The sequence below is a fragment of the Erpetoichthys calabaricus genome, chromosome 3, assembly GCF_900747795.2.
Source record: "Erpetoichthys calabaricus chromosome 3, fErpCal1.3, whole genome shotgun sequence".
NCBI lineage: Eukaryota > Metazoa > Chordata > Cladistia > Polypteriformes > Polypteridae > Erpetoichthys > Erpetoichthys calabaricus.
The window spans coordinates 306,920,049-306,983,674 of record NC_041396.2 but is presented as its reverse complement, the minus strand read 5'-3'; the positions used below and the strand labels follow the sequence as shown (position 1 = coordinate 306,983,674).

The 63,626-nt window shown below is 44.5% G+C and overlaps 1 protein-coding gene across 1 annotated transcript; it reads right to left on the bottom strand.

The window, feature by feature from the left end:
* Positions 1-11,017: 11,017 nt before the first annotated feature.
* LOC114649215 (prostaglandin E synthase 3-like) lies at positions 11,018-48,476 on the bottom strand. Its single transcript, XM_028798701.2, has 8 exons — positions 48,311-48,476; positions 27,362-27,475; positions 27,059-27,128; positions 26,866-26,964; positions 25,273-25,362; positions 23,055-23,111; positions 21,474-21,501; positions 11,018-12,089 (listed from the first exon to the last, which is right to left on the bottom strand). Coding segments are annotated over exons 1-8 (480 nt in total). The 5' UTR covers positions 48,313-48,476; the 3' UTR covers positions 11,018-12,069.
* Positions 48,477-63,626: the final 15,150 nt, after the last annotated feature.

The following is a 63,626-nucleotide window of genomic DNA, read 5'->3' as shown; positions in this document are numbered from 1 at the left end:
TTAAATACATACACATATATATATACAGTATACATATATACAGTATATAATATATACACACATACGCACTGTGGTCTGAACACGCACCAGAATGACTAAAAAGGATGAAAATTTCAAAAGAAAGAAAACGTGTACTTGTCAGCTCCGTCCCAGTGAGGCGCTATACTGGTGTATTGCTGTTGGCATGAAGGACCCCCAGTTGTGTTTCCTCACACGCTTCTGCTGAACGAGTCGTTGGCTGGAAGTCCTCAGTGAAGTTGTGTCAGAGAGTGGATGTGCAGCGTTGTTGATTTGCTCCTCCACCTCCAGGTGGTCCCATAACTGAGCCTGCCATTTTAATTGGCCTGTTGATTCGGTGGTCCTCTCCTGAAGTGACGTTAGCAGCCCAGCACACCACACTGGTCATCCCAGAGTTGTAGAAGATGTGATGGATTGCACTTCCCACTCTCAAGACAAAAAAAAACCAATCTGATCTGCCCTTCCTTCCCCAGTTCCTCTGTGTTCTGAGAGTCCAGTCCAGCCTGTCATTAATGTGGACCCCCAAGTACTTGTAGGAGTGGACCACCTCTGCATCCACTCCCTGAATAGTCACCAGACAGGGAGGCTCTCAGGTGCGGTGAAAGTCATTAAGCAGTTCATTGGTTTTTCCTAATATTCATTTGCAGACAGTTCTCAAAGTTCTCCCCGACTCCTCTCCTTTGCCCCCATAAGTGCAGAATTATCTGAGAATTCTTGCAGGTGACCTGACCTGCTGTTATATTTCTAGTCAGAGGTGTGCAGACTGAAGGTGACAGGCCTGTCCCCTTGTGCTGCTCCACTGTTGCTCACACAGTCCTTGAGTCTCACAGATGGTGGTCTGCCCCACAGATAGTCCATCGTTAGGACACCACAAGCTCACCCACCTGTGTATCTCTGAGTTGACCCCTAACAGGGTTGGCTGGATGGCATTGAACGTGTTGGAGAAATCAAAGAACAGAAACCTCACAACATGGCCAGCCTTGTGGAGCAGACAGATCATTGGGTCCTCCACTGCAGTCTTTGTCTGATACACAAACTGCAGGGGGTCTGGGTGGTCTACCACAAGTGACTCATATAGTCCAAGACCAGCCTCTCAGGGGTCTTCATGATGTGAGACATCAGTGCCAGTGGTCTGTAGTCATGAGGTGAGGAGGTACCCACCTGACAATGCAGGATGTCTTCTACAGCAGTGACACTTTCTGAAGCCTTAGGGACACACTGAGCAGGTGACAGAGGACACCACAGAGCTGGTCAGCACAGGCCTTAAGAACTCGAGGACCAACTCCTAGTGGTCCCGCAGTGTTTCCTGTGTGTCGCTTCCTCAGTGGTCTCCTTACTTGGTCCTCAATTATGGACAGTCACACTGATGGTCATAGGTGGCCATTGCAGCTCATGTGGTAGGAGTTGTTGATGGAGTCACCATGGTGTGGGCAGACTGGGCATTAGAAGAAGACGGCAGTGGGTATGAAAGTCTTATTAAATAGTTGATTCGGGGCTTCAGCTTTGTCCACATCCCCTTCTAGCGCCTGAGCCCAGTAATGGTGCCCAGTCCATTCTAGACCTCCTTCATGTTCGTCTGTTTCTGTTTAATCTTTGGACATTTCGTTGTCTTCACTCGCCCTTTTCTTCAGCACTAAATCAGCAGCAGGCATTGCCTCCTAAACAGCCTTTCAAGAAGAGTGCCTGGTGCTTTAAAGAACTAAACTGTGCAAAACTCACATGTCTAGCCCCGCCCAGCCTGCTGTCACTCAAGCATTAATCCCCACCAACTGACCAAGACTCACGTTTCTAGCCCCGCCCAGTCTGCTGTCACTCAAGCATTAAGCCCCACCCAATTGTTCAAGACTCACGTGTGTACCCCGCCCAGCCTGCTGTCACTCAATTGACCGAGGCTCACATGTATGGCCCCGCCCAGCCTGATGTCACTCAAGCATTAAGCCCCACTCAGTTATTTTTCCCCGCCCAGCCTGTTGTCACTGAATTGATCAGGGCTTATGTGTCTAGCCCTGCCCAGCCTGCTGTCAGTCAAGCATTAAGCCCCACCCAGTTGACTGACTCAGTTGTTTAGCCCCGCCCAACCTGTTGTCACTCAATTGATCAGGGCTCATGTGTCTTGCCCTGCCTACCCTGCTGTCAGTCATTTGACTGAGACTCATGTCTACCCCGCCCATCCTCCTGTCACTCAAGCATTAAGCCCCACCCAATTATTCAAGACTCACGTGTGTATCCCACCCAGCCTGCTGTCACCCAATTGACCGAGACTCACATGTCTAGCCCTGCCCAGCCTGCTGTCACTCAAGCATTAAGCCCCACCCAATTGACCGAGACTCAGTTGTTTAGCCCCGCCCAGCCTGCTGTCACCCAATTGACCAAGACTCACATATCTAGACCTGCCCAGCTTGCTGTCACTCACTTGATCGGGACTCGTGTCTAGCCCCACCATTTGACTGAGACTCGTGTCTAGCCTTGCCCAGCCTGCTGTCACTCAAGCATTAAGCCTCACCCAATTGACCAGGATTTAGGTGTCTAGCCCCACTCAGACTGCTGTCACTCAAGTGTGTAGTCCCATCCAGCCTACTGCTCCACAAGAAATGTCACAAACGAGGAGACCATTCAGTCCATTTTGTCACTCATCTGTTTCACTAAACTGTCCCCAATACCTCATCCAGGTTCTTCTTGAAGGTTCTCAAAGTTTCTGCTTTACCTCCATGACTCGGTGGTTTGTTCAAGCATGTAGACCCACCCACACAGCTGCCACTCAAGCATTTAGCCACACCCAGCCTAATACCTCTCAGGTGTTTAGTTCCAGCCAGCCAGCAGCTACACAGGAACTTAAGCAATGTGACAAATGAGAGGAGACCATTCAGTCCATTGGTCCCTTTTGAGTTTAGCTAGTAGCTCAGCTGTCCCCTGATGTTCCTCCAGGTCCCTCTTAATGGTTGTTGTCGCTTCAACTCCATGTCACAGTGGTTTGGTCATTCATTTCACCCCAACTAATCCACAACCATTTCAGCATTTTGCCACAACCAGCCTGCTGCCACTCAAGGTCCTAGCCCCACCCATTCAGCTGAGACTCAGTTATCTAGCCCCACCCAGACTGCTGTCACTCAAATGTCTGGCCCTAATAGAAATGTGACAAACGAGGGGAGCCCACTCAGCCCATTTGTGGTTCGTTTGTCAAGCTCAAAGCTCAGCTGTCCCTTGTCCCCTCCAGGTCCCTCTTAAAGGTTGTCGAGGTTTCTGCTTCAGCTCCATGTCTTTGTAGTTTGTTTGAGAGTCACACAACCCTTTGTGCTTGCTGACTTCAGTCTCAAATGGACACCACTGGTGTCCTCACGTACGTGATGTGACCCTTAGTTTGAAAGAATTTGCTGAAGCTGATCCAGCAGAAGTCTTTCAGGATTCTGAAGCCCTGGATGAGGTCCCCATGGGGTCTCCTCTGGTCGAAGTCACACAGGCTTAACTCTCTGGGTCTGTCACGGTAGGACATGTGTCTTAAGTCCCATGATGTGTCCCTCTTGAAGTGCCTTCGGCGACCAGAACTGCACACAGGCCTCCTTTGGTGGTCTCGCTAGTGTGTCATATTGTCCCTTTAGTTCTATTCAACAGTTTTTATGATATCAGCGACCATTTTATTTGCCTTCTTATTCCCTTGTGCACATCGCTGACAAGTCGTGTCCACATCTTTCGCCGAGGTTGTTTCTTGTAGTCTCTCCTCTGATATAAGCCAGAAATTGTGAACTGGGTGGGCAAACAAGCTGTACCAAACACACACCCCGGGCCATCTTAACACATGGGCACTTGCCCGGGGGCCCATGCTAACCTCTGTATGTTGTGACTTGCTGAGTGGTTGTGTTGCTAGGGGTCTCAGTCCAACGCTTTGCCCTGGGGGGGGGTCTGTAATGCTGTTGACAGCCCCCCCCCCCCCCCCAAGTAAAAGTTGGAGCAGCTCAGTTTATTGACTTTGAAGTGAGCCACCACAATAGCTGACAAACAAACTGGGGACGGTGGGTGGCTAATGAATGGGGGTGGGGGGCTTAGAACACCCCCAGTGCCCCCCAAGCTCTTTTTCTATGTCGGCTTTTTTAAAATGAATTTCGATTTGATTGAAAAGACAATAATCATCAGTCACTAAAAACGATCCAAATGATGGCGTTTGAAGGTTTGGGGTCAATGGAGTCGTCCCCCACAAGCCCACAGCTTAGGGAAACATTCAAACCGAAATCCTCACCTAACACGTCAGTCATGGTAGACACGACTGGGCTGGCATTTTGGGGTGGTGGGGTCACCTTTAGTAATGGAAGGGTGAAAGGAGACCACCACTAGGGGCCGTGTGCTCTGACCAGGGAAGCAGCAGCAGCTCCAAGGAGGGTCTCCCCTACGCACTCCTGCATGGCTTCTTGGGAATTGGAGTTCCAATGGGCAGCCCTGCTGTGTCCTGTGGGAGCCACCAGAGGGCGCTGTGGGGAGGAGGAGGAGGAGGCCGCACTGGAAGAATTCGCAGGTCTGCTGTCAAGGAAGTCAACTTGTCCTCAATTGAGGGGTCTACAGGACGAAGGCCCCTGCAGAGGAGTGGAGGGAGAGAAGAGACCTGTTCAAGAGAGGGGTCTGCACACGACTGCCCTCGGCACTTGTCTCTGCGGTGTGGGGTGCTGCAGCGCCCCCTGCTGGTCACACCCTCCATTTATACTAGGATATAAGAATGGGGCCCACCTCAGAGTAGCACACGAGAAGTCGTTGTGAGGCATCCAGGAGTTCACGTTTGATTGTGAGACCCCCCCCTGAGGCACAAACTGGAGGTCAGGGTGACATTTTGTCATTTTCAGATACCACTGCTAAGGCTGCACCACAAAGATAGGAATATTAATTCAGATGACGTAGTCCTGTTGGCTCCATCACCGCACATTGTGTGAAGGACCAGGGATGAGGATCAGCATCTCCAAATCGGAGGTCGTGGTCCTCAATAAGGAAGAAGATGGAGCAGCCTTTCCACATGGGAGGTGGGGGGGGAGTTTAAGTGTTCACAAATGAGGGGAGACGGGATGATGAGATCGACTGAGGGATTTGGGGGGGGGGGGGGGGGGGGGGGTCGCTCTACCAAGTCCACGGTGGAGCTCTCACTTTACCAGGTTCAGGTACCGAGAGAGTGCGGGTACAAGAGACTAAAAATGGAGACTGGGCGAGAAGCTTGGCGAAGAGCCACCAACCCTCTGCATGGAGAGGAGCCGACTGAGGTGGTCCAGGCAACGAATGTGGAATGAGTCCCGGGGGAGGATCTGCAGCCCAATCTTTTTTCCTTCATTCTCGTGATCGGCCCCTGCAGTCCCTTTTGACCGTTGGTGACAGCAGTGCGAAATCGAGATCGGTGAGACAGGACCGGCCCTCCCCACAGATCCTGAACTCTGCATAACGAAGTCCATCAAGAGAAGGAACAGAATTGGGGGAAAAAGAAGCAACCTCGTCTGACGCCCGGAGCAACCCGAGTCCTGGTCGATGTTCTTGAAGACGGAGACACATCGCCGAGGGACGCCGTCACTTCTCGTGACAGACCACAATGAACCTCGTAGAGACCCTCCAGGATTCCCTTCCCTCTCCATACTTACCAGTAAGGTGCCAGTTGTGGAAACCTTCACGTTCGGTGGGCACTGTAGTCACCTGGGACTCGACATGGAAGACCAACAGAGACTCCCATCATAACAAAGGGTGAGGGACTTGAGCCTGCCACAGGAGCTGCTTGTTCAATTCTACTCATCGCATCTAAGCTCTGCCAACACAACTAAACGTGACAAGAACGAGGGACAATGAAGAGAACACATCACTGGCACCAACCAACTCACCTCATCTTGCAGCACCTGGACCCCGCCAGAGTCAGGGAACGCCGTCAGAGACCCTCACATCCAGACCAGAACCCCTCTGAACTTCTCCCACAACGCCCAATGTCCTGGACTGGGCTACAACCAAACAAAGCGGACAGAAGAACAGGGTCTAAACACCCCCCCCCCCCCCCCCCAAAAAACCACCAGGCTCACAAAGAGTTCATTTGGTGGTCTCCTTGTTCAGGCTGGGCCTCAGATATCTCACAATGTTCTTACATAGGAGCAGACTTGTAGATGTCACCATCTGCTGCGCTGCCTTAAGAAGACGATGACATTTTATTTATACGCCACCTGCCTTGCACTTTGTATGTGTGTCTCAGGTTTGTCTCCGGACAGAATCGACGCTGGCCGCAACATCAGGCATCTGCGGTTCTGATCTCTCGGGTGCCTTCAATACCATCCAGCCCCCAACTCAGAGACCTGCAGGTGACGGACTGACTCTCTCTCATAAGGCAGACCACCATTTGTGAGATTTGGGGCCTGTGTGAGCCCCACAAGGGACAGACAGGCCTGTCACCGTCACCGTGTACACCTCAGACTAAATCCACAGATGAGTCTGCACTCATGGGGGGCATTGAGACAAAGGAGAGGAGTCGGAGGGGATCTCTGAGAACTGTCTGTAACTCAACATCAGTAAAACTGAAGAAGAGCTTGGTGACTTTCACCTCACCAGAGAGCCTCAGCGTCCAGTGACAAGTCAGGAGTGGATGTGGTGGACTTCAAACCCTGAGGCTGTGGGTTCAAATCCCACTCCTGACACTTCACCTGCCTGGAAAACCACAAGAAATGGAACCAATTGTAACATAAATGTTAAGTAAGTCGGCACCAAAAATGGGGATACTGGGAGGCTTTGCCTCAGTGACAGCCTGGACTGGCCTCCACAACACAGAGGAACTGGAGAAGAAAGGGCAGAGCAGCCCCCTGTCTTAAGAAACTGGGGGAAGACCTTTAGAGACCCTGTTACTACCCGATCTGCGTGTGCACGTGTTACGACTACCCGATCCGCATTTATTTTTATTTTGCGACACGAGTCCCCATCCGATTTGTCTCATGCACTAAAAAAGACTTTGATGACGCTGCCCGATTTGTACTGCGCATGTCTAATGTTTTACGACGCACACACACACACATACCGAGTACCTGCCAGATAACACAAAGAGCACGTCACGTGTTTCACCCTAATTGGGGCTCATCAGACGTGTACACCTATGCGTCCCCTGGCGGGGATCAAGCCTCAGATGCCAGTGCCGGAGGTAAAACCTCAGACATTGTGCCGGGAAGGTTGGTTCATTTATTTTGCAGGGTGAAAATTCTCATTATGGTCAAGTAATGTGGAACTGAAATTAATATACCGTACCAAACTGTCACTTGTGAATCGACAGGCACAGGTCAGATCAGCCCGCACCCCCTAAAGTGGATTTCTTCATTAAGCGCATGCCGAGTGTGTCACTACCCGCTCCCCACTGCCACCCCAACCCGCGCGTATTGAAAGCTTTACGGTGCCGCCCTGTCTGTTTAACTCATGCATGAACACTTTACGGTATATTAGGCTTTCAATACACACATGAGCGCAGATTGGGTAGGGACAAACCCCATAGCACTCAATATAAACCCCAAGTTTATGAGCTGCGCTCAGTCAGTGGACGGCTGACGTCACCGAGACAGGAACAATCACGTGAGCCTTTGTGGACCGGGTGGCAGTTACCAGCTTCAAATTTTGTTGTATTCCCAAGATTAACGTGTATCCTTAACCTCTATGGTTACTATTTTATTATTACTTCATTTAAAGTGGCAGCCCCCTTCTGCGGACCCTGGTTCAGCTGCACTATCTGCCCCATGGCAAACCCAGCACTACAAAGTGTCTTTGGTGCCCACCTCTCTTCTCTTGCTGCCCTAGGCACTTAATCCAGCCCTGTGGAAAGTGACGTCCTTCACATCTTGCGAAGGCCAGCGGGGTGTGCTGGGCTGAGCGGCCCACCATATCAACAAACTAATTAAAAAGTTCAGGCTCAGTTACGGGACACACTCTGGACCCCGAGAGGTCACAGCAAAGGAGAGAATAAAGACAAAACCGAGTGCCATTGTGAACGACAGAACCGCCAATCAATCAGCTGCCCCATGAGGGCACTTCACTGTGCCAAGAATACTTTACTGCCAACGGGTCCACTTCTCAGGAGGCGGGACTACCTGGAAAAGCTCACAATATAAATGGGCATTGAAGGGGAGGACCCCAGGCCCAGCACTTGGGGGGCATCACCCACCTGTTTAGACTCCACTGGCCCCAACTCATAGCCACCATCAACTCTCCAATTTGGACCCTAGTCTGGCTTCAGCCTGTCTCACTTGTTCTGAGCCAGCAGGTGGCACTGGTGTGCAAAATGTAGCGCACAGGAAAATAAAGTCCACTGGGTCAAAATTTGGGGTCTGAAGTTGTTGGTCTGGTCTGTGTGGTCCCAGAGAGCAACTATGCACAATTTGTCCCAGACTGGTCAAAGGGTGTAGGGTTGTCTAGGAGACGGACAGACATTCCCAGATAGCCACCCCTCAATCCCGGGTTCAGCTTGTATAGAGTCTGCACGTTCTCCACCAGTTAGCTTCTCATGTTGCCAGTCTCATTAAACAAGGTTTTGGGGAGCAAGAGGCCACCTTGTGGAGAGTCAGGGGAAGTGCATTTGAGATTAATGAGGCACATCTTCACACAAAGGGGTTGTGGAAATCTGTCAGAAACTCTCTGCTAGATATTCACACGCACGGCAGTCCGAGTGACGCTTCATCTCCATGGCGTTACCGCGGAACATTTCTTGGGCTTGGAATTCAATGTAAAAACGGTTAAGCCCGATACGCTGTTATGAGGGTTAAGCGCAAATAATGCTTGGGATGGTCTTCTACTGCCATCTAGTGGCGGAATGCTGGCCCTAGTAACATCAGGCTGCACCCAAAAAAAAAAATAGAATTATTTCTATTCATTGCATTCGTAGTCCGAGTCTCGACGACCTGAATTGTGTGGGTGGTTACCTACCAGGTAACGCTTGTGGTTGGTCTGCCATTCAGCAAACATCCGCTACGGTGCCCTCTTCAGTTGCGAGAAGCAGATCACGGAATGTTGCATAGTTTTACTGTCAAATAATGCAAAGAGTACACGACACGCATTTCTCCCTCATTTGGGCTCATCAGGCGTACGCAGTGTAACCACCCACACAATTCAGGTCGTCGAGACTCGGACTACGAATGCAATGAATGTAATTACTCCGGACCTACAGGCTGTCAAATAAACGAACCACAAGCCGTGGCGCAGCGTAAAGGGGCTTCGTCTCTGACACTGACGTCCGAGGTTTGATTCTCCGAGAGGGGAGCAGTAGAATGTGTATGCCTGATGAGCCCAAATGAGGGCAAAACACGTGTCGCGTCCTCTTTGCATTATTTGACAGTAAACTATGCAATTATTTCTATACACGCTGTAGTACCTCATTAATATTTATGAGTGGGGCGGAGCCTTCAAACAAAACATTTTGTGTAAACAAAGAAACACAAAAACCAGTTTGAGAATAAACGGAACCAAGTGAGAGTGGTGACAATGCGACTTGGTGATCACATGTCGACACGGATTGTGACTCGGAGGCTGTGTCGCTGTGCGACCGGACCACCGTGATATGCCTGGCGAGTTTATAGTCACCTGAAGGTTCACTGGGGTGCAAGTAGCTTCATGGAAAAAAAGGCAAAATGATTGAGACCAAGTTGAAGGGCAAGAAAGGCATCAGGACCCCCTAAGCTCTGTTAAAAAAGTGACAACTCTCGATGGTCGTGTTGATGAAATGTGCCTGGCGCTGTGGTGGTCTACAATAACACAAAGGGTAGCCTCGACCATACGGATCAGGACCGACATTCTACACTCATAGGCGAGAGAAACGGGGGTCTACTGTGACGTCAGGCTGTGCATTGGTGACGGCGGCAAAATGTCACGTGAAGGACGTGCACCAGCTCAGCCTCGGGACAGCAGTGGACCCTCGGCATTATCTTCCGATTTGTATTTGTTAGTGCTGTCATATTTACATGGTTCTGTTACAGGTTTTGTTTTTCTGGTTGAGAAGAATTCAACACTGGACTTGTAGCCTTGAGGCAGTCCGGCCTTTTCCACAATTTTGGGTCTCATGTCCTCACAATTCTTCACTCCATGCTCAGTGTGCCCCACACACACACACACACACACAAAGATGGAGATGAAACTTTTCTCCATTTCAATTGGCTGAACGAGCCGTTACCTGCTAGGGGCGAGTTTCAATACCACTTAAAGGTGCATCACATGACTGAAATCCAATTATCCCTTCCAATTTTAAAATGGTGCCAATAATTTTTGTCCAGTCGGTGTCTGGAGTTCGGTGTGGAATGACAGCAGATTCGACTGCAAACAAAAGAAATAAAATACGTGAAGATCAAAGTATTTACACTTGCACCACAGTTTCCCGGGAGAAGCGGTGCGTTTTCTGAAAGAAATATTGGGGTGCCAACTGGCCAGGACGGTAGATCTGATTGTCTTAATTTGAGGCGGTGGGCTCCGATGACCAATGCACACCCCCCACCTGACAGTACAACGCGAATGGTGCAGCAACGAGAAATGAGACAACACAAGAGGGGCTCGTCTATCTGATGCGTCGTCCTTGTTGTATCACAACAGAACAGTAAAAGGGCCAAGATGGCGGCTGAACCCGCCGCACCTATAAACCCTGCGTACAGCGGCAGCGCCATCAGAAAAAAAAAAAAAAGTGAACTTACAACACCGTGCAGGAACGTTAACATGGAGTCCTCTAATATGACACATCCTAGTCATGTAATCTGACATCCTAAGGCGATGAGACCAGCCACTGCCCCCTTGTCACCCACCTAGAAGTCTCCGTGACATCAACTTTAGCAAAGAGGTATGGTTTCTCTATTTTTTTTTTTTTTTATCGACCACATGTCACAAGCGTTAACTTGTTTCAGCAGCCCAGTGAGTACCCCCCAGCCCGGTCCTCCCAGATAGCCACTGGACACCACGGACCGCTAGAGAAGAACAAGTCCCCAGCACCCTACATCATCGGTAACAGACAACAAAAAAACAAAAAGATGAGCATACAGGGTGCAGTAACTCAAGTCAGACAATTTATTAGAAAGATGTAAGACATTAAAAAAATTCCCACTGCATTCAACAATAACTGACATTGTCCAGCCTGCAAGAAGGTGAAACGCAGACACACACACACACACTGACAAAGGTGGGCATTGCTCGTTTCGTTCTTACACTTGCGATTTATATTGACAGTGCAAATACAATTTGGTCATCTAAAATGTACAATATATTGTTTGCTGCGTGTAGTCTGTTAAGATCTGGAAGCAACAGATGTAGAGCTTGCGGTCGCTTCTCTCACCAGTTTAAAGCCAAGGGTGTAATGGATACCAGCATGTACAGGCTTCACACAGTGCCCGCCCTCTCCCACGAGCTGCTTCCCCCTCCACCCCAAACCATGCCTTCCTCTGGCAGAAGCAAGGCATCCATGTGCAGCCCTTCTAGAGAAGAAACAAATGGCTCATAAAACAACGGGCAAGTGTGGCGGAGCAGGGAAAACGACAGAATACTGGACCAATGGGATTGCCAACGAAAGTGGGGCGAAGGGGGCAGGGAACGTCAACCACTGCCAGTCCTTCATACAAAAGAGGTTGCAAACGCACCAACAGACAACATCAACGAACGACAACTTCAGAAGTTTGCTCATTTTTTTTTTTTTTATATAGAAGCGCTTTGCTTGGCATCAAAGCCCCCCCCACCGAACCCCACCCCCTTAGTCAAAAAACAAAAAAAAAAAACCTAAAATGATGTAAATTAAAATTACCCGTCTCTAATTGAAACTCGCCGATACAATCGAGTTTCGCGTAACTGAACAGCCACTTAACGATGGCCCGTAAGAAGAGAACGCAGAATCGGGCCTGTACAGCGGTATGCATCCACCCTCGGCGATGACAGCTGCTCTACTGCTGAAATGGCTTAAAAGAAGCAAAACCACAGTCTTTACAGCTATCAACTCAAATCTACAAGTTTAATTTTATTGGGTTCTTCGACAGTGTTTTTTTTTTTCTCTTTATTTTGTATTTTTTTGGAAGGTGTCCTCCAAGCTGTACACGTGTTCGGTTGTTCTGTTATTTTTTACTCCAAGTCAGGCATTTCTGGAAGAGACAAGGAAAGAAACAAGAAGTCAGGGCACAATCGGGCCGAAGCACCAGAGCCACAACTCTGCCAAGGCTCACCTATACCAAAAACTACAGTTGGCACTTAGGATGCCAAGTGCAGGAGAGGCAATCCTGGCACTGCACATCCACCTTCCTAAGCCCATGTGGGCAAATTCATTTGGTTTATGCATCAATAAACAATTATCATACACAGACATGCAACACGTTTTAAATATAAAAGACAAGGAAAGAAAACTACGGTGTAAGGAACCACACATACATTACACATGCATACACATGTACAGGGTGGTCCAGATCTAGTTATGCGACTGTTCGACTGACAACCGTCTCCCCCGCCATTTTGGAATGCAGGGCAGGTGATGCCGTCTATCGGCAACAAAAACAATTTTAAGTGAAATCTCTATGTGCAGGGCAGGTGCTGTGAATTCTCTATGTAATAAACTTAAGTTATAGAGTAATTAGATCTGGACCACCGAATAAACAGACAGACGAATAACTTTACATACACCCCCTCCGTAAGGCAACTTCTATGGATCTGCCCGGTCACTGATGGACACGCATTTCTCATTAAACCACCTGATCTCTTATACACTACGGGTCAAAAGTTTTACAACACCTCAGTTTTTCCAGTTTGTCTTCAAAGTTAACCAGAAGGGCAATGAATGGTCTAAAATGTTGAAAAGGTTAACTGCCCGAGGGTTAAATTTCAAGTTTAGGTTGGCATAAACCAGTGTTTCCCAAGTTTGGTCCTGGGGACCCCCTGTGGCTGCAGGTTTTTGTTCCAACCAGCTTCTGTTTTTAATTGAACTCCTGGTTTAATTAAGTGATCTGTTATTTCCCAAGTTCTGTGTTTAGGGAACAATATAGAAATTAGAAAACGAAATAAAATGTACCAAGCAGTTATATAGGAATAATGTATTTTTTTTTTTTTTTAACAGAATTTTCATCTTGATTTTCATTCTACTTTTCTAGGTCTTCTGATTGTTTAACTAATCCATTATTTACTCATCAGTGCGTCTGACTCGCCCTGCGGTGAGCTGGCGCCCTGCCCAGGGTTTGTTCCTGCCTTGCGCCCTGTGTTGGCTGGGATTGGCTCCCGCAGACCCCCGTAGTTAGGATATAGGGGGTTGGATAATGGATGGATGGATGGATGGGTCCGACTCTAAAGTAGTTTCAGCCTTTGATTGTTGTTTGCCTGGGTGTCTGATCTGCTCGTTTGAACTCTTTAAGGGCTGATGTCGACTTTTGTCAAAATTCAGGAGTCAAGGACAGTAATCAGCTGTAAACTGCAACAAAGCTCACCCTTACGTTTTAGTTTGATTCTCTTTGCTAGAAGGAACGTTACATAGTTTTGTTGATTTAACCTCAATTCCCTATGCATGCAAGAGTAGCGAAGAGCAAACAACCTCTGAAATGGTACTGACATCTGGCGAGAGACCAAAGCAAATGTGCAAAGCTCACTACTCGAAGCGCTCAGCAATTGCAGGTTAAGGGCCTCACTCAAAGGCCCAACAGAGCAGAGTCCCTTTTGGCGTTTACGGGATTCGAACCGGCAACCTTCCGATTGCCAGTGCAGATCCCTAGCCTCAGAGTCGCCACTCCGCCTATGCTTTCTATTTCCTTGTGTGACTTCTGACATAAATATTTGGTCATAAGAGAAACTCATAATATTGATGGTTTGTGTTTTTTTTTTTTTGTTCTAAAATGGCGTGTGTAAAATCACAAGACGTGGATTAACCCTCAACAACCATCTTGGCTTGGGAAAAAAAAAAAAAGATGTTTGGTAAGCTTTCATGCTTTATGCCCCATGACTCTTAGGCTTCATTGTAAAATGCCAGGACCGGCTAAGTATTTTTTAAAATTTATAGCAAACACTTAACTTCAGAACACAATTGGACATGTCAAGTACATACACTGCCATGTTTGTGAGGATAGAACTTTGATTTGAAAAAATACCAAAAAAACATATCTTGTAATCAGGTGATGGAGTCCGACTTCATGTTGGGCACGCATGTTGCAAAGGTGCAGAATAAGCCAAAGATACAGAACAGGTACAGTGGGTACAGAAAGTATTCAGACCCCCTTCAATTTTTCACTCTTTGTCATATTGCAGCCATTTGCTAAAATCATTTAAATTAATTTTTTCCCTCATTAATGTACACACAGCACCCCATATCGACAGACAAAAAAAAGAATTTTTGAAATTGTTGCAGATTTATTAAAAAAGAAAAACTGAACTATCACATGGTCCTAAGTATTCAGACCCTTTGCTCAGTATTTAGTAGAAGCACCCTTTTGAGCTAATACAGCCATGAGTCTTCTTGGGAAAGATGCAACAAGTTTTTCACACCTGGATTTGGGGATCCTCTGCCATTCCTCCTTGCAGATCCTCTCCAGTTCTGTCAGGTTGGATGGTAAACGTTGGTGGACAGCCATTTTTAGGTCTCTCCAGAGATGCTCAATTGGGTTTAAGTCAGGGCTCTGGCTGGGCCATTCAAGAACAGTCACAGAGTTGTTGTGAAGCCACTCCTTCGTTATTTTAGCTGTGTGCTTAGGGTCATTGTCTTGTTGGAAGGTAAACCTTCGGCCCAGTCTGAGGTCCTTAGCACTCTGGAGAAGGTTTTTGTCCAGGATATCCCTGTACTTGGCCGCATTCATCTGTTCCTCGATTGCAACCAGTCGTCCTGTCCCTGCAGCTGAAAAACACCCCAACAGCATGATGCTGCCACCGCCATGCTTCACTGTGGGGACTGTATTGGACAAGTGATGAGCAGTGCCTGGTTGTCTCCACACATACCGCTTAGAATTAAGGCCAAAAAGTTCTATCTTGGTCTCATCAGACCAGAGAATCTTATTTCTCACCATCTCAGAGTCCTTCAGGTGTCTTTTAGCTCCATGCGGGCTGTCATGTGTCTTGCACTGAGGAGAGGCTTCCGACAGGCCACTCTGCCATAAAGCCCTGACTGGTGGAGGGCTGCAGTGATGGTTGACTTTCTACAACTTTCTCCCATCACCTGACTGCATCTCTGGAGCTCAGCCAAAGTGATCTTTGGGTTCTTCTTTACCTCTCTCAACAAGGCTCTTCTCCCCCGGTAGCTCAGCTTGGCCGGACAGCCAGCTCTAGGAAGGATTCTGGTTGTCCCAAACGTTTTCCATTTAAGGATTATGGAGGCCACTGTGCAGCAGAAATTTTTTTGTAACCTTGGCCAGATCTGTGCCTTGCCACAATTCTGTCTCTCAGCTCTTCAGGAAGTTCCTCATTTGCTCTGACATGCATTGTGAGCTGTAAGGTCTTATATAGACAGGTGTGTGGCTTTCCTAATCGAGTCCAATCAGTATAATCAAACACAGCTGGACTCAAATGAAGGTGATCTCAAGGATGATCAGAAGAAATGGAAAGCACCGGAGTTAAATATATGAGTGTCACAGCAAAGGGTCTGAATACTTTCCGTACCCACTGTAAGTACAACGTATGGAGAATGTGACAGATCACACTAAAGTTGTACAATTTACACAAGAAAAACGGCCTTTCTGGATTCTTTAGCTGTTTTTAAAGCACTTTCGCTGAATCATAATTAGTTACCAGTCTCCACCTCTCATTATTTATAACAGGGGCGCCCAACTCCAGTCCTGGAGGGCCGCAGTGGCTGCAGGTTTTCATTCTAACCCTTTTCTTAATTAGTGATCTGTTTTTGCTGCTAATTAACTTCTTTTGAATTAATTTTAATTGACTTGGTTTTTAAGAAATGTTTTCCTGAATTGCTTCATTTCATTCCTTAAATGGCACCCAAACAGAAGTGAAATGTGAAGTGAATCAGCCAACAGAAGACCAACTAAGTCAGGGCCTCAAACTCCAACCAATTTCACTCCAACCAGTTGCTTAATGAGGCGCCGAGTCTTGTCGTTAATTACAGTAAACCCGTTCTTTAATTTCATGGCATGTTGCTGCTCTCATTGTGCAATAGCAGACATTTCTGAAATTGTGGATTTGCTTTTTTCTAAGAGCAGATCAGCATTCCCGAGACGTTCACCTTTCTTTATTTTCAGATATTGTATGATGGTCACAGTTTGCTGGTCCTGTTTTGGCTCATTTTGTATCTCATTATTCTTTGGCTGCTAATTAAGGAAAACGAAACAATTGTGGGGTCTGAGTCTTCAAGAGCAAGTCAAATAAAATGAATTCAAAAGAAGTTAATTAGCATCAAAAACATGTCACTAATTAAGAAAAGGGTTAGAATGAAAACCTGCAGCCACTGCGGCCCTCCAGGACTGGAGTTGGGCACCCCTGATTTGTAAGATGCAACTTGTTCTGCTATTTCACCATTTATTTCCTATGTGGGACCGGTCTCTATTTTCCTAGCATGTAACACTGCTCAAAGCTATCTGTCTGCAATACGCAGCGGAACAAACAACCCTAAAAGGGCCCAATATGGTCTGAAACAAGGCTGTTAAAAGCGTTAATGGCTATTGACAAGTTGACCAGAGAAAAGAAGCAGATGTGGAGCAAACGCACATCAGCACAGCACTGAACCTGCCCCAGAAACCACCCCAATTAAACACCACCGATTCTGCATTTGCCCTGAAGTGCGTGACTCATTCTCAGGCCTCCAGTCAGCACTCTGCGGGTTTCTCTTCTCCACTACACTGCAGTTTCACCTAGCATTGACATCAGAAGACGAGCTGTGTAAAGTCACTGCAGTATCTAATCCTCAGGCAAATTGAATTCATTAATTAAATTACTACAAATTCTGGAAGTGGGCCCAGTGCAGCCAAGTTGTCTATTGTGTACATTTGTGCTCCTGTTCTTATTCTGCCGTTACGTCAACTGCCTGCCAAAATGACCCTAAACCTTGTGCTACTCACTTGATGCAATACACACCTTTGAACCCGTGTGAAAACTCAGAAACAACCTCGTAATTGGTCACAGTGGTTCACTTGGGGACGCCACTCCAGCACTGGGGAGTGACGAGACTTTAGCAACTACCGATCCTTAAATGTGACAGGCCTTCTGTCTGAAACTTGCTGACATTGCCTTCAGGCATCAGCAAGATCTGCTCCTGCATTCATTCCTACAGCAAATCCTCGCCCTTTCAATAATTTAACATATGCAAAGCAAACAGCATGCTGCTTATTATAACAAGTTAGAAGTCGTCGGCACGGTGGAACACTCAGGTGTATAAGCGACGCCTGGAATAAATGATTGTAGGACTTTAGGGTCCTTCAAATCTCAACTTGACGTTAGGGTGGACGAGCTTGTTAATCTTAATAGCCAGTCCTCGTTACAATTCTTTTAATGTTCTAACTCAGGAACCAACTGTTAGGAAAGTTGGAGCATTTTTAGTTTCTGCTTACCTCATTAAAAAGAGAGAGCACACACCGTGCTTCAAACATTTGTGCAACAGTGAGTCATATTCAAAAATAACACGAATGACAGTTAAAATTGGATTCTATTAGCAGAGTACATAAAAGCCACTGGTTTTGAATGGCATTCTATTAAATCATGACATTCAGAACCCAGTATCAGTACAACGCCATTAGAGGGTTTTGAATGTTGTGGAAGAAGATCTCCATTCTGTGTTTATATAATTACACGATGTATTTAAGTCAAACAAACTAATATGGTGATAGCAAGTGCCCTCCATGTGGTTAAGTTAGCCATACAGATTTTTTTAATGCATGTTTTCATTGGAATTCAATTAAGTGTGTATGCTTTACTACTTTTCTATAAAAAGACATTTATTGCAACCGTAATTTAATCAGTACCACCTCTGTAACAACTACAGCCATCTACTAATTACAGGTTTCTGGAGGGAAACACTAAACTGCTCATGCTCCCTAGGCTTCTTCCCACATGCTCTCAAGAGGACCCTCAAATTTCACCATCATCATCATCATCACCATCATAATTCTAACTCCGGTCATTCTGGGTATTAATATACTGACAGGTTACTTGAGAAAGGCATTCAAGGAAGATTTAGTTTTGTCCCTGGGCCAACCAATTGAATTCAGGTGTTGTTTTCTTTATATTCTGGATCAGCTGTGTACTTCCGAATGATTCTGAACCTGACAAATCATTAATTTGCACATCAAAGGCATCTTTCATTGTAACGGACACTTTGATGTATCTGATTCAATTTCTTCAAAGCCAGAAACCAAAATCCACAAATAATATTTTAAATCAATCGTTAGTTGTTGTGTGAACACCACAGTGTGTGTGCACTGGAATAAGCAGGTTCATAAAAGTCTTAATCATGCTGTTCTTTAGATCTGACAGATAGCAAGCCTACGACAGATTAATGTACAGCTACAACAACAACAGGGTTGATTTACTAAATATTCCTCAAGGCCTACGGAGAGGCTTTCATCTCCCCGACACACTTGCGATTAAACAAACAAGTTTGGTCATTTTAACTTATGGTTAATTGTTCTCAATTTTGGTGTGACGTCATTTTGCCCAGACACTTGCTTTGATCAATTAGGCTATATTCTTTTTACAATGCCCCCCTTCACCAGTTTAGTGCCAGTGGTGTAGCTGTACAAATGCTTTTGCCAGTTTCAAAAAAAATGTGCACTTTCAAAGTATGTTTACGACAACAAAAAAAAAAGGAATTGTAAAACAACTGTGCCCCACTTATAGAATACCACTTCTCTGATCACAAACAGCAGCTTAGTTGCCGTTTTTAAGCAATCCACGTGGCATGAATGATGCTGAAAGCCAAGCATGTTTGGGCCCAGCCAGTACTTGGAGACAATCTAGGAAAAGCTTGGGTTACTGCTGGAAGAAGTGTTGGTGTGACCATCGAGGGTGCATACCCTTTGGTCTGAATGTGAATCCAAATGCCCGAGTGCAGTGATGAGGACACTGTGCAGTAAAAATGGCTCCGTCCTTTGGGTGAGATGTAAAACTGAGATCCTGACGCTCTCTGTGGTCATAAAACACAGGAGCGCCACAGGGGACTATACTTTCTCTGGTCCTGTTCAGCCTATATACATCGGACTTCCAATACAACTCGGAGTCCTGCTACGTGCAAAAGTTCACTGATGACACTGCTATCGTGGGCTGCATCAGGAGTGGGCAGGAGGAGGAGTATAGGAACCTCATCAAGGACTTTGTTAAATGGTTCGACTCAAACCACCTACACCTGAACACCAGCAAAACCAAGGAGCTGGTGGTGGATTTTAGGAGGCCCAGGCCCCTCATGGACCCCGTGATCATCAGAGGTGACTGTGTGCAGAGGGTGCAGACCTATAAATACCTGGGAGTGCAGCTGGATGATAAACTGGACTGCCAATACTGATGCTCTGTGTAAGAAAGGACAGAGCCGACTATACTTCACTAGAAGGCTGGCGTCCTTCAACATCTGCAATAAGATGCTGCAGATGTTCTATCAGACGGTTGTGGCGAGCGCCCTCTTCTACTCGGTGGTGTGCTGGGGAGGCAGCATTAAGAAGAAGGACGCCTCACGCCTGGACAAACTGGTGAGGAAGGCAGGCTCTATTGTAGGCATGGAGCTGGACAGTTTGACATCTGTGGCAGAGCGACGGGCACTGAGCAGACTCCTGTCAAATATGAAGAATCCACTGCATCCACTGAACAGGATCATCTCCAGACAGAGGAGCAGCTTCAGTGACAGACTGCTGTCACCGTCCTGCTCCACTGACAGACTGAGGAGATCGTTCATCCACCACACTATATGACTCTTCAATTCCACCCGGGGGGGTAAACGTTAACATTATACAAAGTTATTGTCTGTTTTTACCTACATTTTTATCACTCTTTAATTTAATATTGTTTTAAATCAGTATGCTGCTGCTGGAGTAAAGGTCCCTGGGGCCTCCTTCATAAACAGCAGGGTGTATCCCAATGACAAGGCCAAACTGCCCTCCATGGCCTAGTAATTCTGGCCCCCCTAAGCAGCCAGTTAGAGACAGGGGAATCCTCTCTTAGCACTTCATCACCTAACATAACAGCTCAAGTGTGGTGTCCGTACTGGTGCAAAAATGGCTGCCATCGTGTCATCAAGGTAGATGCTGCACATTTTGTGGTGGTTGAAGTAGCTCCCCACTCACTATGACGAAATCACTTTGAGTAGTGAGAAAAGTGCTATATAAATGTAAAAAATTCTTGTCATTATTATTACAATTATTAAAGACTAGAGAAATCATGAATAACCTTAAAACTTGTGTCTACTGTTAAAGTGGTATGATAAGCACATACATAGAATGCAAAAAAAACAAAAACAAATTGTGCGCTTACACTGTGCTGTGTGTCTACAGGCTTAGAAACGAAAAAAACAAAAATACAGAAATGGGTGAAGAACCCATCCCAGTCAAGAATCGCTTTCGGGGAGCCACTAACAGAACGAGAGAACAGCGTAGTATACCTGGACGTCATCTCAACAGCAGGAGTGTCTCACTTAAATGGAAACGTGGATTGTCGAAACATTCTAGACATGCACTTATTTAATGCACGCTTCTGTCTGGAGGAAGTTTCATCATTTCTGAATGATTATATGCAGTAGGGTTTAAGGCTTTTATTTCAGATTTGAACCTATCACCACACTGGCTACAACTTTAAGGGACTGGATTATGTTTTCTTGCTTTTTTTGGGGAGAGATTGCCAAATACAGTTTTAGTTGAAGTAGTGTCTGGGGCAAAATGTCATTTTATCACCAATGGGGACCACCCGAGATTAAATTTGTACCACCCAATTTAACTTTTAATGTGCTGGAGAAGATACTGATGGCCTCAACTTGTTTCATTTTGTGACAGCATGCTGCCACTGTAATATTAATGCACGTTATCGCAACCAATCAATTTATGGATTTGTAATCAGTGGTATAGACATTAAGGCTGAAGCAGGAGTCTGGTTTCGAAAAAACAGTGGCCCACCTCTTCCAAGTCCACTGAGGACACAAATTAAAAACAAAGTAATGCCAAGTGTTCCAAGTCAATCCCACCTTCCTGAATTACTGTCTAAGTGATATTGGCTATTAGGTATCGTAATCTAGAAGTTGTAACTCACTTATGTTTTGTTTTCTGAGCGCTTTAATTGTGATGATCAATTATGTACCCTTGTGCAGTTCCATTTGTTTTAAAAATGGTCCCCAGACTGATGTTTACTTCATTATGTTGACCCCCTTTGGATAAAATTGTCTACTAAGCAAATAAACGTGAATGTAATTGTCTAGGAGGGCACATGCACCCAGGATTACCACTCACTGTACCCTTCCATTGTGTATACAGCACACCAGTAGATCATAACTGCTCCAAATAGGCACACTCGTCAGCCACCAGCAGAGCAGCAAAGCTACTGTGTGTCACTTATCTGTAGCAAAGAAGAACCCTCCATTTACGTACTTTCATCATCACTATCAGCCGAATCCTCCTACAAAGAAAAAGAAAAAACAAAATTAAAGAGGAAAACTCTTCAGCCCAAACCAAAGAAACACTGACACATATATTTTGGAACTTTAACAGAGAGCCAAGTGCTGCCAGATCTACAAGTAACCCAATTTCTTAATTAGTTTTCAAAGTGGCCAGCTCACAGTGCCGCCCCAGTGGTACCGAAAAAATACTCTGTGGCTCCGTGTAGGTTTCAGAGGTGCACCAGGACACATGCTGTTCAGCAAAATGGTTCATCAGTGAGGAGAAGACACTGGATTAAATCAACTTAGAATTCTAGGATTCAGTGCACAGACAGAAAAACAAAAGCACCTCGTTTAAGGTGGCAAGGAGGAAAAACCTCTCAAAGGCGACTTTGAACATCTGCTTCTACCCTATAAGATCTATAAATATTAGACAGTGCAAAGTGGAGCAAATACTAATAACATACTAACTGGTAAATGCAAAAAACTAGTCACACATGGAGTATGGTGCAGGAAAAGCGTTCTACCGGACCTTCAGGGCTTAAGAAATTCCTGGCGGCACCTTGTTTAAGATTTACAGATTATCAGTTCATCTTCGCAGTTTATTCACTATACTCAATTTAAAAGAGTGGCAGGCATGAACACCAAAATGCTAACTCATTCTTGAAAAGTGACTCCTAATTTGTCACTATGAGTTAATAGTAACCGGGAGTATGTGGTGAGGTGTTTAGATTAGCAATTTTCTACACTGTGGTATGCTGGGCTGGTAATATCACTTAAAGAGAGGCCCAGCAAATCAACAAACTAACTGAAAGAGCTGGCTCAGTTATGGGATGCACTTCGGACCTCCCAGAGGTCTTAGCAAAATGGACTACGAACAATGCTGCACATCCTCTCTCTGACACAATAACACGGAGGACTTTCAGTCAGTGAATCATTCAGCAGAGGCGTGTGAAGAAACACAACTGGGGCTCCTTCATACCAACAGGAAACACGCCTGTATAGATTCTCACTGGGACTGGGAACGCCAAGGCAGACGTTTGATTTCTTTTAGTCATTCTGGTATGTGTATATAAATTTGTTTTAATCGGCTTCTGTAAAAAAGCTGAATTTCCCCCTGGGAACAAATGAAGTTCATGACAACTGACTCCCAGGACTGCTTCTGAGCACTGTTCTTTCTTTCTGGTTTACAACAATTACATCTCACCAAAAGCGTTTTATGTTACAATACGTAAAATTTGCAGACAATCTGCTACACCTGCCTACTTCGTAAGACTCAAAAAGAGAACAAAATCTTTAGAACAAACACAATGTGCTCTCCTACAGGTTAGAGGGCACAGCACAGCAGCACCAAATACCCTGGACAAGTCTTACGAAAAAGGTTTGTCATACTGGCTTTAAAGATTTGACTTTAGGAGGCAAGGAAAAGAAAAGACTTGCGTTTATCCAAATACCTGTAATCAAAAACATGCTGTACACTCTATGGATAAGCCCTGAATACTACTTGACCTATTGGAAGGACTGGGCCTCAAGCCCAGTAAAATTATTAACAATTAAAAGATTCAATACTCACCTCATCTGCTCCATCGACCTCCGGCAAGTCATCTTCACCTCCCATGTTGTTCATCATCTGTCAAAATATTGAAGGAGGCATGAGAAAATGGTGGCATGACTCGTGAACGGCTGCCGTTTTACAGATGTTTACTTGCAGACATACGTACAAACACCCCTTCCATATGGGTGGGAGCAAAGGGAGAATGAGGCAACACAAGCAAGGTGGTGGTTTCCAGTCCAAGTCTTGAGAGACCCCTGTGCCCACACATTTGTCATAGCAATGGTACTTTGGCAGCCTTAGTGGCAGTATGCACAGGTGACATAGGACACCACAAAGTTGGTCAGCACAGACTTTAAAAACTTGACGACCGACTCCATGGGGTCACATGGCATTTCCTGTGTGTACCCTCCTCAGTGGTCCCCTCATCCAGTCATCAGTTATGGACATCCCATTCTGATGGCCAGAGGTGGACTGTGGTATAGCGGGTCCACAGCTCAGATCAAAAAGGCCAGTTTTAAAAGAAATAATCGCCGCATTCATGGCTTAAAAAGGGGGCCAGAGCGGTTCTTGGATGCTGCATGAAGCCAGCATTTCCTTGCTTATGTGCACAGGTAAGGAATCATCTGCATCCGTAATTGATACTGGGAGCTGCTAATCGCCACATCCCAGTAATAGACAGGAGAAGCGCGAGGCGGAAAGGGAAGAGGAGAGAACGGTAAGTGACGGAAGAATGAAAGACTTGGAGAGCGAGAGAGCAGAATTAGGGTAGTACAACAGAGTGGACGAGCCAGCCAGCTGAGGAAAAGGAAGGTCAGCGCGGTTGGGGGTCCCGGATAGAGCGAGTGATCGGCACTCAAGGGGACGGAATGTGCCCACTGAATAGGTACGATCAAGGAGGAGTCTGCTCTAAGGATCTGAGGGACAACTACTTGTGCGAGAAGGAAGATGGGAGGACAACCGACCCCGAGTGGTCTAGTGGACTGCGGCAGAGGCAGCTAAGATGGGGGTCAGTAGAGACCAGGACCACAGCGGCTGAAGTCTCGTTGGCCAAGCAAACCCTGAGTGAGCTGAAGAGGCCGGGAAGGAGCTGTCTGGCTGGTGTAACCCCTATGACTGCTGCAGGTTTTAATTCTTATGTTATAGCCTTGTTTTAACCTTTTGGGATTTTTATCTTTTTATTGGATTATTTATTTAATGAACATTTGACTGCACTGCACTATTTGGACACCGTTTGTTTTTGGTTTTAATAAAAGCACCTTTGCACTTTTTTGCACCATTCCCTTGCTTCGCTGTTTCTTCACTGTCCAGCTCATCCAGTGACATTACCGACGGTGTTCGGTTCAAGAGCTCCCAAACTGGAGACGGGAGCCTGGAGCGAACCCACATTGTCACATGGACTCATCACTGGCTATACTAATTAAAGTGGAAGGAGTTGCTGATGCAGTAGGGATGGTGTGGTGGCCCTGGTCATTAAAATGACAAGACGGGGTGGAAGGAGGGACACATCCGTTAAAACACTACTTCAGGGTATTGACACATAAGCTCTCCATTGCTCAAGTCTAGATGTCCTATCCATTCTATTCCAGACATCCTTCAGGTTATTCTGAGGGAGCTCTGTGAGATTCCTTCCCTTCACTCTGCTTTTTCTTCAGCACTCTCTGTACACCCTTTGCAGCCTCTTTTGTCATCGTCATTAGGATACAACAAAGAGACCAAAACTACACAAAGGTGATTTAATAGGAAAGTGAGTAAACAGTGTCAAGAACTTAAAATTATGGAACAATTAAGATATTTCGACATTTCTTATGAATGTAAAATTATTATGCTACTGCCCTTTATAAATGTAACAACAACAAAAAAAAACCCAAGACCAACTAGGTGCAAGTGATTATGAAACTGGTTGGAATAAAAAACTATGACCAAGCAGCTCCATCATGACTGGGACCGGAAACCTCAGATGAAGGGCAACAAACGACAACCTGCATGTTGAATGCTGCACAGGCACTCATCGCAAGAATACAGGTGGAAGCAAAAACTTGGATGGTTCACAGGGTTAAAATGAAAGCATCTTGCGATTTTAGTGAACAGAGAACTTGCTTTCTGCTGAGAACCTGTTAAGCACATCACTCAGAGCAGTGACTAAGCAAGGGTGTAATCCGTTCTAAGCAGGCCTGCCCACCGAGCTATTATATCTGTATGATGCTGTACTCCTTAGACCTGCTTACTACGGCTTTACCTCTGAGAAGCGATCAAAACTGGATAATTCTTCATCCGAATCATCTTCCCAGTCCTTCCAGTTATTGAAGTCAACACTGAGCCAGTTCATCTGCAAAGAACAAACACAGGTAACAAGGGCACTTTACAAGTCATCATCACTCAACAGCTAAGCCAACACGTCCACTGCAGGTAAGATGGCCTACATCCCTACCATGTTTCCCCGAAAATAAGACCTACTCCAAAAATAAGCCCTAGCATGATTTTCAGGCTGCTCTGTAATATAACATCCACTAAATTCCGAGGACACCTTGCCACAATATGTCTGAAAAGGATGTTTAATGATTACATCCATCAATTCGGGGATGCACCCATTCCAGCAGCATCAGTGCAAGACAGAAACAAAATCCTTGGATGGGGCATCAGCTCATCACAAGGTGAACACAAGCACTCACATACACTGGTGTCATTGTAGCTTCACCAAATCCCCAAACCTTCATGTCTTTGGATGGAGAACTGAGCCCATTGTGGAAACCCACCAGGAAAACATGCAAACTCCAGGCAGGGATCACAAGGGACGTGACTCCCTGCTAGACAGCAGCACTACTGCTCTGCCACCGTGCCACCCCCATATGTGTAACTATTAGCAGTATTCATTATTTAAACAAAGTTAACAATTTACCTGTAAATGTAACATACATATTTTAACGCATTTAATCAAGAAAGTGATATCAAGTATAAATCTAAGAATTCTAAATGTTCAGAGAGCTGGAATATCATAAATGTGATGTGTTCTGTGTGGCGATGCTGCCTGCTGCTGCTGCTGTCAGGTCAGGAGGAAGCCCCAGAAGCACGTAGTGATTAACAACAGGGTCGGTTTTAAGATGACGTTTACAACGGTCTGCTTTAAGAATAAAATAAACTACCGAGGTTAAAGTGGACATTTTGAGGTTAAAGCCAAAATATCCACTTTAATCACAAAATACTTTTTCATTATGTTCTTATTTTATTTTCTCTGTGGCTCAAATACACCGCTGTACATTCTGATGGTATTGAAAAGGTACAAGAAAAAAAAAAAAAAAAAAAAAAAAAAGACGGCACAGAAGATGGTGTGTGAGACTTTTAAAATATATTGTGTAATTACATTGGGGGAATATGCGACGCTTGAATACCAAAGCACCATGAATACATTTGTATGTCGGCATTTTGCTTCACCACATCGAACCATTCATCAAACACTGAAGCTGGCACATCAATCCTGTAGGATCATCAAAGCGGCTGGAGTAGAAAGAAATTCAGGGTTTGAATGTGGAGAGTTATGACGATATTCCAACAGAAGATGACATGACTGTATTTGGATAAATGTATATTGTTGTACATGAATAAGTAGAAGATAGCCCCTGAAAATAAGCCCTAGTACATCTTTTGGAGCAAAAATTAATATAAGACCTGGTCTTATTTTCGGAGAAACACGGTATTCAGGGCATACAAGTTGGCACAGTAGGTCACATGGGGCTCTACATAAACACAGACTCTCTTAAAGACAATAATTACAAGATTTAACCAGCTCCGGCACTAACTGTCCCAAAACTTGTACTGTAGGAAGGGTACAAACCTTTGCTTTATCTTTTGATAATCTTGGCCATGGTTTCCCAGATTCAGCTTTTCGTAAACAACACAAAACAGATCTATCTGTACGTTTGTGCTTTGATTCCTGGAAAGCAAAAATGAAAGATTAGAGAATTGAAGGTTTTGTACAAAGGCATACAACAGTCTGTTCCCAAATATGAAAATCTGCATTAACTTACATTTGGGTCAATTCCATCAAAGAGTTCAATTTCATTTTGATGTGATATACTATCTACTCCACCAAAACAACTAGACAAAACAAAACAAAAAAAAAATGTTTAGATTGACTGCAATCCCACTCCAAAACTGGACAGCTGGATGCTGGCTACATTCCTAGTAATAGCAAATGTAAAGGCCGTTAAGCTGCTATCAGTGGAAGGCAACCCACTGAACAAATGAGAAATACTCCCAGGTGACACAAATTTTCCAGTAATGGCTGGTGGCAGTAATAATAGTAATAACAAAGACCCTCAGGGGCTTACCTGAAACTAAGTTTTGATTTTTCGAAGTTTACTTTTACTTCTTTACTGTCTTCTACACAAAATTCAATAAAGACATAGTCTCGTCTGTCGTACCACTTTGCAGTAGCAGGGTGCCTAATGGGAGAGAGGGAAAAAAAAAAAAAGTACATGAATCAATAATCAGTTTCACTAATTGATCAATTAATTCATGTTAAGAAATGAAATTTTCATATGAAGAATAGTTCAAGATTTCACCAACAGATGCCGCTAGTAACGGATAGAACTGAAAAAAAAAAACCCAAGATTAGAAAGTTGAATTATACACACACACAAAAATACTTTTTAAAAGTCACACTTGTTAAAAAGTGTACTAAAAAGTAAAAAATAAGTCTCTCATACATCGCTTTTCATCAATCAACATTCAAAAAACGCTTCTTGGCAAAAGCGCCCACCTCCAGCCACTTCACGTCTCTGCTGCTTACATGGTGAAATGGGGGAGGGGGGCTTAACGCACACTAAGGAGATGCAGACGGATCAGCTGCTGGCTCGTTACTGCCGAGCTGCATGTCAATCATTTACAGCAGCTGTCCTTTAGTCTCACTGCCTTCTCTTGCGGGATGTCAGTGTCTTCCGAGAAGATCATGACCCAAGATTTCTTTATTATAATAGTAGTACTAGGGTGTTGTACCGTGTTAGCCATTATGAATGTAGAGAAAAGCCAAGCAAAATGACACCTTTTATTGGCTAACTAGAAAGATTACAATATGCAAGCTTTCGAGGCAACTCAGGCCCCTTCTTCAGGCAAGATGTAATCAATGATTATATATATATATAAAATTAAAAAAATATACAGTACTGTGCAAAAGTTTTAGGCAGGTGTGAAAAAATGCTGTAAACAAAGAATGCTTTCAGAAATATAAATAATGATTGTTATCAATTTACAAAATGCAAAGTGAGCGAACAAAAGACAAATCTAAATCAAATCAATATTTGGTGTTACTACCTTTTGCCTTCAAACCAGCATCAATTCTTATAGGTCCACTTGCACAAAGTCAGGGATTTTGTAGGATTCTAGTCAGGTGTCTGATCAACCAATTCTACCAGACAGGTGCTAATGATCATCAATGTCACACGGAGGTTAAAACACAGTCATTAACTGAAACAGAAACAGCTTCAAACTGGGTGAGGAACAGCCAAACTCTGCTACCAAGGTGAGGTTGTGGAAGACAGTTTCATGTCATGGCAAGATTGAGCACAGCAACAAGACACAAGGTAGTTCTACTGCATCAGCAAGGTCTCACCCAGACAAAGATTTCAAAGCAGACTGGGGTTTCAAGATGTGCTGTTCAAGCTCTTTTGAAGAAGCACAAAGAAACAGGCAACGTTGAGGATCGTAGACGCAGTGGTCGGCCAAGGAAACTTAGTGCAGCAGATGAAAAACACATCAAGCTTATTACCCTTCGAAATCAGAAGATGTCCAGCAGTGCCATCGGCTCAGAACTGGCACAAACCAGTGGGACCCAGGTTCACCCATCTACTGTCCAGAGAAGTCTGGCCAGAAGTGGTCTTCATGGAAGAGTTGCAGCCAAAAAGCCAAACCTCCGACGTAGAAACGGGGCCAAGCGACTCAAGTATGCACGAAAACATAGGAACTGGGGTGCAGAAAAATGGCAGCAGGTGCTCTGGACTGACGAGTCAAAATTTGAAATATTTGGCCATAGCAGAAGGCAGGCTGTTTGTCGATGGGCTGGAGAGCGGTACAATAATGAGTGTCTGCAGGCAACAGTGAAGCATGGTGGAGGTTCCTTGAACGTTTGGGGCTGCATTTCTGCAGTTGGAGTTGGAGATTTGGTCAGGATTAATGGTGTTCTCAATGCTGAGAAATACAGGCAGATACTTATCCATCATGCAATACCATCAGGGAGGGTTATGATTGGCCCCAAATTTATTCTGCAGCAGGACAACGACCCCAAACATACAGCCAAAGTCATTAAAAACTATCTTCAGCGTAAAGAAGAACAAGAAGTCCTGGAAGTGATGGTATGGCCCCCACAGAGCCCTGATCTCCACATCATCGAGTGTGTCTGGGATTACATGAAGAGACAGAAGGATGTGAGGAAGCAGACATCCACAGATCATCTGGGGTTAGTTCTCCAAGATGTTTGGAACAACCTACCAGCCGAGTTCCTTCAAAAACTGTGTGCAAGTGTACCTAGAAGAATCGATGCTGTTCTGAAGGCAAAGGGTGGTCACACCAAATATTGAGTTGATTTCGATTTCTCTTTTGTTCATTCACTGCATAAAATAAATGATTAACACTTCCATTTTGGAAAGCATTCTTTGTTTACAGCATTTTTTCACACCTGCCTAAAACTTTTGCACAGTACTGTACATATATATTAAAATACCTACTCACTCACACGCCAGCCCGTTTGAATCGGTCTACCTCTGGCCACGCTTTGGAGCGCACCTCGCCTCCACTTAGCTAGCAATACCTGTTTGTTTATTGATTTTTAAACGTTGTCCTGTTTCACTACTACACAGGCAGAGCCGTGGAGGACAGCAAGTAAATGATAAGGAGGAAAAGACCATCGCAATGCAATGTTTAGCACATTCAGTTATTTCCTTAGTAAATCACATAAAGACTGATGGTGTTCCAATTTATATACAGTCATGTGAAAAAGAAAGTACACCCTCTTACATTTTTATGGTTTTACATATCAGAACATAATAAAATGTCATCTGGTCCTTCGCATGTTCTAAAAGGATTTAAATGAAACCTCAGGTGTTTTAACAACACACAACAGATTCACCGTGTCATTATTTATTTAATGACAATTAAGCCAAAATGGAGAAGCCATGGCCACGTGTGAGAAACCAAGTCCACCCCCTGATTCAGTACCTTGTAGAAGCACCTTTAGGAGTCGTAACTTGAAGTCCTCACTTTCTGCCCAACCCCATTATGGCGGAATTCTGGCCCCCTCTTCTTTACTACGTTGCTTCGGAGCTCTCTTAAGGCCCCGTCACAGTATTTCAATCAGGTTGAGGTCTGGACTTTGACTGGGCCATTGCAACCCCTTGATTCTTGTCTGTTTTCAGCCATTCTGTTGTAGATGTGCTGGTGTGCCTATGATCATTGGCCTGTCACATGACCCAATTTTGACCAAACTTCAGCTGTCAGACAGATGGCCTCACATTTGACTCTCGAATATGTTGGTATACAGAGGAGTTGATGGCCGACTCAACGACTGCAAGGTGCTCGGGTCCTGTGGCTACAAGACAAGCTCAAATCATCAGCCCTCCACCACCGTGCTTCACAGTTGGTATGACGCATTTGTGCCGATATGCTGGGTTTGGCTTTCATTAAAAGTTGCACTGTGCATTGTAGCCAAACATCTCCACTTCGGTCTCGTTTGTCCAAAGGACGTTGTTCCAGAAGTCTTATGGTTTGTTCAGATGCAACTTTGCAAACCTCAGCCATGCTGCCATGTAATTTTTAGAGAGAAGACCCTTTCTCCTGTCAACCCTTCAAACAAGCCATACTTGTTCAGTCTTTTTCTAATTGTACTGTCATGAACTTTAACATGCAACATGCAAACTGAGGCCTGCAGAGTCTAAGATGGAGCTCTTGGATTTTTTGTAGTTTCTCTGAGCACTGCACAGTCTGACCTTGGGGTGAATTTGCTGGGAAGATTGGCAACTGTCTTGAACGTTTTCCACTTGTGAATAATCGCTCTCACTGCAGAGTGATGGACTTCAAATTGTTCGGACATGGCCTTATAACCCTTCCCAGATTGACGGCAGCAACAACTGCTTCTCTGAGATTATTGCTGATGTCTTTCCTCCTTGGCACTGTTAACACACACCTGAATGCTCCACACCAGCAAACGGACAACACGTGTGCTTTTATGGAGGAGGTCACACTCACTGATGATCAATTAACTGAGTGCATTTGATTAGCAGCGCCAGGCTGCTGCCTACCCTCTCAATTCCTACTGTTCACACACTGCTTCTGTATTTTGGCTTCGTTTTTGTTAAATAAATAATGACACAGAGTAATACGTCATGTGTTGTTGTTCATCTGAGGCTGTGTTTACCTCATTTAAAGACCTGCTAAGAACCAGACGAGTTTATGTCCTTAAATGTAAAACCTTAGCATTGAAAGGGGGTGCACTTTCTTTTTCACACAACTGTATCAAAGCTACTTAGGGAAGTCGCCTGCTCCTAATGTGTGTGCACTGCATAAACAACAACAAAAAAAATCTTTTGTCAGAATCTCACAGGTGGCGCAGTGGTAGTGCTGCTGCTTTGCAGTAAGGAGACTGTGGAAGATTGTGGGATCGCTTCCAGGTTCCTCCCTGTGTGGACAGCGCTTTGAGTACTGAGAAAAGCGCTATACAAATGTAATGAATTATTATTATTATTATTAAACCTAACAGTTTGTGAAGTCACTTTGTTTGTACAGGAATTCCTATTTGTGTGAGGAGCTGCACTTCCAAAGGTGCATCTCACTAAGCAGCTCAGTAGGAGTTGTAAGCATGTCATGCTTTATAAACACATCACAATCAAAATAGATAAATAAAAATACAGAGAACACAAAATAAGCATATAAAAGGTACAAATATGCACATGTGTGACATTTTTGCTATAGTTTTACTCTCAGGATTTTGTGGAGACATGCAAGTAAAAACGGTTGTGGGAGTCTGCAGGTTCGTACCTATGGAGTTCAGGTCTATATATTATCTAAAATAACGGCAGCCAAGAAGGGCTCATCACCATTCAAGCATGACTGTTACACCCACATTCAACCGAGTAATGGTGAGAAATACACGTTCACAACATGAAATAAGGTGGAGGATTTAAGATTAGGTGTAACAGATTGACAAGTTTTTTTTTTGTCCATATGGACACAATTTCAAAAAAAAAAAAAACAAAAAAGCCTGGCTTTCTAGGACATCTGCTGCCACCTGACAGCAGCCAGGCTAATGACCCTATTATTAATTGGCCAAGTCGCCCTCCACCCGCTCCCAGCCACCACTTGCTCCTGTTAAAGAGCCAGATACCCTACAGCAGGGGTGCCCAGTACATCGATCGCAAAGGTAGTGCAGGTAGATTGCGTTACATTCAAAAAAATTTTGCTTTAAATGTTAGTCTATCATATATCCTCCCTATGGCATTTGCCACTTGATTGACATACAGGGCGGCGGCCAGTCCGAGATCTCTTTTCTTCTAACACACTGGTCATCCCGCACGCAAAATCAAACATGCAAGCTACTGTATACTCCGGCTATCTAGTTAGCCTTCCAATTTATATCGACTAAAGTATGGGCTGGATGTGGAATTGGAAGAGGATTTTTTTTTTCTCACAATGTCACAATCGAAGTGCGTTTGTCTGATCTGTCAATCTATCACTGCTATTCCAAAGAAGGAAAATGTGGAAAGGCACTTTCAAACTGTTCATAAAAACTGACTTCCTTCCGAAAAGCAATCTGAGAAAGAGAAAGGAGAGGGAACTAAAAATCGCAGTTAAATCGGACAGCCGTCATTTTTCACTCGGCTGAATTCAAACACAAAGGCAGACACACCGAAGCATCGTTCCGGATGAGTCACTCGATCATTAAGCATAAGGAGTCCTTCCAAGATGGGGAGATGATAAAAGAAGCCTTCGTTGAGGCAGATGGCTAGGGATCTGCACTGGCAATCGGAAGGTTGCCGGTTCGAATCCCGTAAATGCCAAAAGAGACTCTGCTCTGTTGGGCCCTTAAGCAAGGCCCTTAACCTGCAATTGCTGAGCACTTTGAGTAGTGAGAAAAGCGCTATATAAATGCAAAGAATTATTATTGTCATTAAACATGCAGAATACAAGCAACTTAACGATCAATGGCCGCTAGAATTGGCATTTTTTTCCCCCCGATCTGACCAACATGTTGAATGAGCTTAATTTACAGCTGCAAGGAAAAGACAAAACCATGGTCAATATGATTAGCTCAGTTAATGATTTCAAACGAAAAATGCAACATCTGTCCTCAAAGCTGCAGCGCCTTGATTTGGGGAACATCCAAAACATCGTGTCAGAGCTGGAGACGCAATGGAAGGCGTGTGCACAACTTGACAGCATACGCTACACAGAGCAGATTGAAAATTGTCTGTCAGACTTGGACAGACGGTTTCAAGACTCAGCTTTACTTGAGCCAATCGCTACATTTAAGTGCACTCCATTTATAGGGAAGATGTTGAGGGGGATTCACCCGCATCACAAATTGCAACACTGTTTCACCTAAAACTCCTCTACAGTGGAGGATGAGATTTTGACACTACAGGACGACATTCAGCTGAAGTCTGGGGCTCTTGGATAGTTTTGGAACTTACTCACAGATGAAAAGTACCCAAACATGAGGAAATGTGCTACCTCCTTGACTGCATTATTCGGCTCTACTTATTTATGTGAGTCAGCCTTTTCCCACATGAAGATTATTAAATCCAAATACTGTAGTGACCATATATGTATTGAATTGTGCAGAGTCGGTTAGCCTGACACAGCCTTTCTCCTCCATGCTACCCATTCCTCACTTAACCGTGTTCCAGTGAGTAGCAAGTGTCAAGCACAAGTGACCTGACTGAGCTACTGTACTCTCTTTCCAATTTCAATTGGAGCATCCCCTGGACAAACTTCACTAAAAATAAGACTGTTTTGGTGATCGGTAAAAAGGATGATTTTTTTTTCATTCCCTGCTTTTCTAAGCTTTACAGTAATTTAGTTGTAGTGCTCTTTTACACCAGGTATTATGGTAGTTGAGCCAGTGTGGCCTTTATTCCCTTCTTTTGCAGCAAACTTCCTGCAGTATAAACAAAGAGCAGTGAATGGAGACGAGTTTGATCAGTGAACGAGAGGGGACTGGTAGGTAGATTACTCTTTACATTAAAGTGGAGTAATAAACTGAAAAAGAAGAAAAAAAAAAAGTAATCCGGAAGTCATACAAATGTCAAGAACAGCTACTTTAAGGAATTCATACATTTATTTTGTCCTTTAAATTAAAATGGACACAGCTTGAGTTTGGGCAGCATGCCTGATTAAACAAATACAGCAGCTTACAGTTGAAATTAGAAAAAGAAGAGATTTTGAAATTGCTGCTTGGTAAAAAAAAATAGGCTTTAAAGATCTGTACTGTGTTTATCATGTGTTTCTGTGTGTCATACAGTAGACGTTTTGATAAGAAGTACTACATCATTAAAATGGTAATCCATATTGGATAATTACACCTCAACAATTCTGAATGTCTAGCTGATATACTGAAGAAAAAAAAACACTTGTTTAAAAATAGTAAATGTATATTTTAACAGCAAAAAGCTGTAGTGCAATTAATGATTTAAAATAATTAAAACCTGTTAGTGCATGTATATTTACATTTAAGCAGCGTTTATTTGCCAATATCAATTGATTGCTTGTGTGAGAATATATAAATACTAGCAAACTGTGCTTGCGAAAATTTCGCAAGAATAAAAGTGTTAATGAAATGATGAGGGAGAGAAGAACATGACCCGTTACGGTAAGAAAGGAGATTATTTTAATAAGTAGAGACTTGTGAGCAGGGCTGTGGAGTAGATAAATCCTTCGACTCCGACTCCTTAGTTTCTGGTACTTCTGACTCCGACTCCTCTGCTAATGTATTTTCCATGTTGATTGAAGGAAGGCAACATACAAGTCGTCATTTAACCACAGAACTACTGGCTAGGAAGCAGACTCTCGTATTGGCCAGTGTGAACCCCTGAACACACATCAGGCCGTAGCACACACCTCCACCTACATCACTACACTTGTGTACACTCACATGAACTTGTTACACACGTCATATCTGAAATCAAATGAAACCCCTTTTTGTAATGTACCATAACCCAGATTACAATATGTGAGTGTCAGGTTGTATAATCGCTCCGCTGAGTTTCTCACTAGTAGTAACACAACTGTGCACTGGGCTTTATTCTTACATCAGAGAAGTACATAATTAGGACTACAGTTTGTGAAAAGGGTCATTGGAAATTGCTGTATTGTGTTTTCATTACAATTTAAATTTATTACGAGTCGGTACATTTTTGCCAACTCCAGGTACCCAAAATTGTTCCCGACTCCAACTCCACAGCCCTGCTTGTGAGAGGACTCAATATTACAATAGTCCCATGATCAGTATGGGATGTTATTATAGTCATGAATATTTACAATACAAAGTGTCACATGAACAGGTTAACAGAACACACTGGATAAGAAGTGAAATGCAGGGCACGTGTAAGTCTGTATGTGTGAAGTGTGGCCGTCAGCTCATGTACCGACGTCTATAATTATTGTTGGAAAACACAGTTTGTTGCATGAACGTTATTGTCAGTGAAAATATTCCCGTGTGTAACCCACAAGTACCTGTATGTTTAACCCAGGTTTCAATGTAACTCTGGAAAATGCAGTTATGGGGTAAAAACAGGGCCTGGCAAATAAACTGTGATGATATTAAACATCTGTCCTTGTGACCTGGTGATAGTCATACGATATGCTAAACGAATGGGGAATTGCCTACGCCGCAATATAAAGGGAATATCTTGTTTTGAGTTGTCAGTGTTAAGGAATCCCTGTAGTTTTTCCATTGTATTGTTTCTTGTTGTCCGGCAGCTTGCCGCTGCCCTTCAGAAAGGTTGCGTGTGTAATTCGTTTTTCGTTCACTGTCGAAGTGCGAGATTTGATGCCGTTGATCTTTGTATGTTGCTCTGTGGTTTGTCATATGTTGTCTCTGCTGTTCTGGCGTGATGATGTTTCTGCTTCTGTGCGTTGGTCTGCGTATGTAGGCTGGCGGTTCGTTTCTGTTGGTCGCCACTAAGCTGTATGTGCCTTTTCATTTTATTGGGAGGCTTACGATGAAGTGAAGGAAAAAGGAGGTGTAAAATGGTAGCGTCATAATGCATTTGAGTATGGACCCAATAAACAGTCAAATACCATAGTCAATAACTGATCACATTGAAGAACTGAAGACCTGAACATGAGCCTAAGACCAAAACTCTGCCAGGAACACAGATTCCTTGCTAATGTTGTGGTGGGATAGAGTAGTTGTGATGACCATTGTGTCCATCCGTGTGCAATATAAACAAGCAAAATAATATATATTTGTTAGAGAAATGGTGAATACTACTGTTTTTAATTAAGCCATGCTTCAGATAGGAACTTTACAGAAAAAAAATATGATTTTTCTTTTATGCCATATGTATTATTGATAAATATTTTTGTACATATTCTATTAGTTAAAGTAAGTACTTTAATGAAATTTTCTTTTAGTATTTTACAGTCACTGAACAATAAGTCTACAGAATTTCATTTTGTTAAAAAAATGAAGTTAACACCTGTGGTCTATAGTTTAATTATAAAAATACATTTTTCTACAGGAAATAAAACTTCTATTTGTCTGGTTATGCAGCAGATTAGTGTAAAAAGTTTTTTAAAGGGATGATAACAATAAAGAAAGAAAAAAAATACATTAGCCAAACAAGTAAAATGAAATCGGTGATCGGTATTGGCCTTTTAAAAAATGGACCGGAGCATCCCTACTATGTCCATATCAAGTGTCACTTTCTGATATTTGAATATTCAGAGGCACAAAGCATATCAATTGTTAGGACCACATCATGCAAGGTGCACTGAAAATCAACCAAAGATAAAAGTGAGGTCATACAGTATACAAGTCTGCAAAAACATTTTACAAAAACAAATGGAGCCCTGTACGGCATCAGTCATAAAGTGTAGTGCAACTGGGGCTCTATTGGTCTGGAGCGGGACAACCAAATGCATACTGCCCATGTGGAGTGGCACCAACAAATGAGTCTCGCCGGCCACTCCCCAACCCTAACCCATCCAATCCCACGAGTGCAACATGGAAGGCACCCTAACATGACCTAACTGTCTCCATTTGATAGTACAGCATACTCTGTCCTAAGTTGCACTGCAGAATCACGTATACTGTATGTCGGTTTTGTTGATCATTAGGAAGGCAGTATGATGTACAGTAGTGGCTGGCATAAATCCCCAAGTTCTATTCTAACCTGCACTTCACTGAACGTCAACCATCACAAAATATCTGTAAACAGACGACATATTGTGATCTTGCCAGTCTCCTTGGATGAAGGGGATCAGCCAATGTAATAATGTAACCAAAGTAATAATTAATTAGACTTTTAGCAATAGCTGCCTTTGCTCAATACGTTGCCTGCCGCCAAGAAACTGCATATCATGGGCTGCCAATGCAAACATCCCTTACAGCAGGCTCGACAAATAACCGCTACCAAGAGGTCACCCCATGATGTAATCTGGTTGTGCTGCTGCCAGATTATTTTAATCAACGAGACAATGTGTGCCCCTTCCTCCATCTGCAATAAATACTGCATTTATGGGCTACAAAACCATGAAAACCTCACCTCACAATCACATTGGGATTCTGTCCGCTAAATTCGGGCAGTCTAGTGTGCTTAGTGGCTCCAGCATGCAGAAGTCAGGACAATGTTGTGTAAGATGCACTGAAAATCAGTCCATTATAAAAACACAAAAGTGAGCCACAGACAAGTCTGCCGTAACATTTTTTTCAAAAACGAGTACAGTCAGGCCCAGACTTATGGCTTCATTTGAGTCCATCCATCAGGCCCGTATGTCGGTCACAGAAACAGAGGCTCTGTGGGTCACCAGTATGCATACTTCAGCTGCCGGTTCGGAGTAGCACAAACTGATAATCGAGTCTTGGCGGTCTGTTTTTCTGGTGCCTCACAGTACTTTTAAACTGCCATTCAGTGCCCCTCACACAGAGCAGTGCCATGACGCTGTGCTTCCCAAATTCCACAGGGAGCGACTTGTTGTTCTTGTGTCACTGTGACCAATCGACACGTCGTATATTAGACAATGCTTGGCGATCACGTGTTGGTGCTTTGTGGTGAAAACCCGTATTTCATTTGTTGGTGCTTCACGGTGATAGATTTATACTTCATGGGTGGAAAGCTTGTGTAGGGTAGTGGGAATGAAGAAATCGATTGTAAAATGAAAGTACCAGGCTCATCGATTATTCACACCCACTCATCAGTAAAACAAAAAATTAGAGGGAACTCTTGGCCACGAGTACAAATGACCTCAACTAGGCACATGACTGTATGTAAATAAATCTGTGAACTGGACAGATTCTGAAATGAGGGAACAAAGTACAAACCTTAACGTCCATGAGATGTGTCCACGTTCAATCGGAATTACAGCTGCTCTTAAGCTAGAAAAAAACAAGCTTCATCTTGAAAGGCTGTAACAATGCACCGGGCAGGGCAAGGGGTGAAACTAGGTGGAGTGTAACTTAAGGAAACAGTAGTTGTCGTCGTCATCTTCTTTCGGCTGCTCCCGTTAGGGGTTGCCACAGCGGATCATCTTCTTCCATATCTTTCTGTCCTTGTCATTTTGCTCCGTCACACCCATCACCTGCATGTTCTCTCTCACCACATCCACAAACCTTCACTTAGTCCTTCATCTTCTCCTCTTCCCTGGCAGCTCTATCCTTAGCACCCTTCTCCCAGTATACCCAGCATGCATCTCTCCTCTGCACAACTTTGTCTCCTAACTGTCCAACTTGAGCTGACCCTCTAATGTCCTCATTTCTAATCCTGTCGGTCCTCATCACACCCAATGCAAATCTTCGCATCTTTAACTCTGCCACCTCCAGCTCTGTCTCCTATGCCACCGTCTCCAGCCCATATAACATCGCTGGTCTCACTACCGTCCTGTAGACCGTCCCTTTCACTCTTACTGATACCCGTCTGTCACCAATCACTCCTGACACTCTTCTCCACCCACTCCACCCTGCCTGCACTCTCTTCTTCACTTCTCTTCCTCAATCCCCATTACTCTGCACTGTTGATCCCAAGTATTTAAACTCCTCCATCTTTGTTAACTCTACTCCCCTCATCCTCACCATTCCACTGAGCTCCCTCTCATTCACACACATGTATTCTGTCTTGGTGGTCCTACTGACCTTCATTCCTCTCCTCTCATATCTCCACCTCTCCAAGGTCTCCTCAACCTGCAGATCACAATGTCATCAGCAAACATCACAGTCCACGGGGACTCCTGTCTAATCTCGTCTGTCATCCAGTCCATCATCATTGCAAATAAGAAAGGGCTCAAAGCCGATCCCTGATGTAAACCCACTTAATAAACAGTAAAAAAAAAAGCAATTAATACATATATTACTGTTATAATGATGTGATAATGGACAAAATGTACTTGTCTTAAAATATTATTGTATATAGTGCAACAAGCAATAAAAGGAACCATACAATCCAAAACCATTATGGTAGAACACTACAAAGCAGAGTACAAAATAACACAAAAGGACAAGTGGGCTATCCACACACTGAACTTTCAAGGCCTGTTAACTTCATACAGTGGTGGTGGTGGTGACAGTTTAAAGACTGTGGACACTCTTAAATGACAGGGTAGCAATTAAAATCGCTGAAGAGAACAGGTGGGTATTCATTAAGGATTTGAAATTCTGTTGCTGAAAACATGAACAGCTCCCTAATGCGCTTTAACTGTTTAGAAGCTTCATTTGATACGACACTCCATCCTAGATTACATTGCAGATTCAAGCATACAGTATGCCAGCTTTGCCAATCATTAGGAAGGCAGTATGATGTAGTGGCTATGCCCGTTGACATTAATCCCCAAGGGTGACAATTCAGTTCTCACCTTCGCTTCAGTGAGTCACTTGCCTGTGCGCCAACCATCACATAAAGTGCCAGTCTCCTTGGATGAAAGGAATCAACCAAATTTAATATTTATAAACTTTAAGCGATGGCTGCCTTTGCTCAATAAGCTGGCTGTCGCCAAGAAACTGCATATCATTTGATGCCATTTCAAACAACTCTTACAGCAGGCAAGACAAATAACCAAGAGGGCACCCCATGATGTAATCTGGTCGTGCTGCTGCCAGATTTTAATCTAACAAAGAATATGTGGCTCTTCCTCCATCTGCAGTAAATACGAACGGCTACAAAACCATGAAAACAGTCACCTCGGGATTCCGTCCCCTTACCTCGAACAGTCTAACGTGCCCGAGGCTTCCATGTTATTAGCATCAGGTTTGCGGGTGTTGTAATCAGGCACCTTATTCAGAAAGCCCTGATGCCAGGCAAACACTGTGCAACTTTTTTTTCCTCCAAGATTTTAAGCCAGTTTTGATTTTCAGAGTTGGCCCAAATTTCAGCTTTACTGGCCTTCGTTTCAAGCGCAGTAGGAAAGGGGTTGCAATGCCTGACTGCACCATACAATGTGGCTGTTGTATGATGGGAAGACTTTCTGTCATGTCAGAGATTTTCTGTGCACCGTATGAGCAGCCTCACGAGACGATCTTCTAATGTCGCCATCAAATTTCCCAAAATTCATTGTGCATCAACTGCAGTACATTTTTGGGTACTGTCATTGTCATCCCAATATTTTTTTTCCCCCAAAAAAGTTCTCATATACAACTAAATGACAAAAAAAACATCTTAGGAAATGTTTACTGGAAGAACCCGAGATATAAACACACAAAAGTAAACTGCACAGATTATGTACCTCCAAATCATTCTGTAAAGTGACGGCCTGTATTGTGTGTGCCTCAACAATCCAAATGTCCAATTACACCTGCCCTTTTCTTTTCTTTTACTTTCAAAGTACAGCACAACAACAGTCAGCAAAGCCGCTCTTTTCTTTGTTGACATTTTCAGGAGCCTGTGGCCATATTGATTTTTCTGAAATAGTAAAACTTTACTACAAAATGTCAATGGTTAAAAAAAAAATTAGTCAAGGCCACGTACTCATGACCAGACCAAACATACTCATACGGTTATAAAACACATACGACTGACAACTTGATCATATAGTGCGAGTAGTGTCCACCCAAAATGAATCAATAGACATTATCAAACTCTCGTTTCAACGCTGATTTGTTTTTTGTTTTGTCGGAGTCCTATGGTGGTCCCTTGGCATCAGTGACATTTTGATGAGGCTACAACCTGCAGCACTCAAGTTGGACTTCAGCAAGAATTTCACATCACGAATGAGACACGTAACATCAGACCTTAGTCGTATTTTACCAGAACTTTTGACGTCTCTATGCACCACAGTGAAATAGAGGGGACTGGGGAGGGTCTGGACAGCCAGGTGGTGAAAGCTCAATGGACTGAAATGTTATGTTTATTTACTTCAATGCCAGCTAGGCCAGGCTCCTTTATTCATTGCTAAATAAAAAGTATGAATATTAAACGCATAACTCGTAAAAATCTCTTTATATATTAGCACATAAGAAATTTGACAAACGAAAGGCCCACTGTTCCATTCCATCTGAACTAGCGTAGTGCTGAGGTGTCACCCAGTGTATGGCTGCACTCGGGTTTTAATCTGGATCCTGAGTTGGTTTGACGTGTGGTGGGTGCGGCAATGTGCTTTATCAGTGCCTGTTCCTAACCTCTCTAGAGCTGCTGGATAATAAAATCCCATGTAACTTATAATGCACAGGTAGCAGTTTGCCAGGCTTTTGTTTAAAGAAAAATAAATACAAGTAAAAGAATGAAAGGAGTCTTTGAAGTTGCAGCTCTGTGGCTTGTACGACATTAACCCAGCTCCCAATATGTACCTACCCTCATGCGTCCATCACAGTGTATCCCGTAAAATCACCCCAGAGCTCATTCAAAAGTGACCGAGCTGCGTGTTTAGAATAATCTGGATGAAAACAGGCCCAACAAAGCTTGCAAGTCCTACAAACTTAATTCTGCCTGATCAATTGACCACCCAAAATGTTTACAGAACTTGCCCTCATTGCTTAGGGAGCTACAGCAAGCTATCTTCAGTCCACTTCAAACATCCACCGCTTGGACAGAACTCTGCCCCCTAACACAGTAACAAAGGGTACAACCTGAAAGCAGTGCCATCATTGTGAGCCCCCACACTCCGACTCACTCTTACTAGGATATTTCAGAGAGGACAGCCAACCTAAAAAATATGCCTTCGGGATGGACACAAGGACGCTGGGAGAAGAAATAAACTCAGCTGGGTAAGAGAATGATCCCCGAGTCTGGAAGTCTGGAGCTGTGAAGCAGCAGCAGCAGCAGCAATAACCACCCAATGCCATAATAATGCTGGGAAAGTGTCCAAACTAATTAAGTTTGTCTTTATTTGCACTTTAATTTGAAATAATTGTTTGGGTTCACTCATTTCATAGAAGCTGCCAAGTCAACAATAATACAAAACTATATTGCTGAAAATAGAAAAATTCTGAACCAAGTGAACAACTGGGTGAATCTCAAAAAAGAAACACTACCAGGGTAGTGCAAACTCATGAAAGTGAAAAGTCACGTGGAGTGTGTAAGTGAGGACCTGTGGACAGAAGAAAAACAACTTTAAAGCAAAGGTAGCTGGCCAAGAGAAGCACTGAACAGCAAATTAGATGGAAATGGGCTAATGGGAAATAAAGGAATAACGATATCAAAAAAAATATAATATTTATATATATATATATATATATATATATATATATATATATATATTATATAAAATCCAATGTCCGTCTATCTATGTTCGCTTTTTCACGAGAGAACTACTTAACGGATTTAGATCAGGTTTTTTTTTTTTTATAATTTGCTTGAACATTCCAGTTGATTGTGTGACTTCTCTCATCGGGCCAAGTATCCAAGAGAGAGGCTTGGGGGCAGAGCCCTCCTCACTCACTCACGTGCCAGCCTCCGTTCGAGTCGCTCTATCTCTCACCACGTGTTGGAGCATACCTTGTCTCCACTTTGCTAGTGATACCGGTTTGTTTATTGATTTTTAAAGTTTGTCCTGTTTCACTGCTATGCTGGCAGAGCTGCAGGGGACAGCTAGTGTGTGTGTGTGTGTGTGTGTGTATATACAGTGGGGCAAAAAAGCATTTAGTCAGCCACCATTTGTGCAAGTTCTCCCACTTAAAAAGATGAGAGAGGCCTGTAATTTTCATCATAGGTAGACCTCAACTATGAGAGACAAAATGAGAAAAAAAAAATCCAGAAAATCACATTGTCTGATTTTTGATACATATATATCCATCCATCCATTTTCCAACCCGCTGAATCCGAACACAGGGTCACGGGGGTCTGCTGGAGCCAATCCCAGCCAACACAGGGCACAAGGCAGGAACCAATCCCGGGCAAGGTGCCAACCCACCGCAGGACACACACAAACACACCCACACACCAAGCACACACTAGGGCCAATTTAGAATCGCCAATCCACCTAACCTGCATGTCTTTGGACTGTGGGAGGAAACCGGAGCGCCCGGAGGAAACCCACGCAGACACGGGGAGAACATGCAAACTCCACGCAGGGAGGGCCCGGGAAGCGAACCCAGATCTCCCAACTGCGAGGCAGCAGCGCTACCCACTGCGCCACCGCCATGAAAATATAAAATATAAAAATAAAGAAACAAAGCTTCAGGATTGGCTTAAAGAAATACTTCCCTGAAAAATTACTTTTTTTTTTTTTTTTTTAATAATGTTACTTACCCCATGCAGTCTGTAGTGGTAGCCATGAAAAACGTTTAATCTTGTGCTTTTATAGAAAACGGATAAAAAGTTTCTGTTTCAATGGGAACATGATGACCAACATCAGACAACAGCAAGCAATGTCAAAAATTTCCACGAAAAACAAAATTTCACATTACGTCATTCAGTCACATGCATTATTCTCTAAAATATCATTAAATAACCTTGGAAAATGGAAGTAGCCCACGGACATGATGCTCCTTCACACGGAATTATGCTTTTCAATTGAGGACAGGACTCTGGACCAATAAATGACGGGAAGAGGCAAGCCTTGAACTGAAAAGGAAGACCACATGTGAAGGAAGTGCCCATTTGTGGGTTACTTCCATCTTCTGGATTTGTTTTATGATATTTTAGTGAAAAATGCATGTGTTCTGCACATTGTGAACATTTCTTTTCCCCATGAATGTTTAGGATAAATGCTGGACAACAGCAAAGGGCATTACAATCGGTTCCCATTTTATCAGACACTAACTTTTTCTGCGGCGGGCTGGCACCCTGCCTGGGGTTTGTTTCCTGCCTTATGCCCTGTGTTGGCTGGGATTGGCTCCAGCAGACCCCCATGACCCTGTTGTTAGGATATAGCGGGTTGGATAATGGATGGCTGGATGGACTACCATTTTTTCTTTTTTCTACAATCCACATGGAGTAACATATAAAACAATGTAATTGCTGGGTGAACAATTCCTTTAAATGTGGACATCATGAACCCACCTTCATGTGGAGAGGTCATTGCAGTTTTCACACATTTCATATGTTTTGCCATGTATTTCTCATTTCTCAGTGAACACCTGAATGCTAATCTACCTTTAGGTTCAGGCACCCTTGGATTAGTCGGTATGCTCTTTATTGAACTGTGTGGATTTTAGCAGTCCAAACACATATTGTCAATAATGAAAGATGTTATTTTGTGGGAATTAAGTGGATAGGACTGATGAGCTCTGTTGGGTCGAACAGCCCAATCTTGTTAAACTCGTTTTAATGTTCTTATGTCATGTTAACGGGTGGCTGTGTACACATGAACACCCTGTGATGAGCCATAAAATAATTACAGCAACTTTAATAAGAAATGACTTTGAAAATTACCTACACGAAAATAGCATACTTCGTAAAAACCAGCAGGGATTTATGACAGGAAGATCTTGTCAAACCAATCTCTTCAATTTCTTTGAACGGGCATCTGCAACATGACAGAACTGACTGACGATCAAAAAGCTTTTGACTCAATTGTCTCACAGCAAAGATTAATTCTGAAACTAGAAGCTGTAAGGCATCAGAGGTAACGGACAAAACAGGAGCTTGAGTTGAGTTAACGGACAGGAGGGAAAGAGTACAGAAAAGAGGAGTGAGGTCATCAGTGGAGTCCCTCAGGGGTCTGTCATCAACCACTGCTGTTTCTGAGTTACATTTATGACACAGATTCCGCTGTAGATAGTATACTTGTGAAATTTGCAGATGTCACGAAAACTGGAGATGGCAAAATCAAATCAGGAAGAGCTGGATAAGCTTCAGAACTGGACAAACACATGGAAAATGGAGTCATTACTTAACTTTTTATATTGCACTTTGAGATTTACTGCTAATGTAAAGTGACCCTATGAATAAAATGCATTATTATTATTTAATGCAGAGAAGTGCAAAGTGTTCCATGTGGGCAAAAGGAGCATCAATTATAAAAACAAAATGGATGACACTGAGCTACAGGAAGAGACCTCTGAAAAGGATTCTGGTGCTTACTGGGACACGACTTTCATCATCATAATTTGCAGAAGCCATTAAAAAGGCAAACAAGATGTTAGGTTCTAATATAACAACTACTGAATGTGAATCAAGAGATATTATTCTTAGGCTGTATAGTATACCAGTGAGACAACATCTGGAGGATTCTGTGCAGTCTCATTTGTAAAACTTTGCATGGAATCAAACATGAAAATATGTGAACACCATAAAAGCAGGAAAATGTTCAATCAAATAGGGTCATTTCTATGCATTTTGCATTTATAAACCCCAATGACCTAGTAAATGTGCATAGGTACATGAACTTCAAACTCAGCCTTGTTGGCGCGCTGAAACAACCAAACATGCTATGCTAATCAACCACATACATATGTCATCACAATGATGCCTAAGACCGTCACTGGTTGTCAGAGCAGTCACCCACCGGACATTTTGAGACTCTGTCACCTGCATTCAGGAGTATTTCCTTCGCAATTGACTGTGCGAGATCAAGTATGCTATTATAGCACCTCTTCTCTGCGTTCTGGGGGTCAGGGAAAGGCATAAGGTGCCAGCATCTGGGAAGACAGCTGTTACCACCTGGACAGGATTGCTGTTGCAATGAATAGTACATGCCATATAAAAAAAACTGAAGGATCAGCCAGTTGTGTGACCAACAAGCCAGTCGCCACGTACATACAGCACCATCACATCTGCCAAAGCTACTCTGCCTCAAAATAAATGAATCACGGGCTGACCCAGGACATCGAGACACAATGATTGTCAGCCACATTGTGGCATCACAGATGACTTCTGCGTAACGGAATGTCACTGCTCACAGTTAACAAAAGCAGCTTCATTCTCACTGGGTGCAGCTATTGTAATGACTGGGGTCAATTACTCCGATTACATTAGAAGAACCGGACACAGCTCCAAACTGACTTTTTACATTGGCTGTAACATGTTTTGAATATATACACCTACAACAAACAAACTGTATGTAGTGCCTCATCGTTTGTTTAATGACTTCCACAAGAGCGGGCATGACAGAGTGAAGCTTGACAGAGATATGTTTGACCTGGTCAGAAGTGCCAACAGGGCAAAAATCGAAAAGTTCTTCAGTACAAATACGCAGCATTGACCCTCTTAAAAGAGAACTAAAACACAGTCTGTGAGTCATATTCACATCACATCAAGACACATTACAATAACGGCTTGAGGAAACGAATTTTATTACCCATGAGTCAGCGTTTGGCTGCATTTCCCTGCTTGATGAAAGGTGTCGCCACTTTCAACTTTCTCTGAAAAATTGCGTACAGATGGGTCAAAGTTGACAAAAAAAAAAAAAGTTCTCCCATAATTTTTTTTTTTTAAAATAAATCCTGACTTTTGCATAAAAAGCTGCGCACGCACATTGGGCCTCTTTTTGTGTGTTTTATAAATCTGACCCACGGACATAACACAACAAGAAAGAGATAGCAGCACTTAAAGCTCTGCAGAGGAGTATCCCGGGCTCGGACTCAGAGAATTAAACTGGTTTACTCTGCGTGGGGACCTCATCAAGGTCTTCAGAATCCTTACAAGCATTGATAAGGCAAGACAGTGAATACCAGTGGTGTGCATGTAGGACTGCTGTCAGGGAGCACTTCTTTATGTTGCGAGTTGTGCAAGTCTGGAACAAACCTCTGAGACATGGACTTGAAGCAGAAAACTCGACAACCTTTAAGGATCTGGATTAAATATTGAAATAGCTTAGCGATTAGCTTAACAAACAAGCGGACTGAATTGTGATCCCTCATCTGTCAAACTTCTTATGTTCAATGTGACATCTCGTTTAGGGCACATCCCAAGTATTTTAACTGCTGTTGAGCCAAGAAGGTCCTAAAGACGGATAATTGACTCCGACGTCTGTGTCGAGTAGACATGTGGCAGGACACACACACAACATGGCCAGCCTCGGACTGCCGGACAGCTGTTGGGGGGCGGAATTCGGGACAGAAAACCCCTCAACTTTAACCGTACAATAAGACGATGCTGGCTTTACAAACGGATTCTCCTCTGTAATTCAAAACTCGAGAGCAGCAGAGTCCGCTGCGCCACGTGAGTCACGACCCCCGGCATCTCGGGCGCTTTCTCCGCGCGAGCAGCGGACATTTGCGTCGCAGACCTCGGGCCGTTACAAGCTGCTGCAGTTTAGTCATCCCCAAAAATGCAATGACCAGTACTTTTTTATTTTTATTTATTTTTTTTTTAACCTTGAGGCGCACGTGAAGCCCGCCCGATTCGAAAGACCTCAGGCTGCCGTCACCCTGAAGAGACGCGCGAACTGCCACTAGCTGTCGAGCTACTCCGAGTCCGACGGAGCACGCGGGGCAATTCTAGCCGAGTCTTTCCGACCTCGCTGGTACTTCAAAACCAGAGGCACACTATTAGTCAAACTAAACGGCGGGTCTTCGAAAACCTGGCGCTTACTGTGCAGCTCTGCCTCGGCGACGGGGCCCGCTCCCCGTAGCGCGGCACTCGCAGGCAGGCGGTGAGGCCTAGCGCTGGCTCATCCCCACCTTGCACCCACACCAGGGCCGCCTGACTCCCCACCGCGGGCCCACTTCTTCCCCCCGACTTGTCCTCTGGTACCCCACTTACATGGTGATGCCTGTGTTGGGAGTCTTGCGGCTCGCCTCTCACTTGGTATCGCCCGGGCGTTGATTTGAATGGAGTCGAGAAACCCCAGAACTCAACTCGCACGTCTCTGCTTCCTCGCTCTCGCGCAGTGACGCAGCAGGCGGCGCGCTCGACGTTTCTAGAGCTCCCACACCGGGCGCGCGGTAACCGTGACAACAGCGGCGCGCCGCCGCCATGTTGGAGCCGAAATGGAAGCCGAGCGCGCGCGTTTCAAGCGGGAAAAAAAAAAAACAACGGCGGGCGCATTTCACGTCACTCATAACGGAACTACGACTCGGGCCGTGGCACGTTTAACTTCAGGGTCAGGCTGTGGACCCAGGAGACTTTGGGTGGGGTGGTCAGATAGGGCCTGTGGGTATCAGGGGATGCGGGGTTGCCTGGTACCAGCTGGAATTTGAGCCTAAAACTTCCGTTAAGGAATCCCAATTGTAATGGACGATACGATGGCACTTGTATCAGTGTGTAATATTCCAGTGCAGAGAGGCTTCATGCCAGAGTAATATCTTGCAAAGGGGGTACAGAATCCCCCTCCTAAACTGAGGCTGCAGCTTTTTATTTGTACCCAAATTTTGTAAATCTGACCCAAGCCACCGCATGGCCATGTCTTAAAATGTCTTAACAGCATCATAGGCCTCCCGGGCAAAGAAGAACACTGGAGCCCCTGTTTTGATAGCAAAACAGAAACATACATAGGCATCAGAAAAAATGTGGGGCCCCCGGGCAACTGCCCAGCCGTGCCCACGCGTTAAGACAGCCCTGAAGCTGTGCAAAGGAGACGACCAGGTGCATCTGAGAACTTAAAGCCACGTTGTACTCGGACAGACTCGGAGAATTCAACCTACTTAGTCTCCAGCAGAGGAGGCCGCATGAGGACCTAATCCAGGTCTTCCAAGTCCTCCAAGGCGTTGATGACGTCGATCCTGCAGAGTTCTTAGCTTAACGGTGAATCAGGTACTCAAAGACATCTATGGGAATGAAGGACTGGAAGCCGGGAAGCTCTTCTTTACACAAAGGGAGTCTGGAACAAGCTACTGAGTCATGGAGTTGAAGCAGGAACCTTGAGAATCTTTAAGAAGGATCCGGAGGAGATGTTGGGGCAGCTAACCAAACAAGTGACACATGAACAATGGTCTCCTCAAATTCTGATGTTCTTCTGATGTTAAATGCTGGGTGGAGCTGCATGCATAAACAAACCACTAAATCATGGAGTTGAAGCAGAAACTTTGACAACCCTTATGAAGGATCTGGAGGGACATGTTGGGACAGCTTGATAATTACCCAAACAAATGAACGACAAAGGGACTGACCTGTCCCCTCATGTTTGCCACCTCTCTAATATTCTTAGGTAGCAGTAGTGACCGCAGTCTGGGCGGGGCTAAATGCTTTAGTCACTGCAGACTGGGTGTGGCTAGATGCTTGGGTGGTAGCTGATTGGGCGGGGCTAGATGAATGAACAAACTATCCAGGCATGGAGTTGAAGCAGAAACCTTGTGAACCTTAAGGAAGCACCTGGATGAGATGTGGGGACAGCTTAGCTGTTAGCTAAACAAATGAGTGACAGACGGACTGAGTGGTCTCCTCTCATTCATCCGATTTCTTATGTTTTTATGTAGCAGCAGGCTGGATGGGACCAGATACTTGAGTGGCAGCAGTGTGGGTGTGGTTAAATGCTTGAGTGGCAGCTGATTGGTTGGAGCTAGATGAATGAACAAACTATCAAGGCATAGAGTTAAGGCAGACAGCTTTGACCACCTTTACGAAGTGTTTGAAGGAGACATTGGGACAGCTGAGCTACTAGCTAAACAAACAAGTCACTGTAGACTGGGTGTGGCTAAATGCTTGAGTGATAGCTGATTGGGCAGGGCTAGATGAATGACCAAACTACTAAATCATGGAGTTGAAGCAGAAACTTTGAGAATCTTTAAGAAGGATCCGAAGGAGATGTTGGGGCAGCTAACCAAACAAGTGACACATGAACAATGGTCTCCTCAAATTCTGATGTTCTTCTGATGTTAAATGCTTGAGTGGCCGCTGATTGGGCGGAGCTGCATGCATAAACAAACTACTAAATCATGGAGTTGAAACAGAAACTTTGACAACCCTGATGAAGGATCTGGAGGGACATGTTGGGACAGCTTGGTAATTACCCAAACAAATGAGCGACAAAGGGACTGACCTGTCCCCTCATGTTTGCCACCTCTCTAATATTCTTAGGTAGCAGTAGTGACCGCAGTCTGGGCGGGGCTAAATGCTTTAGTCACTGCAGACTGGGTGTGGCTAAATGCTTGGGTGGTAGCTGATTGGGCGGGGCTAGATGAATGAACAAACTATCCAGGTATGGAGTTGAAGCAGAAACCTTGAGAACCTTAAGGAAGCACCTGGATGAGATGTGGGGACAGCTTAGCTGTTAGCTAAACAAATGAGCGACAGACGGACTGAGTGGTCTCCTCTCGTTCATCCGATTTCTTATGTTTTTACGTAGCAGCAGGCTGGATGGGACCAGATACTTGAGTGACAGCAGGGTGGGTGGAGCTAAATGCTTGAGTGGCAGCTGATTGGTTGGAAATAGATGCAAAAACACACCACTGAGACTGTGATAAACAAAAAGCACAGAGACACAGGTTAAGTGTTGGGGAACCTCCCCGTATACTGGCTCTAGGGTCCAGTGCAGTCAAACGGTCACAAAATAACTTAAAACATTTGACAAAACTTCAACAGAAATGCTCAGATTTACATGGAGACGATACGGGAAGTACAATTAACGGGGTGGAAGTGAGATCAACAGCGGGTGTCGTAGAAGGTAGTGGCCGGAGATGACATCAGGAGCAGAGGGACGGAACTGAGGTCACCGGAAGGGGACTGGAAGTGAGGTAGTTCCATGGAGCCGGAAGGGAAGTCTTCTTATTTCGATCCCCTTGAGGTTGCTGGACATCATGAACAGCCTGACCACTGGTACTGTGAGTGGAGGCAGACCCTCTGTGTTTTTCCCAGTTGATTCTGGGGTCCATCAGCGGTGTGTTCAGCTCCTACTCTGTACAATGCTTGCATGGACTGGGTGTTGGGCAGGGTAGAGGGGTCCAGCAGCTGGGGGACATCTTTTGGTGAAGAGAGACTCGCTGATCTTGACTTTGCTGACAATGCTGTGATCTTCATGGAGTCAATGGAGGCTCAGATCAAGGGTCTCGAGAGACTGAGCGAGGAGTCTGAGGGTCTGGGCTTGCGAGGGTCCTGATAAAAACCAAGATCCAGGCCTTTAATGACCTCTTGGGCACAGCAGTGTGTCTGTCTGTGGAGAGAGTGTCGACCTCGTCATCAAGAGGTTTACTTACCTCAGCCGTGACATTCATGTCTCTGGTGACTCTTCCTATGACATCAATAGATGGATTGGGAGAGCATGGGGTGGTCATGAGGTCACTCGTAAGGGGTGTGTGGCACTCCCGATATCTGCAAAAGGATGAAGGTCCAAGTCTTTAGAGTCCTGGTGCTTCCTGTTTGTGAGACATGGACGCTATCCAGTGACCTGAGAACAAGACTGGACTCCTGTGTCACTACGGAGAGTGCTGGTTTGACTTTGTGTTGCTCACGGAGTTCTGCATTGTGAGGGAGCGTCAGTTACGGCACTATGGCCATGTGGCGCGATTACCCAACCCGAGGGGGTGACCCTCATTGTTGAGGACCCGAGTGGCTGGACCAGGCCAAGGAGGTCACCCACGTAACACCTGGCTGCGGCAGATAGAGGGTCATTTCCGGAGGGTGGTACTGGACCTGGTCTGCCTGGGAGGGGGTTACCAACCTGGATCCTGAGCTGTTTTGTCGTGTGGTGGGTGCGGTGACACGAAGCAGCTGGGATGGGAATCAGTACCTCCAAATCCGAGACCATGGTCCTCAGCCAGAAAAGGGTGGAGTGCCCTCTCAGGGTTGGTAGCGAGATCCTGCCCCAAGTGGAGGAGTTCAAGTATCTCGGGGTCTTGTTCACGAGTGAGGGAAGAATGGAGCGTGAGATCGACAGGCGGATCGGTGCGGCGTCCACAGTGATGTGGTCTGTCGTGGTGAAAAAGGAGCTGAGCCATAAGGCAAAGCTCTCAATTTACCAGTCGATCTATGTTCCTACCCTCACCTATGGTCATGAGCTATGGGTAGTGACCAAAAGAACGAGATCGCGAATACAAGCGGCTGAAATGAGTTTCCTCCTCAGGGTGTCTGGGCTTTCCCTTAAAGATAGGGTGAGAAGCTCAGAGTAGAGCCGCTGCTCCTCCGCATCGAGAGGAGTCAGATGAGGTGGCTCGGGCATCTGATCAGGATGCCTCCTGGACACCTCCCTGGTGAGATGTTCTGGGCACGTCCAACCAGGAGGAGGTCCCGGGGAAGACCCAGGACACGCTGGAGGGACTATGTCTCTCAGCTGGCCTGGGAACGCCTTGGGATTCTCCCGGAAGTGCTAGAAGAAGTGGCCGCGGAGAGGGAAGTCTGGGCATCTCTGCTCAAGCTGCTGCCCCCGCGACCCGATCTCGGATAAGTGGAAGAGGATGTATGGATGAGTCCGAAAATACCATATTTGGAATTATGTCTGTGTGTGTGTGTGCACCCTGAGGTGAGTGAAATCTCGCCGGACAAACGGTTGGTTTTGGGTGCTAACGCCTCTCTCTCTCTCTTTCTCTTTCACATCCAAAGAAGACCAATAACGAAAATACTTCCTTACCTCCTTCATTCTTGGAATTCCAAAATGGTCGCTCCACACATCCACGTCCGTCTTACATCAATGATGACACTTCCGGTCCCATACTAACGGCATCACTTTCCGGGCCCACTTTTGATGACATCACTTCTGGTCCCACCATTATGACGTCACTTCCGACTCCCTGCAGTGACGTCATATCCCTCCAAATCATTTCCTGTCGCCATATTTTCTGTATAAAACTCACCAGTCCCATGTTCTCACTGTCAAATGTTTATTTTGATCATTCCTGATGATTTTGTTGTTTGTCGTTTGTCCTCTAGATATTATCCAGGGCTATTCCCCCACCTCTTTTTGACTTGTCTGAGTCGATTGATTGTTATAATAGTTGTCATACATAAAGGAAGTGAGACAGATTAAGGGCTGGGGAACCTCCCCGTATACTGGTTGTTGGTTCCAGTAATCAGCAACAAGGTCAAGAGTACAACAAGAAATTTGACACTTTTGACAAAAAACTCAGGGGTCAGGAGGCTTTTTATAGAGGGACAAATCAAAATAACGGAAGTGACGAAGAGGGATGGAGCCGTAGATGACGTCAGGAGCAGAGGGATGGTGCTGAAGTCATCAGGAGGGGACCGGAAGTGAGGTGATTCCCTGAGTGTTTTCTTCGTGGTGTGGAAATGCGGTGGAGGTCGGTATATTCGTTGAGGTACGGTCTTTTTATTCAGGCGTCTTTCTGTAGACGAAAAGGGGAGAAAAGCATTAATACTGTGATCCGGGTCCCCATTTCTTGTAGTTTCATGCACGATACAGCCTGCTGACTGTCCCTTAATCGCACGTGTGTGACAACAGTGTCAACACGATAACTTGAGTACTCCTTCACTTTGCTCAACATAATTTTGCTTACAAGTATTAGGTACAAAACGTAGATTTCGATCAACTTTTGGGCTATTTCCGCTAACCAGAAGTGGTACTTTTACCTTTTATTAATCTCCTATTCGGCTACTTCTACCAAGTCGTATGTTGACGTGTTTTGTAACGTACTGAAAACCGATGGCTAGAGGTCTCCGGTCTGCTGCAATATCGTTCTAAGAAGAAAGAAGTGGTATGAAGCTGGTGGGGTGGCACGGTGGCGCAGTGGGCTCACTTCCCAGGTTCTCCCTGTGTGGAGTTTGCATGTTCTCCCCGTGTCTGTGTGGGTTTCCTCCCACAGTCCAAAGACATGCAGGTTAGGTGCATTGGTGACCCTAAATTGTCCCTGGTGAGTGCTTGGTGTGTGTGTGTGCCCTGCAGTGAGCTGGCACCCTGCCCGGGGTTTGTTTCCTGCCTTTCACCCCTGTGTTAGCTGGGATTGACTCCAGCAGACCCTCATGACCCTGTAGTTAGGATATAGCGGGTTGGATAATGGATGGTTGGATGGATGGATGAAGCAGGTGTGGATGATAGAGGGCACTGTTGCCCCATGAAACCTGACAGAACACAAGTTTAAAAGCACTAAGTAGATTTTTAATCTTTTCTTCACTATAGTGCCTCCAAAGCACCACATCCACCAAACACACCACGAATCAATACAATACATCTCCTCCTCTCCTCCCAGCAGCTCCATCACGCTCCCTCCCAACTCCGGCTCGCCTGCCGGGTTCCCATCAGTCCTTTTTATAGTTCTTGACCCGGAAGTGCTTCTCCTCTTCTGTTCACGTGACTTGTCAGCACTTCCGGGTCAGGTGGAGAATTACATTTTTCTTCAGCCCAGAAGTGCTTCTCCTCTTCCGTCCCCGTGACTTGGGAGTACTTCCAGGCTATATGGGAAACGAAAATCCTCGCGTCTCCCTGCAGCGTCACACTAAGTGGCAGCCACGGTACCCAGCAGGGTCGTGAAGCCAAACTCCATCTCCCATGATGCCCTGTGGGAATCCGGGGCACCTCTAAGCTGCAGGGAAGTCGCCATCTAGCGTCCTGGGTGTGTCAGCTGGGTTGAGCTGCCGGTCGTCCATCACACTGGACAAGAGTGTCGTCTGCAGATATGGACCCAACTCCAGCACGGCTTCAATGAGTTTAGATTTGGTGAGACAGGGAAAGCACTCGGGGTTTGGGGGCTGCATTTTGTGATCGCGTACGTTTTCATTTTCTCCACTCACTTACGGCACGTGACCTGAATCGGATGCGAGTTGCATGTTCATGTCAGTCAGCCCACCAACGTGCTTTGCTCGAGTGAATCTCCCTGTGGCCGGTGTGTCGTTGTTGTTCATTGGTGTCTTTTCCTTCGAGTTCACCTCACGTCACCGAGACTCAGTTGTTACTTTCTCGTATACGAGGTTTAGGGAATGTATTGGAATCGTCCAAAAATCTGATTTCGAGATTTTGATGAATTTCAACATTTTAGACCTCCTTGAGTCTGAAAACACTCTGTCTGCCCGTCTGTGTGTGTCTGTCTGTTGTGAGGGATGGCCGGCCATATATTCTGGCCCACACCTCCAAGCCCTCCCAGCAGCATAGAAGTTCCCCGAATTCCAGCAAGGGCTCATGGACCTTGTAGTTTTTATAACCAGCCCTGCTGGATACCATGGGGACCTCCAGGAGGCGCTGTAGGGAGGCTCTGGGAATTCTACACGCCCTATAACCCGGAAGTGCGTCCTGGGCACATGGACAGAAGGAACGACGTGCTTCCGGGATGAAGAAAAGGAGTTTTTATCTGACCCGGAAGTGATAAGGAATCACATGGCCTGTAGGGTGGATCCACTTCCAGGTCAGGAGATATAAAAGGAGCATGGGAAATCCCAGACGCTGAGCTGAGCTGGGGGAAAGGGTGGCAACGCGTCTGGGAGTGGAGGACTGTTTATTGATTATTGATATATTAAGTATTGTGGAGTGGAGGCTGCGTTGTGCACATTTATTATTATAATCAATAACATTTTGGATTTTTATCTGGTGTCTGACGTTTGGTCTGAGGGTTCGGGGGGTCACAGGGACCCTTAAACTGTCACACTGTGTAAACACAATAACTTGAGTTCACTTGGGTCAACCAAATTTTGCATACAAGTATGAGACACAAACACGTCGATTCCTATCAACCTTTGGGCTATTTCTGCTAACCAAAAGTGGGACTTTACCTTTTGTTCATGCAGCTACAGAGTCTGATTTATTCAACTTTACCTTTATAATAATTGTTCAATATGTTATTAATTTGATTTGATTTGTTGTTGATGGTTCTTTAATGTATGTAATATAAAAATATCATCCATGTCTTGCGGCTTACTCCTCAAATATCCATCCCCATATCTTGAGTATATGAGAAAGTTGATGGGAGACCACTCGTGATTTTTCTGCATGCCAACCCCATTTCCAGGGGCTCAAAACTGCTTGGACGTTTGACTGACCAGTTGCTCCATAGCCAGGTTTGAGCAGGTCCCTCAGGATTTCATTAACTGTTAAAGCAGGTAGAAGGTTCCAAGTGTGGAATTTACATGTGGAAGCTGTCACTGTGAACTCTCAATACAGTATGAGGTCCAAAGAGCTGTCTGTGTAAGTAAGAGGAGGCCATCAGCAGGCTGAGAGAGCAGAGAGACAGCAGAGACACCAGGAGCAGCCAAATCAACCATCTGGCACATTCATAAAGACAAGTAGCACACAGGAGAGCTCAGCAACTCCAGAAGGTCTGGACAACCACAGATGACCACAGAGATCTGTCCTTGGTGACGAAGAAACAATTCACGACATGTAGCCAAAACAGGACCACTCTCCACAGGGAGGTAGGCCTATCATTGCCAAAAGTGTACAATCGAGGGAAGACTTCACGAAAGTAAAGACAGAGGGCTTACCACAAGGTGCAAACTGCTAGACCTCACGCATAGGAAGGGCAGATTAGACTTGGACAGAAAACATACTTAAAAAAAGGGCCAATTTTGGAACAGTTTCTTTGGACAAATGAAATGAACATCAATAATTAGCAGCGTGATGGACAGAGATGGGGAAGAAACAGAACGGCTCATGATATCATCTGTGAAACACGGTGGAGGCCGTGCTATGGCCTGATCATAAATGGCTGCCAATGGAAGTCACTCACTGGTGTTTATCGATGATGTGACTGCTGGCATGGAAGTAGCAGGATGAATTCTGAAGTGTCCAGGGCTTCACTATCTGCTCAGAGTCAGACAAATGCTGCAAAAACACAGGCCATCATTAGGCTGAGAGAACCAAACAAAGCCTTTAGAGAGACAGCAGAGACACCAGGAGCGGGCAAATCAACCATCTGGCACATTCTTATAAGGTAGGAACACACAGGAGAGCTCAGCAATATCAGGCCTGGACAACCACAGAAGACAACTGTGCTGGATGATCACAGAGATCTGTCCTTGATGAAGAAGGAGGACCCCTTCACGACATTTAGCCAAACCAAGACTACTCTCCACAGGGACGTAGGCCTATCATTGCCAGAAGTGTATAATTGAGAGAAGACTTCACAAAAGTAAAGACAGAGGGCTTACCACAAGGTGCAAACCACTGGTAGACCTTAGACACAGGAAGGGCAGATTAGACTTGGACAGAAAATGTTATATTTAAAAAAAAAAAAAGGGCCAATTTTGGAACAGTTTCTTTGGGCAAATGAAATTATAATCAATATATCCAGGACGATGGATCGAAAAGAGTATGGAGAAGAAACAGAATGGCTCATGATCTAAAGCATGCCACGTCATCTGTGAAACACGGTGCTATGGCCTGATCATGAATGGCTGCCAGTGGAAGTCACTCACTGGTGTTTGTTGTTGATGTGACTGACGACAGAAGCAGCAGGATGAATTCTGAAGTGTAGAGGGCGCTATACGGTCTGCTCAGAGTCGGACAAATGCTGCAGTACAGATGGACGATGAGCGGAGTGGTGGCTCTGAGGCTAAGGATCTGTGCTGGTATCCAGAAAGTGGCCGGTTCAAATCCCCGTCACTGCCAAAAGAGATTTTACTCTGCTGGGCCCTTGAGCAAGACCCTTAACCTGTAATTGCTCCAGGGGCGCTATACAATGGCTGACCCTGCGAAAACTAACAAATTCCTAATACATGAAATTGTATAAGGTGAAATAAAGAACAAAACAAAAAACATTCATTCAGTGACAGCAAACCAAGAGCTCTTCAAAGCAAAGAAGTAGAAGATTCTTCAATGGCCAAGTCAATCAGATGACCTCAACTTAATTGGACATGCAGTTCACTTGCTGAAGACAGAAAGGCCAACAAACAAGCAAATGCAGGACAGCGGCAGTAAAGGCCTGGCAAAGCATCACTTGGAGATGGCCGTGGGCTCAGACTTCAGGCGGTCATCGACTGGAAGGGATTTTCAGCCAAATATTGACAAGGATCGTTATATTGAGGATTATGTTAGTGTGATCAAAGACTTTTGAGTCCCTGAAAATAGGCAGACCATTTACTGTATAAAGATGGTTCTTTTCTAAATGGCTCATACAATACTTTTGTTAAATGCCTTAAATTAATTCTGCAACTTGACCCCCTAATCCCATCCTGATTGCTTTGTTTCAAATCCACTGTGGTGGCACACGGGGCCAAAATTATAAAAAAAATGGTGTGACTGTGCAAAGGCTTCTGGACCCGACTGTTAAGGACTGCGTCACACACCCAGGAATTGACACGTGCAGATTTACAGATGACAGGACATCGATCATCGATTTCATTAAAAACAATAGAGAAAATCCACAACAATCGTATTTGCTGGTGACAGTTTTGCTCAACTATTTACGGCAGAATTTGACTTGCTGAAGCGGAGGGGACAGCCTGCCTTGTGTGACCTGCTCAGTCCCTTTCTGAACCTGTTGATTCACTCAAATTCAAATGTGTTTGGAAAAAGAAGACAGAAGACGTAAAACAGAACACCCTGATTAAGCAACACCTAGAAGGGTTGGATGAAATGTTCTTAACTTCCAAACTAGAAATTCCATTTTTAATAATAATAATAATAATAATAATAATAATAATAATTCTTTGTATTTATATTGTGCTTTTCTTGCTACTCAAAGCACTTAGCAATTGCATGTTAAGGGCCCAACAGAGCAAAGTCTCTATTGGCATTTACTGGATTCAAACCAGCAACCCTCCAAATGCCAGTGCAGACCCCTAACCTCACTGGATCAAAAGATGCATCTCTAGTGACAACGCTCCATGGTTTAGGCTTCCTAATTTAATATTTAATCTTTAAAAAACTATGGTGGCTTAAGTGCCTGACTATCCTGTGATTTTAAGTGCAGCGATTCACCAATCCAGTTATCACACACAGGGCCTCGACTCCTGGAAAATCATCGAGAAACACAATGTTTGACCTCACTCAGCACTCATGTGGAGCAATCGCTAGATTTTACCTGGAAAAAGAAAAATGATTTTCATACAAGAATGGTACCTGCTTCATATCTGAGCTTTTTAATAATAAAGGTGATTTATTCTCTTAGCAAGAATTTACAGAGCAGTATAATATTGTAGTTAAACTTAAAGTGACTTCCAGGAATTAGGGTGGATGACCCCCAAAAACAGGGTGGAGGCAACAGAGAAAGAAAGAAGAAGAAGAAGAAGGTTTTGGGCTGAGCTTGTGATTGTGTTGTACTGGTGAGAAAAACTAAAGGGGGGGGGGGGAGTTACACTTGTGTCCTGCGTCTGTCTGTCTGTGTCAGGAGCGCCCCCTGCAGGCCACAAAGGACATAATGGAGAAGGACTTTGATTTAGGCTGGATGTGCTGTGACAGACTGCTGTGATGGATAGATAGATATGTGAAAGGCACTATATAATTGATAGATAGATAGATAGATAGATAGATAGATAGATAGATAGATAGATAGATAGATAGATAGATAGATAGATAGATAGATAGATAGATATGTGAAAGGCACTATATAATAGATAGATAGATAGATAGATAGATAGATAGATAGATAGATAGATAGATAGATAGATAGATAGATAGATAGATAGATATGTGAAAGGCACTATATAATAGATAGATAGATAGATAGATAGATAGATAGATAGATAGATAGATAGATAGATAGATAGATAGATAGATAGATAGATAGATAGATATGTGAAAGGCACTATATAATAGATAGATAGATAGATAGATAGATAGATAGATAGATAGATAGATAGATAGATAGATATGTGAAAGGCACTATATAATAGATAGATAGATAGATAGATAGATAGATAGATAGATAGATAGATAGATAGATAGATAGATATGTGAAAGGCACTATATAATAGAGATAGATAGATAGATAGATAGATAGATAGATATGTGAAAGGCACTATATAATAGATAGATAGATAGATAGATAGATAGATAGATAGATAGATAGATAGATAGATAGATAGATATGTGAAAGGCACTATATAATAGATAGATAGATAGATAGATAGATAGATAGATAGATAGATAGATAGATAGATAGATAGATAGATAGATAGATAGATAGATAGATAGATATGTGAAAGGCAGTATATAATAGATAGATAGATAGATAGATAGATAGATAGATAGATAGATAGATAGATAGATAGATAGATATGTGAAAGGCACTATATAATAGAGATAGATAGATAGATAGATAGATAGATAGATAGATAGATAGATAGATAGATAGATAGATAGATAGATAGATAGATAGATACTTTATTAAATTCCCATACTCCAGCAGCAGCATACTGATAATAATAATATTAATTAAAGAGTGATAACAATGCAGGTATACAGACAGACAATAACTTTGTATAATGTTAACGTTTACCCCCCCGGTGGAACTGAAGAGTCTCATAGTGTGATGGAGGAACGATCTCCTCAGTCTGTCAGTGGAGCAGGACGGTGACAGCAGTCTGTCGCTGAAGCTGCTCCTCTGTCTGCAGATGATCCTGTTCAGTGGATGCAGTGGATTCTCCATGATTGACAGGAGTCTGCTCAGCGCCCATCGCTCTGCCACAGATGTTAAACTGTCCAGCTCCGTACCTACAATACAGCCTGCCTTCCTCACCAGTTTGTCCAGGTGTGAGGCGTCCCTCTTCTTTATGTTGCCTCCCCAGCACACCACCGCGTAGAAGAGGGCGCTCGCCACAACTGTCTGATAGAACATCTGTAGCATCTTATTGCAGATGTTGAAGGACACCAGTCTTCTAGTGAAATATAGTCGGCTCTGTCCTCTCTTGCACAGATCATCAGTATTGACAGTCCAGTCCAGTTTGTCATCCAGCTGCACTCCCAGGTATTTCTAGGTCTGCACCCTCTGCACACAGTCAGTCACCTCTGATGATCACAGATGTGGTCCTGTGATCCAAGTCAACAAAACAAGAGGTCCTGCTAGAATGAACTGCTCACTGGGAAGATCAGATGGAAGAGGCCTTAGAGAGGAGGAAGGCCAGCTGGTCGACTGTAGAGTTTTTACAGGCCAGTCTCTTTACCGGCCCCTCAAGATGCTTCGGATCACAGGACTGCACAACAGGAAGGCAATCAAGAACATCGCAGAGGCTTCACGACGGCTTTGAATTAAGAGGGAGGATCCATGGAGAACGTGGGCTACCTGGACAGAAGCTGGAGTTTGGGTGTGTGATGTTTGAAAGACCCGAAGACCCTGTGAAACATCACTGATGGTGTGTCCAGGCTGCACCACAAGGTGTGTAGAACACTTTACGCAGCGTCAGTTTACTTATAAAATCACATCACTTAGACTCTCAGACTGAGAAGGAGCTTCCAACTCTTTCAATAAATGGGATTCCATGTTTAGATCGTCACCTCAGAAAGGCCCTTCTTGTACTTGGTAATCCCGCCTCTAATGCCCCCAGGAGATGGTGGTCCACCATTGGGCACATACTGTACATTTTCAATTTGCCTGGCCTGTGCCGTAGACTTTTTTTCTGCCAAATGAGGTTAAAGAAATCCATTTCAAAATGATAAATGAATATCAGCCAATCACAATTAATTCATAAGTATGTAACATGAACATACTGTATCCCTGAAATGTCGTTTCTGTACAAATGAAGATGAGTTCCTGTCACATTTCTTCTACTTCTGCTCTCAACGTTTTATTTCTGTTACTGTCTAGAATGACAAACAGATGGACCCCCAGCTCTTTAATTACTGTTTGCAATTTTGAAGACATAATGTTAGAAAATATAATAACTGTGCTGTCCCTGCTTGGCACCTTTCATGAACATAAGTGTCAAGTTCAGAATGACGGACCCTCTCTTACATCTTTCTGTATTGACATTTAAATAGAAAAAAACACTACAGCAATTCAAATGTGCAAAATTCTGAGCTGTTTTATTAACAATTTGTAAAGTTAATCTTTGAATGCGTATTTAATTCCTGTAGTAATTTAGCTGCTGTGACTCCTACTTGTAATGTAGCATTTATTATTCAATATTTGTTAAATATATTATGAATTATATTGATGTCATCTGACAGTTGTCTAACGCGCGAAGAAGTAGGCCTTCAATACGCATGCGTGAGCGGATCGGGACGCGATCGAGTCCGTTAAAAGTATAAAAACCGGACAGGAAGTGAGAAAAGCTCCTCGAAAATAAAGAGAGGACTTAGAGAAGCGGAGTTTATGGGAAGGCGCTCGAGACAGGCGGCGCCGTTGAACAGACGCCCGTGAAGGCGTAACAGACACGCTGGGAGAGACAGAAAGCACAAAACGTCTGTCATGGCATGGCTTGAACTGCTATTTGAAGAACTACATTACCCAAGAAGCCTAGCGGGAAGGCGGGTGTTCCTTTTTTTGAATGCATATGATTGGTGTTGAAAAGTTAAACGAATCTCTGGTGTGGCGGCGGTATTGTTTTACAGAACTTAGCCGTACCCGTCAAACGAAAGATATTACAACCTCGACAATAATGTGAGATGCATGCGAGAGACTGGGCGCCGGTGAAGAGACGTTGCTACTGTTGGCGGCGGCGGTGAGGATTAAAGCGGACGGGAGGTGAGAAAGGCGCCTCGGAAATGACGACAGAGGCCGAGCGGCCCGCCTAACGGGAAAAAATGAATTTTATTAAATACTGTACAGTACTTTGCATAAAAGTATAACATGGATAGTCTAACATTTTAAAACGCAGAATAAAGAAAAACAGAAGAAAGTAATCAATAGAATAAAATATTTAAATGAAGTTGAAAAGGGGCAGCACGGTGGCGCAGTGGGTAGCGCTGCTGCCTCGCAGTTGGGAGATCTGGGGACCTGGGTTCGCTTCCCGGGTCAACCCTGCGTGGAGTTTGCAGGTTCTCCCCGTGTCTGCGTGGGTTTCCTCCCACAGTCCAAAGACATGCAGGTTAGGTGGATTGGTGATTCTAAATTGGCCCTAGTGTGTGCTTGGTGTGTGGGTGTGTTTGTGTGTGTCCTGCGGTGGGTTGGCACCCTGCCTGGGATTGGTTCCTGCCTTGTGCCCTGTGTTGGCTGGGATTGGCTCCAGCAGACCCCCGTGACCCTGTGTTCGGATTCAGCGGGTTGGAAAATGGATGGATGGATGGATGGATGAAGTTGAAAAGCCTTAACGTGATAGCCTTACTCTATTTAACTTTTTGTTTTGTCGCGATCGCAAACTTATTAAAGTCGTGGAATAATTCAATAAA

What these genes read in the sequence shown, in the direction of transcription:
- LOC114649215 (XM_028798701.2), bottom strand. An exon ending in AAATCAAAACTTAGTTTCAG is followed by an intron (nt 27,129 to 27,361) that starts GTAAGCCCCTGA and finishes TGTTTTGTCTAG; the next exon opens with TTGTTTTGGTGGAGTAGATA. An exon ending in TTGATGGAATTGACCCAAAT is followed by an intron (nt 26,965 to 27,058) that starts GTAAGTTAATGC and finishes TTTGCTTTCCAG; the next exon opens with GAATCAAAGCACAAACGTAC.